Here is a 71,520-nt window from a genome sequence, read left to right as displayed (position 1 = left end):
CACAATTTTAATTTAATAAAAAAACCCTAAAATTTGTCATTTGCACCCTGAGATACTTTTATGCTCTTTGGTTTTCTTATCATTTTTCCCGTTATTTATTTCACCTTATTTTCTTTGCCCATTTCCTTTGTTTTATTCTACCTTCCTTTATTCACGTTACTTCGTGTTTTGGATCGGCGGGGGGGGGGGGGGGCACAGAAGTATGCTCATTTTCCGGCCAGTGCTCTCTAATGCTCCTAAAAACATATTTGCACTGCACGCTCTCTCCTTTTCTTTCTTCTCTTCCTCTTTTCCCTTCCATTCTTTCTCTCTCCCCTTTTCTTTTCCTTCGCTTTCTCTTTTCACTCTTTTTTTCCTTCTCTTCTTCCCTTTCCCTTCTTTTCTCTCTTCCCCCTTCCCTTCCCCTCGCCTTTCTATTCTTTTATTTTCTCTCTCTCTCTCTCCTTCCCCTTCCTTTTCCGACTCAGTTCCCCTCTCCCTTTCCTCTGCTCTTCCCCTTTTCCTTTCTTTTCCTTCTCTTCCTCACTCTTTTCCTTATCTTTTCTACACTTTCCCCTTATTTTTTGGTATAGGGGCAAGGCTCCTTCGACCCATGGATCCGCGCCTGTACGGTATCCCGAGATCAAAGAGATATTACTTGTTTGGGGTCCTTTTAAAAAAATCTGTGAACGAGCATGTTGCCCAGCTTGTAATGTATGGCAGTGGACCCAGCCAATGGTCCTCTTTCCCTCTCCATATCCCTTTCCCCCTCTCTTTCCTTCCCCTCTCTCTCTTTCCTTCCCCCTCTCTTTCACTCCCCCTCTCTTTCCTTCCCCCTCTTTTTCCTCTTTTTCCTCTTTTTTCCTGATTATATACTATTAAACTTATATATGACTCTCATTTCATCACGATTAAATTATGGTATATTGGCTGGGGGTAATACAAACAAGACTGTATCAGAAATGTTATCTAAATTACAAAAGCGGGCAATGAAGTTGATTAACCAATCTGACTTTTATGCACACACAAATCCATTATTTATTTAAAACATAAAATCCTGAAAATTCATGATCTTTACGAATTTCATTTTGGTACATTCGATCATGTTTCAACTCTCTAAAGGTGATCTACCAGAAATTTTCTCTTCCTTGTTTCAAAGAAACAACCTCATCCATTCTTATCCTACCCGCCAAAGGGACTCATTTCACCTTCCACGTACTCATACGTTATTTGCTCAAAGAACAATTGTATTCAAATGACCAAGGTTTTGGAATAATCTTCCAAACGAAATAACTAGCTGTTTATCGTTAAGTATGTTTAAATGTAAACTGAAATCATTTCTTTTGTCCAGTTATGGACACTATTAAGACGCACTAGCTGAATATATATAATGTATTTGATTTGTACCTTTTTAAAGTAGTTTTTGAATTTTTTCATTCTTCGCTCATGCCCCCCTCCTGTATTTCACATTGTCCATTTTCCCTCTAATTCTTTACCCTGTGATTTTCCGCTAATCTTTGGCTTTTCCTTTGTAGTGTGATTTTTCTTAGCGTCCGATGTCCTTACGAACTTCATAATTACTTTAAGGAACCTGCAGACATTACAAGCTCTGCTTTTCATGCAGGTTCCTTCATACTTTATTTACTGCCATTATCTTTTGTATTTTCTATGTAATCAAATGTATTTCTTGCATTATGTTACTATTTTGTTATCTTGAAGTATGAAAATAAATTCAATTCAATTCAATAATTTTTTTTAAGAACAGTATTTTTTAGACTTGAGGTGGCTTTTCTATGATGTATTTTAATGTCCTCTCATGCACAACAAACATTCATACAGCTTGTGCAATCATACACCCATTGGGATCATTCATTTCATGTAATAAATAGTTGGGGCTTCTCTGACCATTTGTTCTAAGCTACTGAAATCCTCGCACCTGATTGGTTCAGATCAAATTTGAAATTCACCCCATGAAATAATCCCCTGTAGCTAGTCTGCATAGCTCCTGTCCAAAACCTGATAAATTATCATTACAGATATAATTCAAAATATGCCTATGGGGACAATTATTGGATGTATGATGCAGGCTAAATCATTAGCTCTTTCAATTTTTGTACTTTTTACAATAGTCTACATTGCCTTTTCTTGGTTAGAATCCCTTTAACTCTCACCCTTCCATCACAAAAAAAAACTCACTGTAAGACCACCTACTTTAAAACCATACTTGACAAAGACAACTAAGCAGTCTTTAATTTATTCATTGATTTTTTAATTGTCATTTCAAATGATCATTTACACAATAATGAAATATGGGAAGCATGGTTGATTGAATGTTCAACCTAATCATATAAATTATATTTTTCCTATTTTGATTTGTTAACAAAATTCAAGCATATGGAATGATACAAACGTAAAATGATGAATACACAAAACATTACAAAAAATATACAAACCTGCAATTAATACCTGATCATTATATTTATGTAAGATTTTCATCATGCATAACCTTTACAAAAAATCATGTTTATTACACTAAACAGTGAGAACCCTTGAGTAAAATGATGGCAAAATGCAATATTTTGCTTGAGTTAGTCATCAAAAATGAGTTTATATAAATATAATAAGGTTCCAAATGTAGGTATACCACATCTCCACGAGTCAATATAACTGCTTCTGTTCATCCTCTCCCACTATGTGTGGTTTTACTGCAGTTGTTCGTGGTTTGAACTTTGAAGATTTTTTTCCAACTGTTTTTAAATTGAGCAATGACACTCTGAAGATGCCTGTTTTACATGCATGCATCCATCAAGTTTCCTACAATCACAGTAACAATTAGTATGAAAATATCAATGTAATGAATTGAGTGTATTTGAGGTACTTATATTATACAACATATCATGTGCAAAAAAATTAGGAATACTACTAATCATTTTCAATGGATCTATAGATAATCATTATGGTGCCTTTATCATATGGATAATTAATGATTCAGGACAAAATATAGTAATATACATGAGAATGTAAATATGTGAACTATAATATAATGACTACTGTCAAGGGTCTACATCTTACTACACATAAGAACTCTTGTTGAAATTCATTATAACTCTGAACTACATGAATTTGTGCAGAGTTATTTTGTACTCCTAGAACGTCAACCGTTTCCGTAACATTTGATGAGCAGCGGTGGGATAAGAACTTGCACTCGTACATTGACATTTTAATGTTCAGAACAATTATTTTGAAGAATTGTAAACCATCATGCTTGGCACAAGAGGAAGCATCACCAGGAAAGAAGTAAAATAATTCAGAAGGAATGCGATTAATTAAAGGTTTCTTGACAATATCGCTTGTCTACTTGAAAAGGGCATACATGTACATGTAGACTTTGAATGGATTTGGATAGAGCAATGACTCCACCTCAGAAAAATGTTGATTTGAATCAATAAAGAAAAATCAGACAAGCACAATGCTGAAGATTTCCTCAAAATTGGATGTAAAATAAGAAAGTTATGACATTTCAAAGTTTTGCTTATTCTTAACAAAATAGTTATATGAACGAGCCAGTTACATCCAAATGAGAGAGTCGATGATGTCACTCACTCACTATTTCTTTTGTTTTCTATTGTTTGAATTATACAATTTTTCAATTTTTACGAATTTGATGATTAGGACCTCCTTGCCTGAAGCACAAAATGTTAAAATAATGGAATTCCAAGTGTTCAGGGAGGAATGAAACTTCATTTCACATGACAATGACAAGAAAATCAAAATATTTCATATTTCAAACAATAAAAAAACAAAAGAATTAGCGAGTGACATCATCAACTCTCTCATTTGGATGTAACTAGCTCGTTCATATAACTATTTTGTTAAAAATAAGCGAAACTTTTACATCCGATTTTGATGAAATTTTCAGTGTTGTACTTGTTGAATTTTTCTCTTTTTATTCAAATCAAGTTTTTGTTGGGGTGGACTTGTCCTTTAAGCATTCTTTGAACTAAAAAAAATATCTTGACCTGTCACTATCTTATGAAATATCAACTGGCACATTTATCTTAATAGAAACTAACACATTTGCATTGTGCAAGAAGCTGCCAATGCCAGCAAGACTCTTGATGGAACCCCACGCGATATTGTGTTATGCTGAAAGAAGCCCTGCACCAAATGCCACCAATTTTCTGCTGTCAACTTAATTGATCCCCTTCTGTCTGGGAAGCATTCTGTTAGTTCTTTTAATACAAATTGTAGTACTCCCTAATAATGATGTAGGGGACATCCCTAAATTTCTTGACCACCGCAAGACATTTTCCCCCCAAGTGGAAAGGTTTAAAACTTTCCTCGAATTTGCACAAATCTAATTTCTGACTAAAATGGCATCCTACCTCTTCTTGAGATTCCTCAAGAACTCCTCGTATATTCAAACTATTTTCGTCATTTTTTCATGGGACAGAATAATCACCATCTGAACCGAATGTTCTCCCGTGGATCATTTCATCTCGAGAACCAATGGATCAGATGACACACTGGCATGAGATTCTTGCAGATGGATCTCCATCGTCGAGCACCGATCAGGAAAGAGCAATTCCAATGCCATTGCCTTTTCACACGTCCAGTGCAGTCATGCAACTGGTATTACTGGTTGACGGTGTGAAGTATTTTTTGTTTGTTTTTGTGTTGTCCAGGATTTTGGGTATAACAAAAAAAAATGAAAACTTCCAATCACCACCAATCTGGCAGAGACATGACAGGGACAAACAAGCACAGGCTGGACGCAACAACCCGTGGAGACAGAGACATGGAATCCAAAATTGTCTTCAACAGTCCAATCAGCTGGAAGCAAGACGGGCAGAAATACATGGTACTAAGACGTATCTCATTAAACTTTGCATGTGGACATCAGCTACTACTACTTTGAGAAAAACAGCCAGTTCTTACCCACCAACAAGGGGTGACTTCTACAACATCAGAATTTAAAGCATTATGCAACGAGAGCCCAGCCATCCACAAGATAATACAGAAGAAATGCATGTTGTAACGAGTCACTGTACATTTTGGACATAGACTAATTCTACCCGCATAATTACATACACGGTGTCACTGCAGCAGTGTGCAGTCAAAATTTATATAATATTTGGCTGCATATACACATGTTCGATGTATGCTGTCTAAATTCAAATTCCACTTAAAATGTTTCATTTTGTACTTTGGGTTGTCTTATTCCTTTTCTACACAAACTCCCATAGGGCTGCTTATATGTTAAAACTATAGGCAGAGAAAAGCCAAGTCTTAGACTAATAATGTCCAACCCTCATTGTTCTGATTTGAATAGCCAAGTTCTTTGTCTGTAAGGTGTTGAGCGCTAAGTGGTACTAGCTCCTTTTAATTTCTAAATAGACAATCTGGATTGATCAGAGTCCTTCAAAAGAGCTGTAAAAAGCCTAGATACTTCAGTCCGTTTAAGAGATATAGAAGAGAGAGAGAGAGACAGTCGACTGACATGATGTTTCTCACTGCTAGTTTGTCTAATAGCATCCAATTGGTAAGATTTCATATCTGCATTTCTGTCAATCGTTTAGAGCAAGATATGAGTTATGTAGAATTAAGCATTATTGACATATTTACCTGTTTACTGATATTGATATATAATCAGTAGAATTATTGAGTTCTTCAAGTTAACAATATTTATGTTCCTTGGTAGTATAGTGAAGTTTGGATTTATAGGAGTAACTGGCGGTCCATAACAACGGCTGATCATTTACCTGCAGGCTTGATGAAGAGGTCGGACCTTTCTACCAGAAAAGCACATGGACTCCACCCAAGAATAAAGTTCCTTCCCTTGAAACTTACATTCAAGCTGGCTCATCCCAAGTTTGCTCCAGATACCCTCGACACCAGAGCACATGACAACCTTCCTCGAGAAGAACACCAGGCTCTCTCATCACTCAAAAACAGGTCCGACATCATCATCAAGCCTGCAGACAAAGGATCAGCCATCGTCGTTATGGACCGCCAGCAGTACATCGATGAAGCCATGAAACATTTCAATAATCCATCTCACTATGCACTCCTCGATTCTGACCCTACTTGTAATTTCTTCCCTACAGATCTAATCGACACTGGATGACATGAGAGAACACAAGCATCCCTCCGAGAAAGCCCACAAATTTCTCTCCCCTACTAATGCTAAACCTGCCCGCTTCTATCTCCTCCCCAAGATTCACAAACCTGGCAACCCCGGTCGGCCCATCCTCTCAGGAAATGGTTCCCCAACAGAGAACATCTCCCTCTTTGTTGATTACCACATTTAACCCCATGTCTCACCTGCACCCTCTTACATCCATGACACTCCAGACTTTCTCAGGAAACCAAATGACATCAAGGACCAGATACCAGAGACTGCGATCATCAGCACTTTCGATGTTTCTTCAATGTACACCAGCATTCCCCACGATGAAGGTATCCAAGCATCATGTGAAGCCTTGGCCGCCAGGAAGCAATGGACATCGTTGAAATGTACAGAAGCCTAAAGGAGGAGGAGGTGAGCAATGCAGATTCAAGAATTTGCCAAGTAACCTCGACTTGATCCTTCGTCTTGATTCTTTATTCGTTACTCTTCGTTACTTACATCTGCCAGACCTGTCCTTGGTTATATTTCATTATGGGTGCGTTTATTCGTCACTTTTTTACCCTTGAATCATGATTCAAATCACGATTCTGCAGAATCACGATTGCGTTTAGTCGAAAGTGGAAATAAACGTCTTTCATATCACAAACATGAAACACGGAAAAAGGGGCGTTTTGAAAGAGGTTTCTGTAGAATCACGAACGAAAAAGGTCGTATAAGCGATATCGTGATTTGAATCATGATTCTATGACGTCATCGTGTAGCAGTATTGCCAGTGTACTAGTACCGGTATATGCCAATTGTCACATGCATTTAGGAATTATCATTCTGTGTATTGTACCCCAGGGGTTGTACTGTAGCGTCATTTGTTTTCATCAATCATGTCTTCAAGTTCCAAAGGCACAAATTGGACTGACGACAAACTCAGGGCTCTGCTTGTGCTTTGGGCTCAGCCTGAAGCACAAGCATCCCTTACCGGGATTCACAGAAATAAGACGATCTACGAGTCCCTTTCAGCGGCGCTTGCGAGGGAGGGATTTCAACAGAGATGTGGCACAGCCTGTCGAGACAAAATTAACAGAATTCGAGCCCAGTACAGGACCATCATAGACAAGAAAAATCGATCAGGAGGCGGTACAATACACGGAATTCTGGAAGTAAAAGATTCATTTTTCGGAAGCCGAGTAAACGTTGCACTTGCACAAACGATCGCGCGTTAGCTCCAGCGGCAGCAAAGATATAGCAGCCGACGTGAAGTTAGAAACACGCGCGAAAATGTTGACCTATACTTCCTGGGTCAAACTGCGCACTGTGATGCGCACTGGATCGGCCTGAATTCAGGGAGAAACAGCGTTAGAAAGATGGTCGTATAAACGCTGATTCATTCGGATCGTGATTCATGTTGCTGTTTTGAATCATGATTCAAATCGTGATTCAAATCATGATTCTGGGTTGAGGTCGCATAAACGCAGCCCAAGTCGTCTACTCATGTAGAGTTTCAATAGATAAGTCCAAAGGGGTCAACACTTCCCCTCAGAGTATAAATTAGAAAGGCTGGATACTCTCTTGGTTCTTTCTTAGTCTTCGAACCACAACTTCACAAGCTTGCACTCATGCCCTTTGAAGCCATCCGAGCTGTACTGTACAGTGGCTTTTTTCTTCCAATGGAAAGTCAATTAATGAAGATTAACTTGTTGCTCACAAGCTCAAGCACAGTGAAGGAAAAAAAGATTGTCTACAAATTTTATCAGAACAAGCTTTATTTTTTATACACTTTCGGTTTATCTGTTTTTAAAAATCTTATTTATTGACTTTTATCTTATTCATTTTTTAAACATGCCTACCAATGCGCCATATCACACCTATCACGCACCAGTCAATGCGCCATATCACATGGCGCGCTTTTGCACTAAGCCCATGAAAAGAGAGAGTGCAATGTTATGAAATTATGTAAGAGATGTGGGTCATAGGCGTAACCATGTGAGCCATTGTGCTCCTGAAGCCTCCAACATAGAAAATCAAATTGGTAATTGGTCGGATGATGATTTTATCATGGCTCTGCCAACTGCATGTATTTCCGAAAAATGGGCAGCGCAATCATGTGCCAGTAAGAGATAATGCAACAAAAAGAATAGCAAAATAATCAAACATCCCTAACCATAGGGACATCCCCGCCACTTGTCATCACCCAGGGCCTGGAATTCAATACGTGTCTCAACCTCGTAACATCAATTTTTTTCCCTCATCAGATGATGAAGAAGGAAATTCATATTCCAAAAAAGAAAAAAAAAAAGATTTTTTTTCATATCAGTCCACATTCCTGAATGATCGGGGCATCACCACCCCTTCTCATCACGCAGAGTCTGAAAATCAGTACATGTCAAAACAACCCCAACGTCCCCACTTCAAACTTTATTTTCTCATCAGAGGATGAAGACGAAATTCAAGTTCCCCATATATCAAAATTGGATCAAACAATCTTCGAAGGAGAAAACGGGCTAAACAACCCGATGATCCATATTCAAACGCCTTAGTCCCAGAGCCTGCAAATATTCCTATCAATTTGGATATTCCTGCCCCTTCTCATCAGGACGGTCAAGGAAATTTCATATTAAAAAAAAAGAAAAAAACATTGACGAGACCAATCCAAAAGAAAAGCAATTTGTATTCCAATAAAGCAGGAAAACGTAACTAAGCAAGACTAAATTTTGTTCAAGTGCATCAGTCCCAGAACGTACCAATATCCTCAACGAGCAGGACATCCCCAGCTCTTCTCATCACGCAGAGTCCAAAAAACAGTACATGTCAAAACAACCCCAATGTCCCCACTTCAAACTTTATTTTCTCATCAGAGGATGAAGACGAGATTCAAGTTCCCCAAAAATCAAAATCAGATCTTGGAAACAAACTTCAAAGGAAGAAACGGGCAAAACAACCCGATGATCCATTTTCAAATGCATTAGTCCCAGAGCCTGCCAACATTCCTATCAATTTGGATATTCCTGCCCCTTCTCATCAGGAAGGCCCAGGAAATGATGATTGCTGATGGATCCATGTTACATTTGTTTTGCCAAGTTAACTGTTGTCAGTTTCAGTTGTATACTTTCAATTCATATGTTTCTTTTTATATTCTTATACTGACCTGGATGGAGGTAAAGGGGTGTGGGAACGAAGACCTATGGGTAATGGTAATTCATTCAACCTTTTCCAAAACCAGGCAGCCCTGCAAATTATAAAAAGAATCCAATTTATTTGGACAAAGTTAAGGATGCAAACCCCGGTGAGCACTCCGAGCAAGGGAGTCATAGTTACAGGGAGGAGGGCCTCCACGTTGGCCAACCTCCTCCCGCCCCCCAGGTTTCTATTTTGACCGAAGGATTGGCCTGCATTTTGGGGCAATGCAGGAGAATCCTTCGGTCTAAGGTCAGGAGCGCCTTAGCGATCAAGAAACCTGGGGAAAAGATGCTCTAGTAGCCAATTTTTATGATCGCATTTATTGTAACTGCTCTAAGGTTATTATGATATTACATGTATTCAATGACAGGTACCTACCCACGACCTGTACGGGTCCTGCATGGCCCCCAGTGGGAGGTCTTGATACCTATATATATATGTTTTAGAATATCGTGTATAAAATACAGTAACCATGTATGTATTCTGTCTTCCAGGTAACTTTCAGATACGAATATTGAAGTCAGAGTGACCAAATTTGTCGAATAGAAGTAGAAGAAGGAGACAGAACTTCTTCGAGACACAAACATTATTTCGGAAAAACCTGCAGAAGGTAGTGGAACAGGTTTTAGAGGGCAGGTACAGGGAAAAATGTAACCTGGACCCGGAGGAAATTTTCGATACCTATACAACTCGATTTTCGAAGACTAGCAAGATAGTCAACATCGAGAGATATGGTCCTCCAGACAAACTGGCCAATAACGAAGATCTCATGAAACCAATCACAATAGGTGAGATCGAAAAAGCACTTGATTCGACAAAAAAGGGCTCCGCCCCGGGACCCGACGGAATTACTTACGAAAATATCAGTAGTCATAAGAAAGGAACCTTACTCACTCAGATCATGTTTAACACCTGGATAACGGTGGGTAGAACTCCTTGCCAGATTAAGCAATATCGTTCGACGTTGATTACCAAGGGAGATCCACGCTCTCGGGACGTGAACGACTTCAGACCACTCACACTCGCCAGCACTTTGGGTAGATTATATTCAAAGATATTAGCCAAAAGGCTAAGCAGAGCAGTAACAATCTGTCAGCGACAGAGAGGTTTTATGGAACAGGCAGGAATTGAGGACAACACGGTTGTTCTAAGGGAACTCATCGCCTCGAGGAAGAGGCAAGAGAAGGGTATCGCGGTGGTCCTATTGGACCTGGCGAAAGCCTTTGACACGGTTTCACACGATCACATCATCAAAGCTCTTCAACGCCATAAGGTGGACGAAAGGTTCATAGAAATAGTCCGTGATCTCTACCAAGGAGGTTACACCCAATTTGAAATAGAGCAAGGGAAAACAAGACCCATTGCCATCACTAGCGGGGTCAAGCAGGGGGATTCGTTGTCCCCCATGCTTTTCAATATGGTCATCGACCCGTTGCTAACCTCACTCGAAAGACAAGGAGATGGAATCCGACTGGGTCGGAGTAAGATCAACACATTGGCCTATGCCGATGACATGGCACTCCTTGCCGAAAATCGTGAAGAGATGCAGCGGAACCTGGATAAAACAGTCGAATATCTAGGCGAGAGTGGCCTGAGTCTGAACGTCAAGAAATGCGAAGGATTCTTAATTACACCAATTCACAAATCATTTCTGGTTAACGAGGGTAACCAGTGGATGGTCCACGGTGAACCAATTCCGTGGGTCAGAGCAGGAGAAACCGCAAGGTATCTAGGAGTTAAACTTGGTCCATGGAGTAATCCATGGCCGGGCATAAATCAAGTCCAAGAAAAGGTAGTCGATTACTGCGAACGAATCGACAGGGCATGTCTAAAGCCTAGACAACGGGTGTATTTACTGACGACCCATGTCATTCCGAAAGTGTCATACATGCTGATTGAAGGGGGTTTTAGTAGAACCAAGATTAGACTGGTCGACATTACAATCAAATCCTATGTCAAGAAATGGTTATTTCTACCCAGTTCTACTGCCAACGGCTTTATATATACTAGGGCAAGAGAGGGAGGACTAGGTATCACTTGCCTGGCAGACTATGTGCCAACTGAACGTATGAGGAAGATGATTAAATTAGTCAATTCTCAAGACGAAGTAATAGCCGATATGGCTAAGGCCCTGCATCTTGACGACAAGGCCAAACAGATAGGGGAAAACGCCGACCTTCCACTGCCCTCGGGGAAGAAAAGGGCACATGAGAAGTGGAGGAGGAGGCATAGAGAGGAGTGGAAAAATCAACCTAGCCAAGGAAAGGGGGTTCGGTGTTACAAGCATAGAGAGGGAAACAAATGGATACGGGGCTATAGCTTCTTGAAGGAGAACGAATACTTGTGGGCGCTCAAACTCAGAGCGAATGTAGTCCCCACAAGGGTAACAATGTCCCGAGGGACAGCTGGAGGAAATACAAGCTGTCGTAGCTGCGGAGAGTTCCCGGAAACAGTGGGACACATCTCTGGTTTTTGTAACAAAGTTCATGACTTACGACTCATTAGACATGAGAGAGTATGTATAGCATTGGTGAAAGCCGCCGAAAAGGCGGGCCTCCGGGTCGCTGAGGAACCCTTATTCGAACGTACTGCAGGAAACCTCAAACCAGATTTGATTCTCACAACAAGAAGCAATGGGCCCGTATACGTGATAGACCAAACAGTTATATGGGACGACAGCCCAGAAAGGTTGCGGAAGGCATGGATGGAGAAGGTACAAAAATATACGCCGTTAAAGTCGGCGATTATGAAACGATTCAACCCTTCCACTGTACGCTTTTTCGGATTTGTCTGCGGGGCCAGGGGTACCTGGTGCCCAATGAATGAGGAAGTGGTTAAGATCTTGGGCCTCAACAGAGGCAGCGTCTGCATAATCCTACAAAGTGTTGTGCGAAACCATCAGAATGATTAAAGCTTTCATGAACAGGTAAAGAGTCTTACTTTACCCATGGCCAATCCGTAATCTTAGGGGTGTGTCTGTAGAGACTCTGAAGGAATGGTAAGATATTACCATTCATTGATACTGCCAGTTGTTTATGATATTTTATGTCTGCCATGTTGTATCAGATATTAGTCGGTCAGACAAGGGGTATGAGTGAGCGACACAGTAGCTCACAGTCCAGCATTAGATACGGTGTTCACATGTCAGATTAAGAATAGAATTATATGCATAAGATTAACTGTGCAATTGAATGAGATGTTACCATTCCAAGGTCTTGAACTTATTTGTCAATCATATTATACATAAATACATATACAAAGTTGCAATGTCCACCTTCGTACAATATTCACCTTCAGAATATTGTTAATACTTATACATGGTTACTAATAAATTGGGATTCGTTCGCCCTAGGCGAATCCCTTGGATCGAACGAAAGGTGCCCCCAGGGCGGAAGGCATAGGGGATGCTGTTCTGCTGTGGGCGGCGGCCCGGTGCGTATCCGGGTCGTCTGCAAGTGTGGTCGCATCAATTGCGGGATGTTGTCGCCAATTGCAGAGGCTCGGGTAAGACCACCTGTTTCACGACGGTCAGTGCTCACTTTTAGCGCCAATTGCAAGACTGCTCTCACTTTACGACTCGAAGGTATGCAAGAAAGATAGATCGATGATAGGCTCTTCCATTTTGATAAGGTGGGGGACCCTGCGCCATCCGTTTGACGGATGACCGGGCCGGTCGCAAGCGGCTGGGGATGGGAAAACCAGACCCAGGCCTTCTGTAGAGTCGTTTCCACTGTGGTTAGATATGCAAGGGAGAGTGGGCTTAGTGTCATGCAATTTAGTCACACACCTCAATGGTCACTACGGCCAAAATAGTAGTCAGGGCAGGCGAATACGCGCCTCCATCCAAAATAGCCAAATGCCTCGTCATCTAATTAGTGACGCGCATGAATGGATTAACGAGATTCCCAAAAAAGAAAAAAAAAAAAAAAAGAGGAAAGAAAACGACTCAAATCTTGTGGAGGATCAATTTCTCTACAGTTTCCAATCTTACTTCTTACCGTCACTTCCACTGCTTCGAAGTCTATATTCTCTGCACTATTTAGTGAGCTCATTACTTCGCGAGACATTTTGTGACATCTATCCCTTTTTCTATTCATTTGAAATTGTTAAGTGTAAATATTTCTAGTCACGGGATTTGTGCAATGTATCTGAGTGGCTGGATCCCATTCTACTCTGGCGAGCAAGAATTAAGGTAGGACACAACTCTTTCTATAAATATTAGGAGATCAGCTGTTCCAATTTCCTAAAGCTCCAATACTTGTTACTACAGAAAGGTCAAAGGCACTGATCATAATAAGAGAATACTACTTCACACTGGAAATTAATTTTCAAGACATTCGATATGGAAACAAAGGAAATACACACCGAGCTAGAGAGACCAGAGGTGCTTACAGAATATGCCGAAGAATGTATGCAGCAACTAAAGGAACCTGGATGAAAAGCCTGTAGAGACTAAAGTAGCCATAAGGAAAGGAGTAGCACACCCATAGACACTAGCATGGAAAGTCAATAGAGAAACAGCCTTTGCCCTATGAGTTTCCAGAGTTAACCAACTGAGCAGAGACCGGTCAAACCATCGCCTCCTCTGGGATTCCAAACATTGGTGGTAAGTGTCAATAATTATTATTTTTTATTAGATTTTTTTGTGTGTGTTTTTGTGTTTAAGATGCAAGAGAAAAGTATTCAATATGTATGCCTCATCAGTATTTGTACAACGTTATTGTCTTTCTATTAGGCATCTAATGATAGAAAAGGCAAAAATTGGTTGACTGTGCGGGAAGAGGTGGGGTGCCATTTTCGTCAGAAACTAGATTCGTGCGAATTCGAGGAAGGCTCAAAACCTTTCCACTTGAGGGGGAAAACGTTTTGCGGTGGTTAATAAATTTAGGGGTGTCCCCTACATCAGTATTAGGGAGTACAGCAAATTGAAAGGAACTAAAAGAATGCTTTCCAGACAGAAGGGGATCAATTTGACAGCAGAAAATTGGTGGCATTTGGTGCAGGCTACATTGGACATAAGTAAATCTGTCCGGGAATCTAAGCAATGTAAAAACAAGTTTGCACTATAACAATATCATAACTTATTTTGGTTCCCATAGTTTGTATTTTCCTGTAAATTTTGTATTTAAAGTATTTGATAAAAGGAAAACTAGATAATACTCAGAAAAAGACAAGTTTTTGATTGGTTTTTTTATCTCAGCCTCACTCGCCATTAAGAATCTGTTGAGGAAAGTTTTTGCTTTGTTGTTTGTTGCCAATGTTGTGTTGAATTGTGAATGTGAGTCGTGGCCAGAAATGTTTGTGGGATTTTTTTCGGATCAAAGTTAGGGAATCGACATGAAACAGAAGCGTCTGAGTCATGAAATACATAACTCTGGGCCATAACAGTACATTGATGGAATTTTCATAATCATTTACAAGCTTTGTGAATGATTGAGTTCCTGTCGTTCAGTATTGTCTCTGCAGCAAATTGTAAAATTCAAAAGAAATGTAATAGCTCGGAATAATGGTCCAGAACTTGAATTTTGACTTGCCTGAAACAGATAGTGGACATGCAGGAACCAGAGGACTCAGAAATGACCGATGTCACCGAGCATAACGATAAGCCTATTCCGGTACAAATTTATATAAAAAATAACAAGGATTACAAAAAAAAGGATTTCAAATTAAGAAAAAAAAAAACTTCTGACTGACTGGTACCCATTCCCTCTTTTTCTGTATACAGAACATGGTCAACAAGATGGAGGCGGAATTGAATGGCGCAGCTTCTATCTTTGGAATGGCAGAACCAGCTCCTGCATCGACAAAACACCTGAACTTTTAATCGTGAGTGATGATGATACTTCACCCCCACAAGCCCCTGTTATAGCTGGCCGTCACTGTCTTCAGAGACGTGCTGCCATGGTCCATACTACGCCATGTGGGAGACCATTGGTAGCTAAACTTGACAAAGAGCCAAGGATAGGCGCTGCATCGAGACAAGCACCACCACCATCCCAAGAAGAAGTTGTCATTTCGGATGACGATAATGATGACATAGACAAAGTCATCGAAAATCTTTTTCCTACAATACGCCGTCGATTAGACTATGAAATGGAGGAAAAAGAGGACATGGGGGAGGCGGGATGTGGAGATGGAATATTAAATGTTAAAGATTTTTTGACCAATTCAATAATGTGTATAACACCAAGTGTATGTGCAAAGAAGATCAGGACATGTGCGTGGAAGGAGCATCAAGCTTCTTCAATTTTTACCAACAAAAAGAAGATGTAAAGGATATTTCCTCTAGTGTCATGCTGCCATGTTGAAAAACATTCCAAATATTGAGTTTCATGAAAATTTGCCAGAAGATTTATACGAATATACTGACAATACAAAACCTTTTCTTTTCATCATTGATGACTTGATGGACGTTGTGGGTGATAATAAAAAAGTTGCGGCTGTTTACCAAAGGGTGTCATCATAGAAATGCCAGTATAATGTATATCAGCCAAAATTTGTTTCATAAGGTAAATGCTTATTTAGAATTGTAGAGATAAATTGCAAATTAATTGTTTTGCTAATGGAGAGAGCAGCTTCCCAGGCTGGCACGCCTTCCGCCCAGGCGAGGAAGCTGCTGGCTTTCAGTAAAGGTTTCACCTTCTCTAAGGAAGACACTGAGGCCTTTTCACTGCTAAATCCTCTCCCCAACTCCATTGAGTCAGGGCAATGATGGGCACCCTTTTCTCCAGCGGCCAGGACGCTTCGAGGATTCGAGTGGGGTATGGTACTGAAATCTTACCCTATGGGCACATAAAGTGATCCAGTAAGATTGAATGTACAGACAGCCTGCCCCTGATAATCATGGCTGTAAAATCAGTGCTGGGTTCAATTAATGAAGTTGTTTTCGAAAATTGCACAGGATGTATAAATGAATGTGGTGGGCCACTAGACCACCCCAATATTTATAGCTGGCATGGGGTGAAAATATAGACAAATACTTTGACGTTCCATTTTCTAGACTCAAGTCTAAACATTTCAATACAACTTGCATATTCAACGATGATCAGGACTTGGGCCGTCAGGTTGGAGAAAAAGCTTTGATGCTATGTTAAGACTTGATTCTAAGAGATTTTTTTAGTCACACAGATAATGGCCAAAACATACATGTTTGAAGAAGACCCTAGATATGAGCATACTAGACTCCTATCATTTTTTTTTTATTGTTTTACCCTCAACAATGCGAACTCAACCATTAAACTCTCATAACTCCCATGGTATTTTAATTGTATCCGTCCATGATGACCGTCCATGATGACCATCCGAGATGTCCGTCCGTGATGGAAAATATTTGCAATTCTCTCAGAAGTTTGATATTGGTTGAGAATTCAATATGCTGAACAAAGATGCTAACATGCCCAAATGTTAGTTGCATTAACAATGATGGGTCCATGTAAAGCTGTTTAGATATAAACAATAACAATTCTAAAAACCACATTTCTATCATGTCTGTCCGTGATATGGCACATTTCGTGGGTACCTATGTTTGTAAATAACCATGGCAACAAAAGCTTTTATCATTCAGCAGACTGTCCTACCCTTCACTCTAAAACACAAAGGAACCTTGTTCATGTTATTCCTAATTTGTTACAAGCCTTCAAAACTTTCAAAATGTATCAAATGAAATGTCCATCCGTGATGAACCAATCATGCCCATTAATAGATACATAAATATATAAATTAATAAGTCTACAGATAAGTAATTAGATAGATATGTGGTCATACAGATAGAAATAAAGAAGTAAATTACTGAATGAAATAAACAAAAGTAAAAAAGTGAAAAAAGGGTATGACCAAATCCCATAGACTAGTTACCAAAAAAAATCTAAAAAGTGTAAAGTTAAAACTAAATGATAATGAATGAATGGACTGAAAACATGTTTCATTTCTTCATGTGAGTGTGGAACTTTTGAAATAATGGTATGTGTATTCACACAAAGGAAACCAGTGGCCTGTAACACAAAGATTATCAACTATCGCAAGAGAATATATTCATTTTACAATTGGTTCCATATACTAAAATGCACAAACAATTTAGAAAATCAGGCAAGCAATAAATCACTTGCCCTTATGTTACAAAAGCCATGTCAAAAACAAATCTTTGCTTACACTGGCAAAAAAGATAGTCTAAACATTGCTGTGTGCACATTTAAAAAGAAAATGGAGATTTCAGAAATACTGATTGCATGTCTGTTTATAAATATATATTTTTTCTTTGCCTTTAGGAATAACGCTATTGACATCATAAGCTACCTACCCAAGATTCCAGACTCCTCACACCAATCCTTGACAGCCATTGCCGAGTTTGTCACTGACAATATGTTCTTTGCTAACCTTCCTACATTACGCAGAGGTATAAACCCCAGTAAAAATTAATAACTCATCTCAAATGATTTGAAGCTAAAAAAATTAAGCATTTTCATAATTGTTTTTAACCTGCAGACTAGAGTAACAACTAACTTTAATTTCCTTTGTGGCAATATCAAAATACTACTGGATAGACCTGAAAAAAAATGACAACAAACAGAAATATGTAATCTATACGTTCATTACTATTTAAAGGTCAAGTTCACCTCAACAAATGTTGATTTGAATCCATAGAAAATAATTACACCAGCACATTGCTGAAAATGTCATTAAAATCGGATGTAAAATACCATAGTTATGACATTTTGAAGTTTCGCTTATTTTTAACAAACTAATTACATCAAGAAGGCAATTACATCCAAATGAGAAAATTAGCAATGTCACTCACCCACTATTTCTTTTGTTGTTTTATTGTTTGAAGTATACAATATTTCGATTTTTCGAATATGATGATTAAAATCTCCTTGCCTGAAGCACAAAATGTGAAAAATAATAGAATTCCATGTGTTCAAGGAAGAATAAAACTTCATTTTACATGACAAGTACAAGAAAATCAGATTTTCAGATTTCAAACAATAAAAAACAAAAGAGATAGTGAGTGAGTGACATAATCAACTCTCATTTGCATGTAACTGTCTCGTTTATATAACTGCTTTTGTAAAATGAAGCAATCCTTTAAAATGACATAACTTTCTTATTGCACATCCAATTTTGATGAAATTGTCAGTGTTATGCTCGTTGAATCTTTTTTTTTTTCAAAACAGCATTTTGTTTGGGTGCACTTGTCCTTTTAAATGTTGCATGCCGTATATATGGGACATTGTTGTTCCACGTACGTCACACAACATTTTCATTTATAAGGTCCCATAATGAATTTTTTAGTGTTATTAGTTTTTCACATGACTACTAGGCTTAATTTAAAAGACCTTTTTGATGCACGTGTACACAGCGTGTTTTCCAGTCATGAACACATTGTAAACACTGTGTTATGTTGTCAGTGTGTCTAATATGTCGACATACAAAGACTCGCATCAACATGTCAATGTCAGATAAAAGAGTCCATATAGCATAAGCTACTGTTTCAAAGCTTGCTCCAAAAGTTAAAAATATAGATCCACAACAATAAATTCAATTAAGAAGTTTACTTAGCTCAGCAACTTATGATATTTAAACCCTTTTTTTTAATCATCATTCGATTTTCAAGTTATATGTTACATTGTTGTACAGCTATTAACTTATTTCTGTCTACTTCTCCTTTTCTTATTCATGTACTAAAGTGACTAATTGTAATTTAAATATTACAATTGTTTTATAATATTTTATCTGTTTCATTTAATATTCATAGATTCATGACTTACTTCAATATAATAATGTTTAAACATTATTCTCAAGTTGTTTGCTAGTGTACAAACAAGTTGTCATCAAAGAAATGTTTTTGTACATATCTTCCGAATTTTGGTTATGACATTGTGAATAATAGCATTTTGCTCTACTTTATTAGTAAAATTATTTATTTGAATACAGAAAGCAATTTTATAAAATAATCACCTTCTAGTATGTTCACTTTTTATTTTCAGCTTATCTATTGCGAAGGGCGAGCTGAGCATGTATTGTACAACGGGAATGTACTCCTGCAACTACACAACAATACACAATCTATATGAAATCAAACAAGTGGCTAAAGGAACAGACAGACCAGAATGACGTTTGTTCACCGACATGGTCGTGAAATTGAATGAGAATTAGATCCGCTATAGTACTGGTAACACCACTCCTTATCATTGTCTTATATTACGTTCACTTTATAAATACGATAGTGACATAACAGGATAAGTTGAATAACTTTGTATAACAAGAGGTGACCCAATCTAATGTATGAGATGACTTAATCCCAGGTCACCTTAATTTTACTCAAAATGGCTTTCTTTATCATTCCCTTGAGAGTGCCATTACATTTTCCTACTAGAGCATTGGCCTAAGACTGATACAGGCTGGTCCCTATCTGCCTAATCCCTAAACTCTTCCACAGCTATTACATGAGGATTAACATGACACTTGTCCCCTGGTCAGACATTATTTCGTCGAAAATACTCACCCTACTAAAAATCGTATTTAACATATTAGCAAACCATGAAACTTCAACAAAAGGACAAGGTACAGCAGATACTAGAGCTTCTGTGTATCTAGTGCCATAATCACATACTACGAGGATGTATTTGTTTCCATTTCCAGTACAAGGTAGTAGCTGAACAATATCCATAGATATTTTCCTGAATAGAATTTGAATTACAAGTACTGATACCATATTTAGTTTACTCCCTGCCCAGCACTTTTTGATAAAATCCACAGGTCTTAAAAAAACTCAGCTACATCCCTCAAATTACCAAGCCAATAGAAGATTTGCATTAGACGATGTTATGTCTTCCAACTATTAAATGTCCAGCTGTTAAATTGCCATAGGCAACCTGAAATAGCTTTAATATGTACTGCTTAAGTACCACAATTTGCCTAAACCTCCCCCCTTTCTGTTAAATCTTAGTAAACTACTTCCTCATAAGGATTTCATAAAGGTGAAACAGCTTGTAACACCAAAAACAAATGCCAAAATTCCAACATGTGGTCAACGTTGGTGTCTTTCCAGGAAAGAGGAAAGAAAACGACTCAAATCTTGTGGAGGATCAATTCATACCTATTTCTCTACAGTTTCCAATCTTTCTTCTTACCGTCACTTCCACTGCTTCGAAGTCTATATTCTCTGCACTATTTAGTGAGCTCATTACTTCGCGAGACATTTTGTGACATCTATCCCTTTTTCTATTCATTTGATTTTGTTAAGTGTAAATATTTCTAGTCACGGGATTTGTGCAATGTATCTGAGTGGCTGGATCCCATTCTACTCTGGCGAGCAAGAATTAAGGTAGGACACAACTCTTTCTATAAATATTAGGAGATCAGCTGTTCCAATTTCCTAAAGCTCCAATACTTGTTACTACAGAAAGGTCAAAGGCACTGATCATAACAAGAGAATACTACTTCACACTGGAAATTAATTTTCAAGACATTCGATATGGAAACAATAAAGGAAATACACACCGAGCTAGAGAGACCAGAGGTGCTTACAGAATATGCCGAAGAATGTATGCAGCAACTAAAGGAACCAGGTGGGTGTTTCATAAAGCTGTTCGTAAGTTAAGAGCGACTTTAAGAACGACTGGTGATCCCTTCTTGCGGTAAGTGGTATATTGAATTGGCGATGGTTTAGCGCGTAAGTAAGGATCACCAGTCGTTCTTAAAGTCGCTCTTAACTTATGAACAGCTTTATGAAACGGCTCCCTGGATGAAAAGCCTGTAGAGACTAAAGTAGCCATAAGGAAAGGAGTAGCACACCCATAGACACTGGCATGAAAAGTCAATAGAGAAACAGCCTTTGCCCTATGAGTTTCCAGAGTTAACCGACTGAGCAGAGACCGGTCAAACCATCGCCTCCTCTGAGATTCCAAACATTGGTGGTAAGTGTCAATAATTATTATTTTTTATTAGATTTTTTTGTGTGTGTTTTTGTGTTTAAGATGCAAGAGAAAAGTATTCAATATGTATGCCTAATCAGTGTTTGTACAACGTTATTGTCTTTTTATTAGGCATCTAATGATAGAAAAGGCAAAAATTGGTTGACGGTGCGGGAAGAGGTGGGGTGCCATTTTCGTCAGAAACTAGATTCGTGCGAATTTGAGGAAGGCTCAAAACCTTTCCACTTGAGGGGAAAACGTTTTGCGGTGGTTAATAAATTTAGGGGTGTCCCCTACATCAGTATTAGGGAGTACAGCAAATTGAAAGGAACTAAAAGAATGCTTTCCAGACAGAAGGGGATCAATTTGACAGCAGAAAATTGGTGGCATTTGGTGCAGGCTACATTGGACATAAGTAAATCTGTCCAGGAATTTAAGCAATGTAAAAACAAGTTTGCACTATAACGATAACATCATAACTTATTTTGGTTCCCATAGTTTGTATTTTCCTGTAAATTTTGTTTTTAAAGTATTTGATAAAAGGAAAACTAGATAATAATCAGAAAAAGACAAGTTTTGGATTGGTTTTTTTTTCTCAGCCTCACTCGCCATTAAGAATCTGTTGAGGAAAGTTTTTGCTTTGTTGTTTGTTGCCAATGTTGTGTTGAATTGTGAATGTGAGTCGTGGCCAGAAATGTTTGTGGGATTTTTTTCGGATCAAAGTTAGGGAATCGACATGAAACAGAAGCGTCTGAGTCATGAAATACATAACTCTGGGCCATAACAGTACATTGATGGAATTTTCATAATCATTTACAAGCTTTGTGAATGATTGAGTTCCTGTCGTTCAGTATTGTCTCTGCAGCAAATTGTGAAATTCAAAAGAAATGTAATAGCTCGGAATAATGGTCCAGAACTTGAATTTTGACTTGCCTGAAACAGATAGTGGACATGCAGGAACCAGAGGACTCAGAAATGACCGATGTCACCGAGCATAACGATAAGCCTATTCCGGTACAAATTTATATAAAAAATAACAAGGATTACAAAAAAAAGGATTTCAAATTAAGAAAAAAAAAAACTTCTGACTGACTGGTACCCATTTCCTTTTTTTCCGTATCCAGAACGTGGTCAACAAGATGGAGGCGGAATTGAATGGCGCAGCTTCTATCTCTGGAACGGCAGAACCAGCTCCTGCATCGCCAAAACACCTAAACTTTTAATCGTGAGTGATGATGATACTTCACCCCCACAAGCCCCTGTTATAGCTGGCCGTCACTGTCTTCAGAGACATGCTGCCATGGTCCATACTACGCCATGTGGGAGACCATTGGTAGCTAAACTTGACGAAGAGCCAAGGATAGGCGCTGCATTGAGACAAGCACCACCGCCATCCCAAGAAGAAGTTGTCATTTCGGATGACGATAATGATGACATAGACAAAGTCATCGAAAATCTTTTTCCTACAATACGCCGTCAATTAGACTATGAAATGGAGGAAAAAGAGGACATGGGGGAGGCGGGATGTGGAGATGGAATATTAAATGTTAAAGATTTTTTGACCAATTCAATAATGTGTATAACACCAAGTGTATGTGCAAAGAAGATCAGGACATGTGCGTGGAAGGAGCATCAAGCTTCTTCAATTTTTACCAACAAAAAGAAGATGTAAAGGATATTTCCTCTAGTGTCATGCTGCCATGTTGAAAAACATTCCAAATATTGAGTTTCATGAAAATTTGCCAGAAGATTTATACGAATATACTGACAATACAAAACCTTTTCTTTTCATCATTGATGACTTGATGGACGTTGTGGGTGATAATAAAAAAGTTGCGGCTGTTTACCAAAGGGTGTCATCATAGAAATGCCAGTATAATGTATATCAGCCAAAATTTGTTTCATAAGGTAAATGCTTATTTAGAATTGTAGAGATAAATTGCAAATTAATTGTTTTGCTAATGGAGAGAGCAGCTTCCCAGGCTGGCACGCCTTCCGCCCAGGCGAGGAAGCTGCTGGCTTTCAGTAAAGGTTTCACCTTCTCTAAGGAAGACACTGAGGCCTTTTCACTGCTAAATCCTCTCCCCAACTCCATTGAGTCAGGGCAATGATGGGCACCCTTTTCTCCAGCGGCCAGGACGCTTCGAGGATTCGAGTGGGGTATGGTACTGAAATCTTACCCTATGGGCACATAAAGTGATCCAGTAAGATTGAATGTACAGACAGCCTGCCCCTGATAATCATGGCTGTAAAATCAGTGCTGGGTTCAATTAATGAAGTTGTTTTCGAAAATTGCACAGGATGTATAAATGAATGTGGTGGGCCACTAGACCACCCCAATATTTATAGCTGGCATGGGGTGAAAATATAGACAAATACTTTGACGTTCCATTTTCTAGACTCAAGTCTAAACATTTCAATACAACTTGCATATTCAACGATGATCAGGACTTGGGCCGACAGGTTGGAGAAAAAGCTTTGATGCTATGTTAAGACTTGATTCTAAGAGATTTTTTTAGTCACACAGATAATGGCCAAAACATACATGTTTGAAGAAGACCCTAGATATGAGCATACTAGACTCCTATCATTTTTTTTTTATTGTTTTACCCTCAACAATGCGAACTCAACCATTAAACTCTCATAACTCCCATGGTATTTTAATTGTATCCGTCCATGATGACCGTCCATGATGACCATCCGAGATGTCCGTCCGTGATGGAAAATATTTGCAATTCTCTCAGAAGTTTGATATTGGTTGAGAATTCAATATGCTGAACAAAGATGCTAACATGCCCAAATGTTAGTTGCATTAACAATGATGGGTCCATGTAAAGCTGTTTAGATATAAACAATAACAATTCTAAAAACCACATTTCTATCATGTCTGTCCGTGATATGGCACATTTCGTGGGTACCTATGTTTGTAAATAACCATGGCAACAAAAGCTTTTATCATTCAGCAGACTGTGTCCTACCCTTCACTCTAAAACACAAAGGAACCTTGTTCATGTTATTCCTAATTTGTTACAAGCCTTCAAAACTTTCAAAATGTATCAAATGAAATGTCCATCCGTGATGAACCAATCATGCCCATTAATAGATACATAAATATATAAATAAATAAGTCTACAGATAAGTAATTAGATAGATATGTGGTCATACAGATAGAAATAAAGAAGTAAATTACTGAATGAAATAAACAAAAGTAAAAAAGTGAAAAAAGGGTATGACCAAATCCCATAGACTAGTTACCAAAAAAAATTTAAAAAGTGTAAAGTTAAAACTAAATGATAATGAATGAATGGACTGAAAACATGTTTCATTTCTTCATGTGAGTGTGGAACTTTCGAAATAATGGTATGTGTATTCACACAAAGGAAACCAGTGGCCTGTAACACAAAGATTATCAACTATCGCAAGAGAATATATTCATTTTACAATTGGTTCCATATACTAAAATGCACAAACAATTTAGAAAATCAGGCAAGCAATAAATCACTTGCCCTTATGTTACAAAAGCCATGTCAAAAACAAATCTTTGCTTACACTGGAAAAAAAGAAAAAAGTCTAAACATTGCTGTGTGCACATTTAAAAAGAAAATGGAGATTTCAGAAATACTGATTACATGTCTGTTTATAAATATATATTTTTTCTTTGCCTTTAGGAATAACGCTATTGACATCATAAGCTACCTACCCAAGATTCCAGACTCCTCACACCGATCCTTGAGAGCCATTGCCGAGTTTGTCACTGACATTATGTTCTTTGCTAACCTTCCTACATTACGCAGAGGTATAAACCCCAGTAAAAATTAAAAACTCATCTCGAATGATTTGAAGCTAAAAAAATTCAGTATTTTCATAATTGTTTTTAACCTGCAGACTAGAGTAACAACTAACTTTAATTTCCTTTGTGGCAATATCAAAATACTACTGGATAGACCTGAAAAAAAATGACAACAAACAGAAATATGTAATCTATACGTTCATTACTATTTAAAGGTCAAGTTCACCTCAAAAAATGTTGATTTGAATCCATAGAAAATAATTAGACCAGCACAATGCTGAAAATTTCATTAAAATCGGATGTAAAATACCATAGTTATGACATTTTGAAGTTTCGCTTATTTTTAACAAACTAATTACATCAAGAAGGCAATTACATCCAAATGAGAAAATTAGCAATGTCACTCACCCACTATTTCTTTTGTTGTTTTATTGTTTGAAGTATACAATATTTCGAATATGATGATTAAAATCTCCTTGCCTGAAGCACAAAATGTGAAAAATAATAGAATTTCATGTGTTCAAGGAAGAATAAAACTTCATTTTACATGACAAGTACAAGAAAATCTAAATATTTCAGATTTCAAACAATAAAAAACAAAAGAGATAGTGAGTGAGTGACATAATCAACTCTCTCATTTGCATGTAACTGACTCGTTTATATAACTGCTTTTGTAAAATGAAGCAATCCTTTAAAATGACATAACTTTCTTATTGTACATCCAATTTTGATGAAATTGTCAGTGTTATGCTTGTTGAATCTTTTTTTTTTTTTCAAAACAGCATTTTGTTTGGGTGCACTTGTCCTTTTAAATGTTGCATGCCGTATATATGGGACATTGTTGTTCCACGTACGTCACACAACATTTTCATTTATAAGGTCCCATAATGAATTTTTTAGTGTTATTAGTTTTTCACATGACTACTAGGCTTAATTTAAAAGACCTTTTTGATGCACATGTACACGGCGTGTTTTCCAGTCATGAACACATTGTAAACACTGTGTTATGTTGTCAGTGTGTCTACTATGTCGACATACAAAGACTCGCATCAACATGTCAATGTCAGATAAAAGAGTCCATATAGCATAAGCTACTGTTTCAAAGCTTGCTCCAAAAGTTAAAAATATAGATCCACAACAATAAATTCAATTAAGAAGTTTACTTAGCTCATCAGCAACTTATGATATTTAAACCCTTTTTTTTAATCATCATTCGATTTTCAAGTTATATGTTACATTGTTGTACAGCTATTAACTTATTTCTGTCTACTTCTCCTTTTCTCATTCATGTACTAAAGTGACTAATTGTAATTTAAATATTACAATTGTTTTATAATATTTTATCTGTTTCATTTAATATTCATAGATTCATGACTTACTTCAATATAATAATGTTTAAACATTATTCTCAAGTTGTTTGCAAGTGTACAAACAAGTTGTCAAAGAAATGTTTTTGTACATGTCTTCCGAATTTTGGGTATGACATTGTGAATAATAGCATTTTGCTCTACTTTATTAGTAAAATTATTTATTTGAATACAAAAAGCAATTTTATAAAATAATCACCTTCTAGTATGTTCACTTTTTATTTTCAGCTTATCTATTGCGAAGGGCGAGCTGAGCATGTATTGTACAACGGGAATGTACTCCTGCAACTACACAACAATACACAATCTATATGAAATCAAACAAGTGGCTAAAGGAACAGACAGACCAGAATGACGTTTGTTCACCGACATGGTCGTGAAATTGAATGAGAATTAGATCCGCTATAGTACTGGTAACACCACTCCTTATCATTGTCTTATATTACGTTCACTTTATAAATACGATAGTGACATAACAGGATAAGTTGAATAACTTTGTATAACAAGAGGTGACCCAATCTAATGTATGAGATGACTTAATCCCAGGTCACCTTAATTTTACTCAAAATGGCTTTCTTTATCATTCCCTTGAGAGTGCCATTACATTTTCCTACTAGAGCATTGGCCTAAGACTGATACAGGCTGGTCCCTATCTGCCTAATCCCTAAACTCTTCCACAGCTATTACATGAGGATTAACATGACACTTGTCCCCTGGTCAGACATTATTTCGTCGAAAATACTCACCCTACTAAAAATCGTATTTAACATATTAGCAAACCATGAAACTTCAACAAAAGGAAAGGTACAGCAGATACTAGAGCTTCTGTGTATCTAGTGCCATAATCACATACTACGAGGATGTATTTGTTTCCATTTCCAGTACAAGGTAGTAGCTGAACAATATCCATAGATATTTTCCTGAATAGAATTTGAATTACAAGTACTGATACCATATTTAGTTTACTCCCTGCCCAGCACTTTTTGATAAAATCCACAGGTCTTAAAAAAACTCAGCTACATCCCTCAAATTACCAAGCCAATAGAAGATTTGCATTAGACGATGTTATGTCTTCCAACTATTAAATGTCCAGCTGTTAAATTGCCATAGGCAACCTGAAATAGCTTTAATATGTACTGCTTAAGTACCACAATTTGCCTAAACCTCTCCCCTTTCTGTTAAATCTTAGTAAACTACTTCCTCATAAGGATTTCATAAAGGTGAAACAGCTTGTAACACCAAAAACAAATGCCAAAATTCCAACATGTGGTCAAAGTTGGTGTCTTTCCAGGAAAGAGGAAAGAAAACGACTCAAATCTTGTGGAGGATCAATTTATACCTATTTCTCTACAGTTTCCAATCTTTTTTCTTACCGTCACTTCCACTGCTTCGAAGTCTATATTCTCTGCACTATTTAGTGAGCTCATTACTTCGCGAGACATTTTGTGACATCTATCCCTTTTTCTATTCATTTGAAATTGTTAAGTGTAAATATTTCTAGTCACGGGATTTGTGTAATGTATCTGAGTGGCTGGATCCCATTCTACTCTGGCGAGCAAGAATTAAGGTAGGACACAACTCTTTCTATAAATATTAGGAGATCAGCTGTTCCAATTTCCTAAAGCTCCAATACTTGTTACTACAGAAAGGTCAAAGGCACTGATCATAACAAGAGAATACTACTTCACACTGGAAATTAATTTTCAAGACATTCGATATGGAAACAAAGGAAATACACACCGAGCTAGAGAGACCAGAGGTGCTTACAGAATATGCCGAAGAATGTATGCAGCAACTAAAGGAACCTGGATGAAAAGCCTGTAGAGACTAAAGTAGCCATAAGGAAAGGAGTAGCACACCCATAGACACTGGCATGAAAAGTCAATAGAGAAACAGCCTTTGCCCTATGAGTTTCCAGAGTTAACCGACTGAGCAGAGACCGGTCAAACCATCGCCTCCTCTGGGATTCCAAACATTGGTGGTAAGTGTCAATAATTATTACTTTTTATTAGATTTTTTTGTGTGTGTTTTTGTGTTTAAGATGCAAGAGAAAAGTATTCAATATGTATGCCTCATCAGTATTTGTACAACGTTATTGTCTTTTTATTAGGCATCTAAGGATAGAAAAAACAAAAATTGGTTTACGGTGCGGGAAGAGGTGGGGTGCCATTTTAGTCAGAAACTAGATTCGTGCGAATTTGAGGAAGGCTCAAAACCTTTCCACTTGAGGGGGAAAACGTTTTGCGGTGGTTAATAAATTTAGGGGTGTCCCCTACATCAGTATTAGGGAGTACAGCAAATTGAAAGGAACTAAAAGAATGCTTTCCAGACAGAAGGGGATCAATTTGACAGCAGAAAATTGGTGGCATTTGGTGCAGGCTACATTGGACATAAGTAAATCTGTCCGGGAATTTAAGCAATGGAAAGAAATTAGTTTGCACTATAACAATAACATCATTTATAATTTGTATTTTTCTGTAAATTTTGTTTTAAATCATTTGATAAAAAGAAAACAAGATATAAAAAAAAGTGTTCTGAAATGATACAAATTTGTATAAAAAATAACAATGATTACAAAAAAATAATGTATTTTGAATTAAGAAAAAGAAAAAAATTCTGACTTACTGGTACCCATTTCCTTTTTTTTCGTATCCAGAACGTGGTCAACAAGATGGAGGCGAAATTGAATGGCGCAGCTTCAATCCCTGGAACGGCATAACCAGCTCCTGCATCGCCAAAACACCTAATCTTTTAATCGTGAGTGATGATGATGCTTCACCCCCACAAGCCCCTATGATAGCTGGCCGCCACCGTCTTCAGAGACATGCTGCCATGGTCCATACTACGCCATGTGGGAGACCATTGGTAGCTAAACTTGACGAAGAGCCAAGGATAGGCGCTGCATTGAGACAAGCACCACCGCCATCCCAAGAAGAAGTTGTCATTTCGGATGACGATAAAGATGACATAGACAAAGTCATCGAAAATCTTTTTCCTACAATACGCCGTCGATTAGACTATGAAATGGAGGAGCATACTGATAGTAGGCCTATTCAAGTAAGAATGAATATAGCAACAGGCCTAGTTACAATGGCAGAAAAAGTGTTGAATTAAGTGAATGAAGTTGCACATGAGAACTGCATAAGATGCAAAAATAAATGTGGTGGCAGTGAGACCCTCCCGAATGTCTATAGCTGACAAGGGATGAACAGGTAGCAATGGAAAGAAATTAGTTTGCACTATAACAATAACATCATAACTTATTTTGGTTCTTATAATTTGTATTTTTCTGTAAATTTTGTTTTAAATCATTTGATAAAAAGAAAACTAGATAAAAAAAAGTGTTCTGAAATGATACAAATTTGTATAAAAAGTAACAATGATTACAAAAAATAATGTATTTCAAATTGAATGGCGCAGCTTCTATCTCTGGAACGGCAGAACCAGCTCCTGCATCGCCAAAAAACCTAAACTTTTAATCATGAGTAATGAAGATACGTCACCCCCACAAGCCCCTGTGGTAGCTGGCTGCCACCGTCTTCAGAGACATGGTCCATACTACACCATGTGGGAGACCATTGGTAGCTAAACTTGACAAAGAGCCAAGGATAGGATGTTTTCTCTACTACATCATCACTCTTCTCTCTGTCTTCGCTCTGACGACATCTCTACGTCTTAGCTTGCTTTTGTGGAGCACATGCCCACCAGAGAACCACAATTTACTTCTACCCTTCTACAGATTTATTTTGCTTTTCTCCACTTTAAATCACACCTCTTGAAGTCTGTTCTCTACATTTAGTGAGGCCTTGCTACTTCGCGAGTTATATACTTCTGCAACTGTGATTTCTACCCTCTATACTTTACATTTCATATACTTTTGTAAATTGTAAATATATTTGGGACTTGTGCAATACTTAAGCGGCAACTGCCAGTGAGGTGATACAGCTTCTTCTTCTGCCATCCATTCTTTCAGTTAAATCTTAGGCATGTATAAGGTAGGACACGATTTTTCCTTTTCTATTTACATAATTAGGAAATTGACAATCCTAATTTCCTAAAGCAGAAAAAGTGTTGTTGAATTAAGTGAATGAAGTTGCATATGACAACTGAATAAGATGCATAAATAAATGTGGTGGCAGCGAGACCCTCCCGAATGTCTATAGCTGACATGGGATGAACAGGTAGATAAATTCTTCAAAGCTGCCCTAGCCAGATTTAATGTTAAAGATTATTTTTTACCAATTTAATAATGTGTTTTAACACCAAGTGTATGTTCAAAGAAGATTAGGACATGTGCGTGGAAGGAGCATCAAGCTTCTTCTATTTTGGCCAACAAAAAAAGAGATGTAAAATCCAATGTGAAGTCAAAATTGAAAGAAATGTAATAGCTTGGAATAATAGTCCAGGGAATTTGAATTTTGACTTGCCCAAAAGAGATAACGGACATGCAGGAACCAGAGGACTCAGACATGACTGATGTCACCGAGCACATCAATAGTAGGCCTATTCCAGTTAGATTGAACATAGCAACAGGCCCAATTACAATGGCAGTAAAAGCGTTGTCGAATAAAGTTGCATATGAGAACTGCATAGGATGCATAAATGAATGTGGTGGCAGCGAGACCACCCCGAATGTCTATGGCCGACAAGGGATGAACAGATAGATAAATTCTTCGAAGCCGCCCTAGCCAGTTTAAAACAATTTTAATACAATTTAATAGTGTGTATAACACCAAGTGTATGTTCGAAGAAGATCAGGACATGTGCGTGGAAGGAGCATCAAGCTTCTTCCATTTTGACCAACAAAAAAGAAATGTAACGGATATATCCTCTAGTGTCATGCAACCATGTTGAAAACCATTACAAATATTGAGTTTCATGAAAATTTGCCAGAAGATTTTTACGAATATACTGACAATACAAAACCTCTTTTCATCATCGATGACTTGATAGATGTTGTGGGTGATAATAAAAAAGTTGTGACTCTGTTTATCAAGGGGTGTCATCATAGAAACGGCAGTATAATCTAAATCAGCCAAAATTTGTTTCATAAGGGAAAAGTGTCGAGGGTAATATCTCTCAACACTCAATATTACTGTTTATTTAAAATTGTAGAGATAAATTGCAAATTAATCATTTTGCTTATGTAACCACTAACCAGGCCATGTAAGGTATTTTCAAGAGGCCTACACCTATGCCACCAAAGACAAGCATGGTTACTTTTTTATCAATTTAAAACCAAACACTCCCGATTCCTTTCATCTGAGAACCAACATCTTTCCAGGAAAATATATAGTACAGCTACCTCCAAAGGTATAAATGATTATATTGCCTTGGAGCAACGTTATTCTTTAAAGTTGTCCGGCTGCATCAACACCCACGCGGTTCTTCTCAAGACCCTGGCCCACTGTGCCAGCAGTTGGCGAAAGGCATTACTAAAAACAGCCGACAAGGAACTCGTAGATGCCTTATGCAAATGCATCGTCAACGTCATCAACGGTAATAACAAACTTTCTCCCAAATACAAAACCTTTTCTTTTCATCATTGATGACTTGATGGATGCTGCGGATGATAATACAAAAGTAGCGGCTCCGTTTACCAAGGGGTGTCATCATAGAAATGCCAGTATAATTTATATCGTCCAAAATTTCTTCATAAGGTAAATGTTTATTAAGAATTGTAGAGATAAATTGCAAATTGTTTTGCTAATGGAGTGGGCAGCTTCCCAGGCTGGCACGCCTTCCGCCCAGGCGAGGAAGCCGGTGGATTTCAGTAAAGGTTTCACCTTCTCTAAGGAAGACACTGAGGCCTTTTCATTCCTAAATCCTTCTCTCCCCAGCTCAATCGAGTCGGGGCAATGATGGGCACCCGTTTCTCCAGCGGCCAGTACGCTTTGAGGATTTGAGTGGGGGATGGTACCGAAACCTTACCCTATGGGCGCATAGAGTGATCCATTAAGATTGAATGTACAGACAGCCTGCCCCTGTAATCATGGCTGTAAAAGAATTGTTGGGTTCAATTAATGAAGTTGTTTTCAAAAATTTCATAAGATGTATAAATGAATGTGGTGAGCCACTAGACCACCCCAATTGTTTTCTAGCTGACATGGGGTGAAAATATAGACAAATCCTTGGACGTTGCATTTCTAGACGAGTCTCAACATTTCTTTAACCAAATAAAAATATGTACAATACAACATGCATGTTCAAAGATGATCAGGAAATGAAATGGGTGTGGGAGAAGAATCTATTTTTTTTTCAATTTTGACTTGCAAAAAGCAAATGTCAAGTCCCTTGTAAAATTAAAATTGTAAGACCAGTAACTAAAAGTTCAGTACAAAATGGCCAGAGAACTTAAACATGGGCTGACAGGTTGGAGAAATACTTTGACGATGCTATGTCAAGACTTTATTCAAGATTTCATTAGCCACATACTGGTAGATAATGAACAAAACATACATGTACCATACATGTTTGAAGACCAAGATTTGTGCATGCAAGAATCCTATGGCCTTTTTTTTCTCATTTTACCCTCAAAAATGCAAACTCACTTAAAATAAACCATAAAACTGTCATAGAGCTCATTCAATCTCAGAATGACGAGAAGCGCACAATCCATGAAACCAAAATCGTGTGGAAACAAAGACCCTTCATACTGTGGAGCGTAAGAAAGATTATCAAGTCGTTTTCACTATAAGGATTCGAGTGGGGGATGGTACTGAAATCTTACCCTATGGGCATATAGAGTGATCCATTAAGATTGAATGTACAGACAGCCTGCCCTCGTAATCATGGCTGTAAAAGCATTGTCGGGTTTAATTAATGAAGTTATTTTCGAAAATGTACATGTACCATCTACTCTACCACATGCGGCATCAAACTGACCAAGGACTTTAAGGCGGCATTCGATAATGCCGCCGCCATAGCCAACGCCCCGTTGGTTAGAGGCAAGAGGCAAAAGACCTTCGGCAGGAGGTTTAATTTTGCCCGGGAGGATTCAGAGGCGTTCTTTACGCCAAAATCCTTCTCCCCCGAGCTTGACCGCATCGGGGCGAGGCTGGGAGGCCGTTTCTCCTCCGGCCAGTTTGCAGGGTCGGAGAGACAGGACGTGGCATACGAGTTTCAGACCCGCTCTGCGCTACGTCTTACGGCCTACCTCGGAGCCTTAATGGCGCTCCGAGCTCAGTCAGCTGAATTGGGGGTCTCAGAGAGTGATGTACTCGCCCTGGACGAGGCATTGCTTTCTCTGATTGGTAACATCATAACTTATTTAGGTTCTTATAATTTGTATTTTTCTGTAGATTTTGTTTTAAAGCATTTGATACAAAGAAAACTAGATAAACAACAACCCAAAAAAAGTGTACAAATTTATATAAAAAATAACTAGGATTACCAAAAAAAATGGGATTTCGAATTAAAAAAAAAAATTATGACTGGTACCCATTTCCTCTTTTTTCGTATCCAGGACATGGTCAACAAAATGGAGGCGGAATTGAATGGCGCAGCTTCTGTCTCTGGAACAGCAGAACCAGCTCTTGCATCGCCAAAACACCTGAACTGTTTATCATGAGTGATGATGATGCGTTACCCCCACGAGCCCCTGTGGCCGCCACTGTCTTCAGAGACATGCTGCCATGGTCTATACTACACCATGTGGGATACCATTGGTAGCTAAACTTGACAAAGAGCCAAGGATAGGGGCTGCATCGAGACAAGCACCACCACCATCCCAAGAAGTAGTTGTCATTTCGGATGCCGATAATGATGACATAGACAAAGTCATCAAAAATCTTTTTCCTACAATACTCCGTCGATTAGACTATGAAATGGAGGAAGAAGAAGAGGACATGGGGGAGGCGGGAGAGGGTGATGACGATGTGGAGAATGGAAGAGGGGGAGATAGTGGACATGCAGGAACCAGAAGACTCAGACATGACAGTACAAAACCTTTTCTTTTCAACATCGATGACTTGATGGACGCTGTGGGTGATAATAAAAAAATTGCGGCTCATTTTACCAAGGGGTGTCATCAAAGAAACGCCAGTATGATCTAAATCAGCCAAAATTTGTTTCATAAGGGAAAAGAGTCGAGGGTAATATCCCTCAACACTCAATATTATTATTATAAATTGTAGAGATAAAATGCAAATTGTTTTGCTAATGTAACCCCTAACCAAGAACATGTAAACACACCACTGTATGATACTTTTGAGAGGCCTACACCTACGCCTCCAAAGACAAGTATCGTTACCTTTTTATCAATTTAAAACCAAACACTCCTGTTCCCTTTTGTTTAAGAACCAAAATCTTTCAGAAGAGATGCATTACAGATACCTCTAAAAGGCATAAATAAACACTTTGCCTCAGAGCTACGTTATTCTTGAAAGTTGTCCCGCTGCATCCAACACCCATGTGGTTCTTCTCAAGACCCTCGCCTACTGTACCGGCAGTCAGTGAGAGTCATTACTAAAATCAGCCGACAAGGAACTCGTAGATGCTATGTGCAAATGCATTGTCAACGTCATCAACGGTTATTTGGCAATTTGGACCAGTTGACAATTTTCTGGCTTTCCCTTCGAAAACCATTTGCAAGTGGCAGAAAAAAACCAAGATGATACCACTGGGGACAACCTATCAAATATACGACATGGGCAGGACCAATCGTGAAAGACATAAAAAACATTGATTAAAAAAATCCATACCACTCTATGTAAAACAAATTGTATGTTATATAACAATATTTCATGATAATTCTCAAGTAGATTACCATGCTGAAATATAGCTCCAAAACAGCAGAAAAGGTTGCATGTTTGTTTGATGAAATTGCAAAAGACATTCCAGAACAAATTATATTTTTCATAGATTTTTATAGATTCATCAGGCTTATTTGAGCCCTTGACACTATAGCATGCCAACACCATACCAATATGAACACTAATCTTGACATTACCCATTATTTTCATAATTTATTCCATGTCTTTTGCATATAAACAATATACAAAATCATCTCTACATCCTACAATGATACGTTTGCTCCCAATCACAATAGGTGATGAAAACACTTCACCAGGAAGCTCTGTTTCTGATAGTATCTTGCCTGTCTGCACATCTAGCACGTAGATGTGACCTTCCGTTGATGCAACGGCCACCCTGCGATGACCGCCCCCAGTGAATATGAAAGGTGAGGAGTAGATCGGGAAGGATGATACTACGGTAGTCCACTCATGCTGACCGGTCAGGGGGTCAAGACAGGTGACGGAGCCACAGTGCGAGCCAAAAATGACCAGACGACCGGATGGTTGGTCACTATTGAAGTCCGACAGATGGAGCGGGTAGAGGCTTGATATGCAGGGTGATGAGAAAATGGGTCCATTAACTGTCCAAGTCCAGAGCTGCAAAAGCAGAATATTATTATCATTCATGCATCTGCTTCTTTGAAAGAATCTCATAATCATTGATCTCATGATTTACTTTACAAATTCCAAGAGCAACAACCAATACAAAACATGAATCAGTAAGTTAAGAATAATTCAACGCACAACTGGTGACCCTTTCTTGTGCTTCATGTTCTAGTCATGCGTAACTTTACAAGAAAGTCGCTAAATTAAGATTTACTGTCACTTTATTGTGGATCTAAGTCCGGTAGTTTCATGAAATTAATTTTTGCGAAATCCTGAAATCCAAGCTGATAAAAACCAGACTGTAGATCGGTAATGAAGATAAGCACACGTGGGGTGTGTATCATTATTGCTTGGAAAAAAGACATTTTGTTAGATTTCCATTGTTATTTGGCAATTTTCTCAGTAATTACACAAATTCTTCCAGAATCCTTGAGCACATATTCTCTATTTATGCAAACAGAAACTTGGGCGGTCATGTTTATGCATTCTGTACAAACTTATTTTGAAACTGTTACAACAACTAGCATTTATCTTTCATTCTTTGTAAAACATTCCCCCAGTCTGTATCTATCTGAGACACCTACCTTGATACCAGTGTGTGATAAGCAGTACATGATGCCATTTACACATCCAAACAGAACACCATTATCCATAGCAACAGGTGATGAAAAGACAGGCTTGGGGCAGGAGAAACACCACTTCTTCACTCCAGACTCCTGCAGTATTCAATGCAAACTTTCATATAAGATCATCTTGAAACAGAAGAGTGTTTCATCAATGTTTTTGTCTGACAAGTTGTCAATCTGACATAAAACAATGTGATGCATTGACATAACTCATCAGAAAGTGCTTTGTGATACATTATGAAACATCTGACAATCAAATTTTACATTTATCTTTCAATTTCACCTACAGACTTCTGAAAAATGAAATTCACATAAACAATCACAATTTATAAACATAAATAATCAAATTTCATATTTATATCACATTTCAATTTCACCTATCAACTAAAAAATCTGTATTTGACATAAACTTTGCACAGGGACCAGTAGGTAGTTTGTTAAGCGATAGATATCAAGAACATGCCGATGGCGGGCATACCTTGTGAAAAAAAGCTTTAAATTGACCATGGTCTTACCTTGTTAAAAGCTACTATATTTCCTCTCAGAGTGGCTGCTATCAGAGTTCCTGTCGTTCTGTGAAGACAAGGTGAGGCAAAGACAGAACCTCCTCCGCAATGTGAACGCCATTTTACCTCAAATGTTTCCTCCTAAAAAATAAATTGAGAGTTTTCATAATAGCTTGGCAAACGCTTTCTGAAACGTAGAGAATCTTTTGTCTAATGCCCTTCACGACAATTAAGTCTTTGTTGAGGTAAATCGAAACAGCAGTTTCGTCCCTGACTCTGGACAACCAACATATTTACCATTTTTCGCCAGCTCTGAAATGGACAAAACTACTGCTCCGATTCAACGACCCTTAATTTGACTTGCATTTTCAATGCTTTTGCTGCGTTGTCGGATTCACTCCACATCACCGAGCAAAAACTCAGTAATATAAGGAGTAGAAAACAGGTAGAAAATACGAAGGGTTAGGGCAAATTGAACTTCAAGATGGGGAAAGTCAAACTAAAGGATTCAGAAATGAATTACTGTAGAATTTGCCCAAATGCAGAAGCCCAAAGATATCACAACAGTTGGAAAGGGCACCGAACAGCGTTGGGTAGGAATAAATTCACATATCTTGATCTAGGGTGGTGCAAAAAACTTATGGGGGAAATTTTCAATATATATATATATATATATATATATCTGTTGTCTTTATACCAAAAACTAATCCTTGTGGATTATAGTACAACAATGAGGTTAGAATTATTTTTTAATGAAATATTCAATCGTTACTATACAATGACATCAATTACCAACAAACTGTTGAATTTCTACTAATGCTTTCTCTTAACATTATAAGAGTTTTCCCAATACAAAAGTTGCCATTTCGCATCCTGAAACCCGTATTATTTCTTTCAAATTACCTTGACTCGCAAGGCCGTGATGTGTTGATCATGTGACCCGATGTAGACCAGTTCATTTGTGACATCGCAGACTGGTGAGCACTTGACAACATCGCCAGTTTCGTACTTCCAATAAATGTGTCCATTCAATGCTGACAGGCAGTACACAAAATGATCATAACAACCTGGAAACAAAAATTAGTATTGATTGAGGAACCTAAAAACAAGATGGGGGAAGGGTATGTTGCCTCTTATTTCTTCCTGACCTGGACATCCATTTTCCTAAACTAATGGGGGGAGGGGATGTTCCCACCTGCATGGCACATGCAAGCGCGATAGCTCGGTCAGAAGAGCAGGGTTTCGAATTCCTGTAACTAGTGCCCTTTGGTATGGCATTAATCAGGGGTGTGAGTGGTCACAAATTAAAAGATCTGAAAAAAGCTGAAGAGTGCTGAAAAAGTCTGAAATAGAAAGAGCTCCCATAAGTTTTTTTACAGGGGAGAGCCATAATAAGCTGAAATTAAACTAAAAATATAAAAAATCTGAAATCAGCTAAAAATCTGAACTCTCACACCCCTGATTAATCCTCATTACCAGGTACCTCGGAGTGGACCTTAAGCCGTCGGTCCTCTGCTTGCTTGCTTGCTTGCTTACAAGCATTCATGCTTTTTTAGCAATCGGAAAATAATCTGACCCATGCTGTGCCATATCTTATGCCACTCAACAAAAAAAAATTCTTGAAAAGACTTCTATAAAATCTATTAAAGGTGTTCACAAATTTTGTGGAATATTATACAAGTCAAATCACCAATGATGAGTTTGCCATGTATATTTTATTCTATGAGAGCAAAGTAAAGACAGATTGTAAAAACAATTCAACTTGGAATAACTTTAGATTCTATTCATTGATTTTATATGCCAACAAATATCACATGAATTCTTATTGGCAACTTAACACTAAATATTCAAAACAATGTAATACTGTATAATTTAATTTATTTTTGAGGTTAAGGAAAAAGCTCCTACCAACAATGACAAATCTTCCACATGCCGACAGACAGGCTGATGATTCTACTCGATCTCCCAATTCTGTTCTCCATAACACATTCCCAGTTTCCATGGTGATAGCAATAAATAGGTGAGAATGCGAACCAATATAAACTGTTTGGCTGGAGCTACAGCATACAGTGGGAAAGAAAGAAACATTAAGCAAATGTTTTTCAATAAGGAAAGTATCATTTTCATATAAATATATAATCCTCTCACACTACAAATTGATTTACATGTACTTGACAGTGGTAATATATATGTGCATCTTATCACAATTATAAAACCCTACATTGAAAAAAATATAAAAGCTCCCAAATATTGCAATGAGAAATAGACACTTGTCAGAATTTTCAAAATGTGGTCTTGTTGCATTGTGAAACATTATATACATGCACATTCACATATATTTCAAACAAAAAAAAACCTACAAAAACAAGTGCCTGCACCGTTCTTATACAGACTATGAAAGATTATACAAGGTATCTGCTTGGGACACAAGAAAATATATTTCAAAAATATATAGGGAAAAAATCCAATCTTTAGAGTAAGGACTTTTTACCACCCCCTCCAAAAAAATAAAGTGATTGAATGTATTCATTATCCAAATCAGCAGATTTCTCTACCTTGAACAAACCACAAGAGGTGAAGCATCCACACACTTTCCAGTGTCCACTCTCCAGCTTTCTTCAAATGTGAGCTTTCCTCTCTTTCCACTACGTTCTGATGGCCCAATGGATGGATCCTCACAGTGTCCATAGTCCCCCTCTATTGCTATTTTCTGAAAACTGCCGTGATGAGAAATCTGGCAACCTCTTCTTACTGAAACGATGTAGTTTTCTTTGGTATCTGGTGGTGAAGTTAGTCTGTTTGAGCCCGACAGAGGTGCTGTCTCTGGGCCCGATGGCTTCTTTGAAGAAGCATCATCTAAAGGATCTAGAGAATACAGTTTTCGTTTGAGTCTTTGTCCGGTGAGGATACCATCGTCCGCTTCCCCTCTGCCAGTTGAAGAGTCAACTTCTAAAAGACAATCACTTGGGTGCTGAGATAACGATGCATTTAAAAAATTATTTTCTAAAGTTGGTAAATCATTAAGCTGATCAAGTACAGTTTCATGACTGGTGCCTGTAACAACTGCATTGTCCAGAGTTTCATTCATAAACTGTTCCTTACTGTCTTTTAAATTATTTTGGTGATGATGAATATGAGTTTCTCGAAACTGGACAGAATCAATGACCTTTTGTCTGTAACTCTCTCTGTCACGATTTTCTGAATCATGATAGCTTATCTTTTGACTCTTGATCTCCATATCTTGATAGTTTTCAAGATGTTGTTGGCAAGAAGTCTCTTGAAGACATTGTGCGATTGTTTCCAGAACTTCGAGGAATGTCTGATGCAGGAGAACATCCATGAGATCAGGAAGAGGAGTGCCAAGGGAAGCTTCCAGAGATTGGACCAAGCGAAGAGCTTGGAAAGAATCTCCACCAAGAGTCACAAAAGAGTCATGGTCTCTGATTGCATCTGACTCGGCCAGGAAGAGAGAGCTCTGTTTTCAACAGGGGAAAATGTCATAAAATTATGGAAACCTGATAATAAAGTCAGCTCAAGATAAAGCTACATGTAGATGAAACAAGATTTTGTTTTACATCAACATACATGTATGTAGAGATCAGGAAGGCAACAAACATTAGTGATAGATATCCTAGAAAAGGCAGGAATTTTTGTCCCCATATTTCCAGCTCTCCTTTCCTTAAAAAAAAAAATACTGGTGAAAAAATTGCAGGGATCCTCATGACAAGATCTTGTACTTATCCTAACAACAGTTATTAATTTGACATTTTTTCTCATATAATCTTAATTGTTATAACAAGGTAATATTGAAATCCCTGACTGCAATAGATCCAGCTTGCCTTACTATCGATCATGGAGATCACATCTGCCACCCGTATTCACTTCACAAAAGGTGAAATAAAATTGTCTCAAGATTCTCCACTGATAGAGTCACGATATCTATGATTCCCTGCCGGTATCAATTGGTAGTTCAAATTACTTGGCATTCAAGGAGCTTGAGTACTAACCTTCCATTCTTGTACCACAATCTCCTCCCATCTTCCTGGTAAGGTTCGGCCCCTTTCTCTACTCTCCTTCTCGGATGCTTCTAGGCATTGATACAGTTCCTTGAGGGCACCGGTATCTACCTTGCCATGTCTTGTGATGGGGAGAGTCTGGAGGACGACAAACTTGTCAGGGATGGCATGGTTTGGAAGAGCACCTCGAAGATACTCTATTATGTTCCTTGAAGGCTGTGCTAATTTTCCCAATAAGTCTGATGAAACTGATGCTCCAGAAGTTGAATGTACGCTATCATCAGGTAGGTGGTCACCCACATCTATTTCAGATATACCAGAGAATGGTTTCTGATTGAAATGTAACCTTGATGGCTCTGCCAACTGCATTGAAGAAATATATTTTGATGTTGTTTTATCCTTTTGAGCCACTGAAGGAGTAGATTCTTTCACTTGTGATAGCTCTTCTACTCCAGCTGATACTGCACAAGTTTCTTGGTCTAGTCTTGGCATTACTACTGATGATGGCGACGTCGACAGTGAAGATGATGGCAGAGATGGCTCGCCTGTTGTCCAAGGTAATACGGAATTCTGGGTATTATCATTTTCTGGACCGGCTAACTCCAATGGAGGTGGCGTTGAGGTAGGGTTGTTAATGATTAATGTGTAGAATGCAATGAGCCTGCCATCTCTATGAATAACATCACAGGATCCAATACCAGGACAAGCTGCAATTACCTTTTAGAGATCAGAATAAGAAGCAGGATGCTGTTTTATTCTTTTATGATAATCATTAAACAACCAAGGCATGACAAAATCAGGTCTAGTTAAAGATGCCCTACTATGTAAATACAAATTCCATGACAGTGTTCAACTGTAATAGTGGAACAAAATATCACCTGTTTAATTCGAAAGAGACTTGTTCGTTTGCCATGGCGCTTGACCTGATCATCCCGGCGACCAAGGAAGAAGCGACCTCTCTTGGTGACCTCTACCATATCTCCAGTTGCTCTCATGATCAGCTGGTCTCTACCGACTTGAAGTTCTTCATTGCCAAGGAAACACACACGATGGTATCCTCCTGAGATGGAAGAAAATTTCCTGGTAAAATATAGCCTGACGGAGAGAATTATTCAAGGGAAGGTGAAATGGGTGATTTCAAGTTCAGCATTGACCTGTTGGTGTTAGGTCAATTTTTACAAGATTATAACACCAAATATAAAATGAAGATGGTCCCGAAGAAACAGACTTGTTGTTGAGATGTCAATAATGTGATCTGGATCAGTTTTACAAACTGAATAAGTTTTGGAGCTAGGGGAAGCAATCCAAATTTCAACACCAAGGCCAACACCGGACTTGAAATCACCCAATGTGTTCCTGTACACAACTTTTTTTTATGGATTTCATGAGTCAATCATCACCAAAAATTTTAATTTGAATTGTGTCTCTATTTATGTAAACATCACGGAAGAGCACCTGACCAAACGTCCTGACCTTTAACAAAATCACACAATAACTGAATGTGAAATATATGGTGTGTCAGGCAAAAAAATGGGGGTGGAAGGAGGCTACTTACTGCAACCTACTGCCTAAATCTGTAACATTGAAGCTCCTGTGACAATTACTCCGGGCTTAATTTTGTCTAAGATGTAGGGTTAGGGTTGCGATACGGTTTTAGGTTAGGTTTAGAGTAGGGTTTTGTGTTAAACCCAGGGTTGAAGTTGGTCATTCGAATAGTGTGTGGAATTAAGAGTGGAGCAATTGTCGCCGGAGCAAATGTCATGGAACACATAGGACAAGCTAAGACATTGCATTGAATGGGGAATTTCTAGAGCTTCAATTCCCTGTGTAATATTTCTTTTCCCTGTGCTGTAAACAGTATTTTTATGAGTATAATTAAAGCGTTCTATTAAAGGTTAAAGATGGCAGTTGCAGCAAACAATTAATTCAAGAAAAAGTCATTAAAATCAAGGTAAATTACTACAATATTATCACAGATCTCGAGCTAGCGCATTGAAATAAACTTATCTTTGTGAAATCATGAAAGTTTAGCTGAAAACCGATAATTCTGATGATCACTGACACAAAAAGGCACATGTGGGACAGTGTACTAATATTACTTGGAGAAAATGCTCGACATTTTATGGAATTCCGTGCTTATTTTGCTTATTTCTCAGTAATGACACATTTTTTCCAAGAGTCATCTGGTACATACCGTAAGTAACGGTGTATTAACCGCACCCCCAACTTTGGACTAAAAAAAAAAAAAAAAAATCTCACATTTACATGCATATTGAGGTACGAAGAAACAAAATGTAAGTTTTTAAGATTTCAAAGTATCCAAAGAGATTACCGGTATGCGGAAATCTGCTGTTCTTGATCAATTCATTTACAAATGTTAGAAAGAAAGAACGGTCCCGACAATATTGGCAACTTACACACTCACTCACCTCACAGTCACAGTGTACACACACAGCACTGCCATTACATTGCAAACTACGATACAGTACCAGTCATACCAGTACATCTTATCAAATTATGATTTGTGTCTTTCCCGGCGTAGGAAGGAGGAAGAAACATTCACATTTCTTGCATCACAACCTCACAATCACTTTCAGAAATTTGATGTCTTAGCATGAATTTTGGATACGGGATTACAGGAAGGTTCAAGAAACAAAGAATTTACAAATTGACATTTTTCCAGTTGTTTTTTATGGCTTCGTGCCGTCTCTCTTGTGCGTGGTTTACATGGTATCTTACCAAAAGCAAACAGGAAGGAAAAAAAACAAGCTGGCGCGAAACAGGATTTTGAATAGCGCCAGCTTAAGTCGCACTATAACCACATTACAATGCAATCTCTAAGCTCACTCAACTCTCGCTCAGCAGTGACAAAATATTACCGAGTATGCTTGGCGTCTCTTTTAAATTAGCCAGGGAACTTCACTACTTTGAATGGAGAATAAAGTCAAAATTAGTGTCATGAAGGTGGGTGCGTTTGTTATGGACAACATTTAATTAATATTGTAATAATCGCTTCCCATTACCCGCGGCTCATACCCCTCTAAACGACATTGTCTGGGCGGCTACGCCCGGCCACTCGATGTGTTGTGAACTGGCAGACATCGTACATGTACGGGAGGGGTTACGGCGGGCTGGCTCAGACCCGTCACCGTGTATAAACCGCACCCCCGACTTTTGCTTCTATCCCGCCGAGAAAAAGGTGCGGTTAATACACCGTTACTTACGGTATATTTTATTTATACGTACATACACTTGGGTGACCATTTTATTGGATTATGATGGAATTCATTTTGAGATCGTTACCACAACTGGCATTTATCTTCAAGAGAAATATATTATCCTGCTCTTCACACTAACATCAATGCAATACAAAAATCCCATGCATTATATAGCACTTATCATGCATAAAAAAACCCAGAAGAAAAGCATTGTTCTGTAACACCACCATTTTTAGACACCACACCACAAACAGATTTTATGGTATATGCACAAAACATTTCCACATATTTCCACTGTATAACAAAATTTCTTTCCAAGGAAATTCGCTTATTTCGTCTTAAAATTGAATTATCTTTGAAATAATCACTGAATTTTGTCATAGATAATTGTTAATTTAATCTCTCATGATTTATATCTTCAAGTGACAAATCTGAAATTCAACTTTCAAATAAATTTCATTCAATGTGATAAAATATAAAATAAAAATATAAATACATGTAAATACAGAGCTGCTGCCTGAACAGGCCTTATCAAGATAACATGCTACTTGTATTTACCAATAAAAACCTCTCCTATGCCTGAATGAACCACTCGTCCTCTTTCATCTCTAACATGAAGTATGGTGTCTTTTAATGCATCTCCTAATGGAATACTGAAAGAAAAAAAGTAAAACCTTTAATATAATAAGGCTTTCTATGATGATATACTAAGTATTCTGAGGAAACCTCAGTTTAAATTGTGTTTAACAAGAATTTTATATTTAGGAGTGAATTTAATTTTCCAACTTATGTACTTTTTCAAAGCTTTCCAAAACTAAGATCACTTCTTCATTAAAATCATGATTATACCGCAATTGCTTTTGAAATTTCTTGATTCTTTTATAACATTGCTTTTTTGTTGATTTTATGTGTATTTTTATGCTTTTTTGTAAAACATTTGTCAATTCAGCTTAACAAGCTGCGATCATATGTTTTAATAAACCTTGAATCTTGTGTTTTCATGGATTATTCAATAATGTTCATGGATTGAAAGTTTCATGAAATTGATTTTGTATTTTACCCTAATGTCAATCATCAGAGTGATGTTGGGTTATGGATGTACGGTCAGAGATTTCCTTTTTCAAAATGGTCAAGCACAATCGTTGGGAATATTAAGACACACTTCCATTCATTTTCAAAGGGAAAAGAAATGAAATTCAGAGGCTGTCGTGGGGGGGGGGGGAAGTCAATCAATTTTCAAGCCAAATACAAACAATGAAGCAGATTCCCTTGATGATTCAGATCGTTCAAAGACAGAGAGACAGTAAACTAATGATTACATCTAAACATTTAAAGGGGAAGTGAACTGTGTGTGGTCTCTCATTGACTGTGTTTTTTAAATAAATAGTCTTGAAATATACGTTTCAGATATCTACTAATACTACACAGAATAAATTGACTTATAATTGTACAGGGAAACTAAAATGTTTTGAGAGGAAAAGTAATTATTTTGCTACTTGGTAACATATTTATTGCGGTATAAATGTATAGAGTAGTTAATTAGCATGTTATCATTCAAGTGGGTCTATATTACTAGACTACACTAGCATTATGGTTCAGGAAACTGGCCAGGTATGAGTAGTTCTCAAGATGGCGCTATTGGTACATCTGACCCCCATTTCTATACATAGTGGAGTTAGTGCACTAATTCAATTTCTTAAGCCATGATAACTTGCACATTTGAAGAAATTAGACAGCCATGAAAACTTATCAGGGGTGTAGTCGAGGCCAGCTTTGTCCTGCGTCATGTGTACAAAGTCTATTAGAGAAGATTTGAAAGGACAGGCCTCTACTTCAAATTACATCAGGAAGGCGCTGAAAAGCAACTCGAGCTAAAGCCGAAGTAAGAATGATAAGAACGACGCACCTCGGAATAGAATATTTATAGATAGATTGCGCTATATAAATGCCTATTATTATGAAGGCCCCACACACAAGGATCAGACATCATGTACCATACATATAGGTTATAGAATTGCCCTTTCTATCACTATCCCATAAAGCTTCCTGTTTTGATATTAGCTTTTGCTTGCAATGCCCTAAATCCTCTTCAGACCGTTGTAACAACAATGTCATCTACAACCGGGCCTGATGAAGTCAGCAGTATCGCTGGCAAAAGCTCACCAAAAACATGAACATATTCTTGGGCTGTGATTTAAACAATTTCTCAAGTGGACAATATTGCTTGGTACTCACTGCTGATCTAGTCTCTGCTCCAGCCACTCTTCTGGAATCTTGAAACAGGATGCCCAGCTGGATACTTCAGTGATGCCATAGAGATTGAAGAATTCCGTCCGGTTCCCAGGCCCCCTCCAAGAGGCAATGGTAGCTGGTGTGGGACAGGACTCGCCCCCAAATGCAAGGATGCGAAGGGTGGAGGAAGCACCAAGAAGATCCTGTTGCAAGGTCGAGGTTGAGAAGCGGGATACAAGAGATGGTGTGGCCTGTTCAGACAATTGACGATGAAACAATGTCAGATGTGATTTTTTTACGGCCTGTTCTTTAATATCTTAAGATCTCATGCCTCATTTATATTGTACAGCAGGTTTGTCTAAAATTATTTGTTGCATGGTAAGTGGCTAAAAAAAAAAAGAACCAACTGAAATGTAGTAACCCAATTCATGAAATTAAAACCAATGAGAAAGTAATGGGATGAGGATGGGTAAACGACTATGTAATGAAGAATGTTCTACGAAAGAACCAGATGTGAGGATGGAATGAAGAGTACATCTGAATAGGAATATAATGAAGATTATCAGAGAAGTAGGAGAGTGACTTATATGAAGAATAAAAGAAAATTTATCTATTGAAATCTACCTACCTAAAGTACATAGCATAAATACCAAACTGAACTGAATGGATGTCAAACAAATGAAAACCCAAGTGTATTTATTTATTCCTGCTTCTCCCTGTAAAAGTTACATGTAGCAATGTGTCTGCCCATAATATCTGACCAGAGGCAGCAGGAAGTATTTACCATTACAAAAGCACATTTCCTATTTTACCTAGCCAGTAAGTCTGTACATGTAGTTAGATAGTGTAACATGTCCGTTTGTACTCTTGTAAAATCATAAACTCAGTCTCCTATGCTCTCCTGTACATTCAATCTCCTAAGCTCTCCTTTAATTAAACTAAAATTATCAAACTGAAGATAGGGTGAACACAGAATAAATTAGAAGTTAACAAGATGAAGTCCAGATCAGCACTGACTTTACTTTCCAATCTTATCTTCTGCCAATGTACCCACATTGGATAATCATAGAAATCAACCAATCAAATGTAAGGAAAATGGTATGAACTATAAAATGAACTAACCCTATTTAAAAATAAGAACCAATCAGAGAATAGAGAAGGGTGATCATGAGTTAAACTGAATCCTAATGAGAATTAAACAATAAGACCATGTGGAGTTGAAAGCTAATGGAAAACCAGGAAGCATGACTGAGGGGAAACTGAATGAAAGAATGAAATGCAATGAACCTGTGTTGCTATGTGAGATGTATTGTGGAGATGGAATGAAAGATGAGATCATGACAATGTATGTGGATTGAGAGGATGGAAAGAAGGATGAGATTAGTTGGAATGGAAATAAACAAGTTGAATGTAAACAATAAAGTATGGAAAGCCAAATGTAAGAGTAAAGATTAAAATAGATAGACCAAGCAAAATTTACTGTTACATAAAATTCCCTCTTCATTAAAAATGTCCCCATTTTTCAATATACACTCTAAGTTTTTTAAGTTTCTATTCATGCTTTTTTTTTAAACAGGCCAAAAATAAAAAAATAATGAAGGAACCTTAAATTTCAACTATTCAGAGTAATATCAATAAGTCATTACTCTTGCAACAATCAGCAGAACTGCCATATGTCCAAACCCAATCAATGTAATTGATACTTTTTTTATAGCGGCCGTCCCTAAACAGACGAGTTCAAAGAATGAAAAAAAAATGTATATTTCAACTTTTTTTTTGAAGAGAAATAAGAATTATTCAAATCAGTATTAGCTATTACCAATGGCCATCTGACTGTTAGTTGCAAAAGTACAAATAGTATACATGCATATTAATACAATCTGTATCAGCATATTGTTGTTGCATGAGTATTTTCGAATATATAATTATTTTTCTTCATTTTTTTTGTTCAAACATATTACTTTTTTTTCACTAGTATTCCAAACCAATATCCTTAAAAAGCTATGCTTTTACAAGAGTACAAACGGTCATGTTACAACTAGTGGCAGCGGTGGGATGTATTGTGGAGATGGAATGAAAGATGAGATCATGACAATGTATGTGGATTGAGAGGATGGAAAGAAGGATGAGATTAGTTGGAATGGAAATAAACAAGTTGAATGTAAACAATAAAGTATGGAAAGCCAAATGTAAGAGTAAAGATTAAAATAGATAGACCCAGCAAAATTTACTGTTACAATAGGAATCTTTTGTCTACAATCTATAGGACAAATCCAATAAAGAACATGTCTAACATATTTCATTCTTGCAGCATCAAAGTGGCTTTAAAAGGAATGTGTTGGATAGTTCCCATCTGTTTAAAACTCTTTGTTGTATTTAGCACTATGTATCAGTAGGAATCAACTTGAATTTGGATGGCACAGTACACTTAATATTGCTTGAATATAAAAAAAAATGTGATGTACCTTAATTAATGTGATATAAAACTTTTACTCTATCTTAATAAAATTTACAAAATTACCTGGAATTTCTAGTCTGGAACCCCATTTACAAATATCATGTCAGTATTTTTTTTTTCACTTTGAGCAGAGTGATGCATGCATTTGCGTTCAAATCAATTTAATTCTATTCCATATAGAAATAGTGCCACCAAGAGGTATAAATATGATAATCAAAATACAATATTACAATAATATTGCTTAGCCAAGGTAATATGAGAGCGCCTTGAGCACCTCGCATGGTGGATGCATGCGCTATACAAATCCTATATTACTCATTTTATTTTTATAATATAGATCAAATAACATTTATACAAATGGACATTTGCTGGTGTACAAACCCCTCAAGGGTTTTTCTAGACAGCTCCAATGACATTGAAATAAATTCATTGAAAAGGACCAGTTAGGAAGAAATTATATATTATAACAGTTGAATTGTAAAAAAAAAAAAAAACAGCAAAATAAAGCAGACTTTTAATTTTCTTTTAAAAATCAAATGAAAGCCCAGATTTTTTTTACCTGAAGCACCGTCACATGGTTCCTCCTCAGGACTCTGGCCAGAGAGCTGGGGGCCATCTTGAGCTTGGTGGGTACAATCAGAAGGGCCGCTCCCTTGCTCCAGGTCATGAACATCTCAACTACACTTGGGTCAAAGGTCAAAGGTGAAGCCATGAACACCACATCATCTTCGGTAATTGTGAACATCATCCTGTGAAAATAATGGGATAGAGAAGAAAAAATTATCATGGATACGGATAACATCATAAATACCTTTCTTTGTGATATCTTGCATCTGTGTGTAACAAGGAATATTCGCCAAATATGAAATCACACACTTAATGGGGAAAACAATTAAACAATGCTATATACCCCAATATAAACATTAATATAATGTAGTCATACACTGGAGACAAAAGTCTCATATGTCCCCTCCACTAAACTGGAAGCCATATACATGCAAAAGATTTATAAAATCATGTTGAACAATTACCTTTCCAAACTGTAATTATGGCCCAATTCATATCAACTAGCAACTCTCCAAAAAGTTGATATACATGTAGGCTAGTCCTGTGTCACTTAATGTTCAAACTAGAACTAAGTTGTAGTATCTCAAATACACATTAACATGTATACTTTACTAGAGAGCTGAGTGAGGCGCTTTCTGCTTGGCTGCCAAGTTGTGAAGTGGCTTAGAGCTTCAGAGCAAAGACATTCTTTCTATAGTCAATGCCTAGTATTCCATTCATGTATCAATCTATTGTTCTATTGTCATTGAATCTTCTTTAGTACATAAAACCCATTCCCCATCACTTCTTTGTTTGTGTAATGCTGATCTTGTCTAATATCTCCTTGGTCTACCACCACATAAGTCTTTATAATTAAAGTGCCAAAATAATATTCAAAACATTATGATAGATAAAAATAAAAAAATCAATCATAAGACAAATTTGTGACTTACATTAAATCCTGGACATTTGGTACAATGCAAGAGTGTGGTACCCGCACAATCTTCGGCCTGCCTGTTGTGCCTGAGGTATGAAGAGCATACGCCAGAGGTGAAGAGCTGTCCTCGGTGTTGTACTTGGTGGAGGCTAGTCGCACTAGAACTAGTCCACATGACACCATCTCTTGGTCTACATCGTGACAAAATTCCCAATCTAAGATCTTACCAAGACTGTCTGTAAAGTGCTTTAGAAGTGAGTAGCGCAGAAAAATGAACAAAAGAAAATTTCCAACTTCAATCATGGTCTCTTCATGCAAGAAAGTGACTATATTTTCCTAGATAACAATGTGATTTGTCTTTTCAAAAAGATATCTTAATATGAATGATTATAAAGCAAAGTTTCAAATTTAGCCAAGCGAATAATTCAAACAATAGCATTGTAGAATCCTCTCCTACCAACAAAGCTTTTTCCCAAATACCATCTGCTTTTGGAATGTCCTGCCTACAATAGTGGTTGTGGCTCCTCAACTGAATCTTTCAGGGGCCACCTGGAACCACTCACCCTCGTTAGCTCTCCAGTTGAGATGCATCTTTTTACTTGCACTATAGTTTAGTTTTGTTCAACTACACCAAATGTCATGTGTTTTTGTGATTGCGGCCTCAGTCAAGTACGATTATACTCTATAAAGAGGACTATACTCAACGGAAAGAGGAGAATAAGAATTAAAACATCACTAGAGGAGAATAATAGGCCTCAAAATCACTTATCTGGATTATCATTCACATGCTATATAGAATGATAATCTTTCTTTTTTCTAACAAATTTGTTAAAGCAACTTTTTTTCAGAAAGAAGAAAACTCAGCTGAAAGTCATGCAAGGATGGAAACTGCAAGCATAGCAATCATAATGAAACTTTCCATTGAATTTCTTTTAACATTGACGGTTATTGATCAGAAATAGATATACACATGTAAATAATATCATAAAATAAATAGGGTTTTTGTTGCAGAAGATACTGTGAGATTTTATAGCAAATAGTCGCCCCAAAGAATAGGTTTTGAGGATATTCAGGGGCGAAACTGTTAAAGATCGTGGGCTCTTTCCTGGCACTAATAACTGTCATCATTTTTGTGGTAGATATTAGCTTGCCTTTATACTTACCTCCAATAGACTGCTCTCCACACAGATGATACGAATGCCAGCCCCTCTGATGAAATACTCATTGATGGAACTAGGAGCATGAGGATCAATTGGACCATAGGCAGCAGGCACTTGTAGAATACTACCAATAAATAAATAAATAATATATGTGATATGATCAAGAGAAAACAGGAATGAAACACCACACAGTTTACAATTTACATTCTTCCCTCAAACCGCTACTAAAGGTTGGAATGAATTCAACATGGATACAACTAGAATTGACTCAATGGACTCCTTCAAAACAAAAATCACCCGTAAGTCTAGTAAGTAGTAACCTGCTTGCTCGGTGACTTCATGTTTTCCAAAAGAGTTGGCGGGAGTACAGCAAGCATGCATATGCTGACTTAACCCAAGACTAGATACAGTGACTACAACATTAACATGAATTCACATACCATGCAGACTAACTTGGGAGGTCTCAAGGCTCTTTCTCATAAACCCTGATATGGAAACACTGCTTTTGAAATCCCTCAGTTACCACACAAAGTTTTCTATCAGCCTTATAATTATACAGGTAGCAGGCTTTCTTTGCTTTTCTACTTGGGTGACTGGAGTCTTTCATTTATTATACCCACATGTTTTTTTTTTATAAAGGAAGTATAAAGGATCAAAAGGGGGATTAGCTCAAGTGGAGTTCACTGTACACTTGGACTTGGGTGTCTTTGTGTGGGTGTTTTTTTTTTTTTTTTTTACTCCAAATCTTCCAGAAGAGGCTTTGTATTGAATGTGAAATGGCATGAATAGATCACAACTGAGTTTCAAGGGTTCTTAGTTTGTACAGCCAGGAACAAAAGGCATTCAAAATTGTCCATCTTGTTGACAGAAAAGTTCCCAGTCTACATCCCCAGAGATAGTGGCTGCAAGTAATAGACCAGTTCGTAGTTACTTCATGGACAATTTTGGTCAAATGACCTTTATTTCTTTCATTTTGATAGGCAGATTTCAAAGCAAGATATTACGTAAGCTTGCCTTACATAGCAGGATGAAGAAATTGAATAGACCAGGTGACTAGAATAGCACACCACTTAACACTTTATGAAGGTATTTGTTGCATTCCTACTTTGAATGCATATCATAGCATGTTGCACAATATACGTGGCAAACTGTGAAATACCAGTCGTTCGTGGACGCATTGTTGTTTTTGTGGATGTAAATGAAAACCACAATTCAAAAGAATATATGAATAATCAAGACATCAAAGTTGGTGCTTATCTCATTAGATTTTAAACCACCATGTCACTTTAGTACAAATGACCTTCCTCTGATCATGCGCAGAAAGGAACTACGATTTGGCTTATTCAAAAGGTCTTTTGTTTCACTGGAGAGGAGGCAACCAAACTGCCATCAAATGAATTAAAACACTGAGCTGCTTCAGCTACCATATCTTTAAATTTCTGAAATATCTAAAGACGATGGAAAGCAGGGGCAGATTTCATGAAGGGGGTCTTTCCATTGACCGCTTTCGTGCCGCCCATTTCTTATGATGCTCTGTATGAGGAGCATTTTGGAAATTTGTCATAAAACCAACAAAACCATGAAGCTCATTTTTAAGTCGATTTTTAGAATAAATCACATGAAAATATTACATTATTTATAATCAACGGTTTTTGCTCACTTTAACGTTATAAGTATGTATGAATGAAGTATGTGTGCAGGTAATTTACGAGGTGTCTCATACAGCGCATCATAAAAACAAGCATGAATTGAAAGATGGTTCTTGCAAAGACTCTTTCGTGCCTTCAGTCCTTGTTTGATTTCAGGGTAAATCTGACTTGTGAGCTCACATTATCTGATCTGGAAGATTGCTTCAACTTTGAGAGTATTTGACCGTTTCCTTTAATTAGCTTACAGTACACCTTTTAAAAGGGGTGCAAAAATGAAAGTATTTTACAGGGAGAGGAAATATGAATTTGTTGATAGCTGAAAAATAAAAGTTTATCTTTGGTAACCACATGATTTAGCAGAATGTCTGCAAACCAATACATTAACTTTGAGACAGGGCCCAATTCAATACACTCTGCGTAAGTCAAACTCTTGGGAGTTGTGACTAAAGATATCTGTTTCAAATTTGACTTGTAGAAGTTAAATAACACGTCATATATAGTCGAATCTTAAAAATTGCTTGGACTGGCTTTCTACAAATAGATGGTTGACTTAGGCAGACTTGACTTTTGTTAAACTTACCCAAGAATAAAAGCAGGCAATGAAATGTTAGGGTCGGTATAGAGGCCGATAACCTCCCCACACTTGGAGTGAGCACTCAGAAAAGATGTCACTGTATTTGCAGTCTCCAGAACTTGACCGTATGTCACCATTCCAGCACCATGGTGACTGTCATCAAATATGGCTGCCAAACGATTGGGAAACTTCAAGCAGGTGTGCATCAAGAGCCTGTGAAGACTCGGTTCAGTCATTTTGGTGATTTTTGGTTAATGATCATGATGAAGGTCTCTCAGGATACAGCTTTGCTTGTAGACCTTGGACAAAATATTGAAACAAATGAAAATATATCACAATATAGGATGGGGGGTCGGGTGTCCGGACACTTCATATTTTTGAAGCCTTCTTTTTTGTCTCTGGATTACACTAAAAATATGAATTCAATAGTTGTAATTATCTTCCATTTTGTTCTCCATAATATTTCCTTACATTTTGTACTTAAAATTGATGAAACTTCGCTTGTAAATTTTTCCAAATGACTCTCTAAAATTGATCGTCCGGACACACAACCTGTCCGGGCACACAACTGGTTATACTATGAAATGTGTATCAAAAACCTACAATCTGTAAGTTAACACTTAATATTGGGAATGGGAAATGGGTTAACGTTGGCTTACTCTCCACGGAGCTCGGAGCCATGGATTGCGTCCTATTCAAGTGCGTGTACTGCGAAAAAACGTGAAACTTTCGCCCCCGAGATTTCTACTTTCCTTCTAAAAGATCTAGCCCTAAATCATGTACCGGTAAGTGGGATAAAACTTCTTTTCCAACATTTCTATATCGATAACATGTTTTAACAAGAATTTATTAAAAAAACAAGAAAAATATGAAAAGACGGGGGAACTTGCTAATGCTTGATGTTTACACCGCCGTCTTGTTTCTTCTTTGTTCTTCGCTAACGTTAATACAGACGCACATCGAGGATATCTCGTCTGTATTGTTGGTAAAGAACAATAAGAAATAAGATGACGGCGTAAACATCAGCGAGTTTCCCATCTTTTCTTGTTTTTTTTTTAATTAATTCTTCTTTTCTACTGCTAGGAAAACAACCATTTCTTTCACTTTAAAATTTATCCATTCTTCTTTCCTTAACAAGTTACGGCCATTAAGTATTGAAAATAGTTTCCTTTCATTTTACCAGAGACAATTTGGATTTTACGCCAGCGCCAGGTTCCGTCGGCTCCGGGCAAGTCAGCTCACCGTCGGACAGTGGCGCCTAGTCCTAGAGCGGTATCTGTCGAACTTCCAGCCCGTCCATGTCCCTGCGGTAGGTAGACGTCATCGGCAGTGTACCGGTATAGTATCGTCGAGCGCAGACCTCGCACTACGTCTAAAGTGCACGTGCGACGAGCTCATCAGCTGATATGTATGCAGCTGTTGAGCTGCATGCGCTGCCGAGAGGCGAATACAGAAAGGCTTTACTTAAAATTCGGTTTTACAAAATTATTTATGATTAAATTAACCCTTTAATAATTTTAAAAATATTTGAAGTATTATATATTTGTTTACTGATCTATTGCAGCCAATAAAATTGCCAAAATAATCTCTCTAAATTTGTTTTTAACCAAACGAGGAGCAATTCATTCAAAATGTCTGCGTCCTCCGGGAAAGTCCCAGGTCAGGGAATGGCACATTGTCACGTCTGTGAGAAGACGTTCAAAACTCTAAAACGGTGCAAAAGTTGTAAATCGACATTTTATTGGTATGAGCATTGCGATTTTTTGATAGCTTTAATATGGGTTTATTTTAATCATGGAGCTTTCACCGCCGCGCGCGCCCCTGGCCTGGGCTCTTCCTGCCCGGTGCCAGTTGGCGGTGCGGCGCCGGGGAGCTCCGGCGGGGCTTATCGCGGCACGAGGCACAGCACAGGCTTGGGGCCGCCGGCCGTGGCTGGCAGGCAGAGTGACGTCGAGGAGGTCGTTTCATAAAGCTGTTCGTAAGTTAAGAGTGACTTTAAGAATGACTGGTGAACCTTTCTTACGCGCTAAACCATCGCAAATGAATATACCATTATCCACTAGAAACATGAGAAAGGATCACCACTCCACCAGTCGTTCTTAAAGTCGCTCAACTTAATCTTATTGTATTAACTTATTACTTACGAACAGCTTTAAAAGTTTAATGAAACACCCACCTGGGCCCTGTTGAGTGTTGTACTATAGCGGGATGGAAAATAGAGATTTGTTTGTTTGGGTAAAGAAGTTCGTTTGCCTTCTTCCATTGTTTACATTCCTTAAAGGTGTTGATTTCGTTTGCTAGTTTTTCTGGGCCAGGCTAGCGATTGGAATGTGGAAGTGAAAGAGGGCAAACTGACTGGGTTGCTAGGCGTTCAGGGCTAATAGAAGTCCATTGGAACTTCAGTTATTTTACTACTTTGCTTCTTATTCATGTTCTTCGGCTCGCTTGCATTCTTCAGTGATTAGAGAGAGAGCGAGAATGTGAACAGGTGTGGAAGCAAGGAGTGCTGGTAATTGGTGGAAGTGAGCTGTGAGTGGGAGTGGCTGAAGTGACAAGAGTCGCAATAGAGGATTACTTGACCGAGAGAGCAGTTGGGGGAGTGGTAAAGAGAGTTACGTAAGTTGGAAGAATAATGGAAAGCCGAAGAACTTGAATTTGGAATCGGAGTACACAATAATTAAGTTCCGTTTTATATACTTACATTATAGGCGGATTAATTTCGCGCATTACACCAAAAGTGATAGGGTCGACTTGGGGAAAGGCTTTTTTCGCCACGCGGTGTTTGACCAAAAAGGGGATAAAAAGGGAGTGTTTAGTTGACAAGGGGCAGTTTTTCGTTCCCGATTTGTTTTGCCGCCGTAGGCCATGTCGGTTTGATTTTTGTCTGTCGTCGGTCGTCCAGCCCAGAGATGCGACATTTATTATTATCCAGCATGTAATTTGACTTTGATTTAGAATAAAACCTGATACACAACTTAACTTCATCGAACTTGTCATTCTTTGACTCCCGTCTTTTTTTTGTACGTGGGCAGCGCAAGACGGTGGGCGGCCACCGGCCGTCTTGCAAAGCTGTGCCGCTACAGTACAAAGAGTTATGATTGATTGATCTGATCAATTGCAACTATATGGGCGGCCAGCAATATCTATTCTATTATGCATGTTTGTTCAAATTTTTGTTCTAGCTGCGATGTATATTCATGCATTCATTGTCATGATTGTCTGATTGTTATCTTGAAAATTCACTGCTTCTCTTTGCATAAAAAGCCTAGGAGTAGGACATTGTGCAAATTTTTCATAGAAAAAATTATGACACTAGTCTAGAGTTACAATTGAATGGATCAATCGTAACTCGTACAACAGGGCCCTGATTTCACAAAATGAAATATGGTATGGGGTGATCAACAAAGCACGATCACGACGATGCACAAGCGGATAAACCGAGCCGGCGGCTGGCCTGGTCTTAAATAATTTTTAAAAATCAAAGAAGGCTAGATCTACTGCACAATGGTAGACTAAAAATATAAAGAAAACCAAGGGAGTGATTAAAAGAATAGAGCCAAGGAGAGAAAAAAAAGAGAAAAGACATGATGAAACTAAAAGAGATGAATTGAAAGGATAGAAAGAAAAAAAAGTTGAGGCCAAGGGCAAAATAGAATAAAGAAAATGACATGAATGAGGAAAAATGAAAGAACGAAAGTTATAATAATGAAGGATGAGAGAAAGAAAAAGTTTGTGTCATTCTTTAAAATGAACAAAGAAAGAAAAGAGAATAAAGCAAGGGGAGAAATGAATGTACATGTATGAAAAAAAAAGGAGAGAAAAGGGGGAAGAAAGTATGAATGAAGGAAAGAAAAATGATTCATTCTTTGAAAGAAGAAAAACAGGAAGGAAGGGAAAGAATTAGGTCTAAATTGAAAAGAATAAAATATATAATCAAAGAGAGGGTGAAGAATGAAAAAGAAAAAATATTTTCTTTCTTTTTTCATTCTCTCTCTTCATTCTTCACCCTTTCTTTAGTGGAAGCAGAAAACAAGAGGAAGGAATGATAGAAAAAAAGGAAATTAAAAAAGCAAAGTTAGAGAAAGAAGGAAAGAAAGATAAATGAACAGTGGGAGAGAAAGGATCAGGAAAGAAAGCTAGGACAGATTGGAAATAAAGATAGGTGGAACAAAATAAAAGGCAAGCAGGAAGGATCAAAGGATGAAGAAAGGATAGAAAAAAGAGGAAAACCTTCAAGCAAAACAAAAAAAAGTTAATTATCAAAAATAATAAAGAGTACAGGTCTGTATTCTCTATTGGGTTAGAGAAGTTTATTAGACCAATTGACCAGTCTCTTCTTCACATTCTTCTCTTTGTTTTTCTAATATTTCTTGGTAAATCTTGTATCCATCTCCTCATTCCTATCATATGGGGCCTGTTTCACTAAACAGTACTTAGTGTAACGGGACTTAGTGTCGCTGCGACGCGTCATACACTAAGACGGGTCTTACTGACGTCCTGTTGGTGCGTCAGTTCCACTAAACAGTTCTTCACTAAGTCCTGTGTGCGACGCGTTTTTAACAATAAAACGTCTGGATTTTGAGTCTACAAAGTCTAATTTCGTGTCCTTCGACCTTGTGTGAAGATAAAAAGTAGTAATTTCCCGCAAGTTTTCGTCTGCATCGTCTGCGACTAAAAAGTGAAAGGAGGAATTTTGTCACTTTAACATAATTTTGACTACTGTAGGATAATGGGGAAGGTATGGTATTAACCTTTTTCTTAAGACAACATATAGAAGTAAAATATTGAAAGTGAAATGTATGCAGTAAAACTTGTATTTGATACCTCGACGAAAACAAAAGATTAACCAAAATTTTACCTTTTGTTTTTTCTCAAAGGAAGGGGTGTTGAGTACAAAAAATAGTGCTCATTACCCCCCCCCCCCCCCCTCTCTACTATAAACATATTTGGTAGTGTACAGACAGGCAATGACATGATGTTGGGCAATTCATAAAATAAATTAATAACAATATGCATTTGCCTAAAAAAAATTAGGAAACGCCTAGAAAAAGAAGCAAGGACTTCCAAAGGGTCGAAGGTGAAGCGCTCCTGCAGTTTGTGGCCACTAGGAAACATGACATTACACTAAGAACAGTTCCTACGTCTCAACGAGACGTAGGCTACGCTCTGTATGCAACTTAGTTAAATGGGTACTAAGTACGGTACGCGTCTTAGTGGTCTTTGTGAAACTCCCGCTAAGATGCATCTTACACTAAGTCCTATAACTGGACTTACGGATGCTTAAGACGCATCTTAGCGCTTAGTGATACAGGCCACTGTCCATCCACTTTGATACTATAATCTTTTCTGAACAATCTGGTTTCTTTCCTAAATGACCATCTCAACCATTTGAACTAATGATATATGTCTACTTCTGAAGATATATGGTTTTCTACCTCCCTGCTTCATTTGAATATTCTTGCCAACTTCTAATAAACAATTCTTGTCATCCAACTTTTTAGATATTCCATGTACGGTACACCTGTTTTGTATATTCTTCCTTTCTCATGTTCCCTCTATTTTTTCTTATATTTCTTCTTAAATATATCTTCATTGATGATTGATCTTTATTTACTTGTGCTCATCATTTCCCTTTCCATCCTGATATTAATGTACAGTGTAGGCCTATATTGTTATGGATTTCCCTCTTTATAAGTATTTATTTGTATATGTGATTATGTATTCAGTTGTGCCATTTTCATTTTCGTATTGTGACTATTGTCAATGTTCCAATGGTTGCAATGAACTAATAAATAAGATCCTGACACATAGACACTATTAATTAATTTGTTGTATTCACTTATAATTGCAGTTCCAGAGAATGTCAGATTCGTGACTGGCCTACTCATAAACTCCATTGCTTGCCAAGAGACAGGAGCACCAAGAGAGCAGTTGATCTCCACTCAAAAGCTGACAATGACAGTATCAAAATTGAAATGGTGAACTTCCAGACCCTGACACTTGATGGGGAAACACTTGATGGGGAAACAAAACAAAGCTCAAAGAAGGTGGATGACGGTGGACTGTCCTCTAATCTGGCCTATGGCTTGCCTGTGAAAGAGGAGGAGATTCAAAGAAGTGTCCTACAACCTGGGGAGCATAGAGTTTCGGCGTGTTCAACAAGTACAGCACTTGACATCAGAGATCCGGTGACAGTCACAGTAAAAACTAGCAAACAAAAGCACCATGTGACTCTTGATAGAAGCTCTACGGGGACAGGCTTGTTGGCAGATATTTCAAGAACCGTGTGTATTCCAGTCCAGCAGATGAAGTTGATCCACAGGGGTAAAATTATGAATACAGAAAACATACGAGATACCCTCAAGGAAAAAGCGGTCTTTCAAGCCATTGGAGAAGTTGCAGAAAATGAGGAAGGGCTAAGTGGCAAGGACATCACCTGTGTGATGAGCCAGATTAAAGTGGACCGCAACACGGCCATCAAAGCTTTGAGACAAAAGGGAAATGCCATTGATGCTATTTTGTATCTTGGTAACAGATAAGCCAGAAGAATTTTTATGATAAACTTTAATAGTTTGCAATAAGGGGTCCATTTCATGTGTAGTTACTGCCAAGTTAACTTTGCCTTTATGGCAACTCCCATGACAACAGGGCTCAACAGCCAATCACAATCAATTTTTTCATGGTAGAATATAATGGCAAAGTTAATATACATGATGGAGTGGAAACTTTTTTTGTATTAAATGGACCCATGATGTAATTAATTATTGCCTTTAGTTTATTGCCTTGAGAAAAAACACCTTGATAGTGACAGTACTGTGATTTTATTTTTAATCGTTATCAGTAGTCAGTTATCGGTCTGCTGTAACATCTTTCTGGGACATATTCTGATGAAATTTAAACCATGCAAGGAATTCCTGCAGACATCATTGTTTGACATTAGCAGTTGCCCGGGGCATCAAAAAATGAGAGCCAGGACACCAAAATTTTTCAAAAGCCCACACTTGGTTGCCCGGTTTGGCTACTAAGGTTTTGGTAAATTGTTATGTTTTCTGGCCATCAACTTTGCTATGAGTGCCACCAAAAATATGAAATTGATGACTTTGGTGGACTAATTGAGCCACCAAGCAAAAAAAAATTATAACCCTGTGTTTGAAAAAGAAAACAGTCAGGGAGTAACTTTGTCCCACCAGCAAAAAATAAAGAATATTGTTTACGTTGTGTGTTGTATTGAAAATTAAAAGCGTAGCTTATTAGAGTTATAGAATGTAATTTATTTATATATTCAATTTCACTTTTTTTCAATAAAATTTATTTCTACTTGAAAGGGATGGTCCAGGCTGAAAATATATCTAAATAAATAGAGTAAAATTTACAGAGCAAAATGCTGATAATTTCATCAAAATCGGATAACAAATAACAAAGTTATTAAATTTTAAAGTTTATCAATATTTTGTGAAAACAGATATATGCACATCATCATGAATACTCATCAGGTGAGCTGATGATGTATACATCTTGTGTACATGTTGTGTCTCCATTATGATGAAATAAGCTGCGGCAATAAATAACCAATGCACTTAATCAGTTGTCAATACAATTGTTTTAGTTCTTGGTAGAATTTTTTAATAAACCTAATTTCATATAATTAAATGCAAAAGAACAAGTGGGGATATGACATCATCAGCCACCTAATGAATATTCATAAAGACTTGCCTAGAACTGTTTCACCGGAATAATGCAAATCTTTAAAATTTAAAGGAAACCAAAACCCAAGAAGAGAAATAATCTTATTGGAAAGAGTAAATTGAGAGGAATAATTTAAAAAAAAGTTTAATCAAAATTGGTTATGAAATAAGCAAGTTATGGGAGTTTGAAAACTTGTACTTTCTATGGGCATCCTCAAATTGGCAAACGTGCTTCAAAATTGCTGATTTTGTGGACAACTCTCCATTTGTTTTGTACACAAATTTTCACATTTTCCTCATCTTTCAAATTGCATCTTGCCTCCTGAGCACAACATATGTCATGGGAAAATATAATCCACACAATATATGTAGAGGTCAGGAGGAGATAATGTGAAATATGTAAAATAAAGGGGAAAATCTGAAAATATGTGTACAAAACAAATGGAGAGTTGTCCACAAAATCAGCAATTTTGAAGCACGTGTGCCAATTTAAGGATCCACATAGTAAGTACAACAAGACTTTTTAATCGGCCATAACTTGCTTATTTCATTTTGATTAAACTTTTTTAAATTGTTCCTCTCATTTTACTCTTTCCAATAAGATTGCTTCTCTTCTTGGGTTTTGGTTTCCTATTTGTTATCCAATTTTTTGCTATGTGAATTTTACTATATTTATTGAGATATTAATATTTCCAGCCTGGACCATCCTTTAAATCAGCAATGTTTCCCAATCAATACAATACAATATTAATAAATACATATACTATGTATGTCCGTTTTCATAGCACTTGAATGTTTATGATGTTTGTATGTCGTGTTTATATTTGTTATGTGCTCTAATATTTAATAGGTATATGCAAGAGAAATACTGTCAAATGATTGTATTGGTATGAAAATAAACATTTATTCCATTTTGATTTTGAAAATTTAAACTATGAATTTTCTAGTATCTATTATATAGTTGATTTATGATTTGATTTGATATCCCTACAGCCCACACTCATTTTCAAACTCATGCATATTTTACTAAAGGGACGAGTGGCTTTCATTTTGATTCGTCTAATAATGTTTAATTGGAATTCAGGGAATTATTTTGTTACAAAAAGCTAATTCATACAGTATGTAAACATTTTTTTCAAAGAAATGGGAGGGGTGTAAGCATTTCAAGCTTAGTCCAAACAAATTAAAATTCTGGAGGACAAAAAAAATCTTGTTTTATTGGAATTTGCAAATATGTAATGGTAAAGAAATAATGAAATTCAATATCAGCCCTTATACTTGCCTGAACTCAAGAAAGTGAAATGTCAATCCTCTAAAAATATTTGCATTGTTCTCATTGAAATTTATATCATGATTTTATAATACATGCATAGTTATGATACTTGAATGAGAAGAGGGAATAAGCAGTTGAGAAAAAACAAGAATGAAGGCAGGGGGGTTTACCTCTCTCAGACTTCATTTCCTTCAAACAAGTGAAAAAGAGATGATGAGGAAGAGAAAAAGAAAATGTCACAAATGGAAAATAAGTAATAAAAGAAGAAATAGGAAAAGGAAATTAATGTATAAAAAAATGAAGGTGAAAAATGTTGAGCATGTAAAATGTATTTGTTTTTTTTAATGATGGGGGGGGGAAGCCCGGGATAAGTAATGCTGATTTAAAGCTTGTGTATAGTTTTGGTAAATCCACCAAAATGCACCTATCACTATTCCAATTCATTGCTAGCTAATATGAATGGATATGCCCTATAACAGTTATGATGTGGAGGATATGAAATGAAAATGTGTTTTACAGGATAAATTTTGCGATTTTACATGGAAATTTAAGTTGATCGGGTCACCCGATCAAATTAAAATATCTGTGTGTTTTTGTCTTTCAATTAAATCCTATTCCAAATCATGGAATGGGCTGAAACTTTCAAGATATGTTCTTTGTAACTTTTGGATATCTAATCACTGAATTTATAAGATAAGTGCTTGAATGCCCATTTTTTAAATTTAAAACAAGCATCTTCGAGAGAGGGCGCTATATATCCAAGATTTGAATATTTGAAATTTTCTCAGAGAAGTGCAGTTGGAAAAATATCTAACGGTCTCTACGCTTCAGTAAGACTGTCATATTAGATGATATTCGATTATCAATCACATTATTGACCCTTTACCAAAGCTATACACAGGCTTTAAGAGTTACTGAAACCAGTTTTGGTTGTCATGGCTGAATGATCCAAGGCATCTGGCTATTTTGTTACAAGGGAGACATCTCATAAACACATGAAAATATAAAAAATATATCTTGCAAAAACAATGAAAAGGATATTGGGGTTATGATATCACCCCACTTATTGCATATTCGTGATGGAGTGCGTTTATGAAATTTAATGGCTGTTATTTGCTATCAGATTTAATGAAATTTTTGCTCACTGAGTGAAATTTAATTCATTAGATCTAATTATTTTCAGTCTTGAACCCTTTAAGTATTTCAATCAAAAACATTTTTTTGTATATATAATGTAGTATGTTTTATTTAAAGGTCAAGTCCACCCCAGGAATATGCTTACTTGAATAAATATAGAAAAATCAAACTAGCATATTGCTGAAATTTCATCAAAATCGGATATAAAATAAGAAAGTTATGACATTTTAAAGTTTCGCTTATTTTTCACAAAAAAAGTGATATGCACAACTAGGTGAGTCAGTCGATGATGTCCATCACTCACTATTTCTTTTGTTGTTTATTGTTTGAATTATACAATATTTCATTTTTTATGAATTCAACAATAAGGACCAACTTGACTGAACCATATAGTATTAAACAATGCTAATTCCACGTGTTCAGGGAGGAATTAATTGTTGTATCACTTGACAACGAGGAGAAAATTAGAATATTTCACTTTTCATATAATGATTTACAAAAGAAATATTGAGTGGATGACGTCATAGTCTCCTCATTTGCATACCAGCCAGGATGTGCATATAACTGTTTTGCGAAATGAAGCGGAACTTTAAAATGTCATAACTTTCTTATTTTACATCCAAGTTTGATGAAATTTTCAGTGCTATGCTTGTTGGATTTTTCTCTTTTTATTTAAATCAACTTTTTGTTGGGGTGGACCCCGGGTGGACCACTGAACTGGAAATACGTATTTCTAGTTCAGTGGGGTGGACTTGTCCTTTAACAAATCAGCGGAATTGTATAGATCTACAGTATTTACACAGTCCATTCGGAAAAAACAGAAAGTTGGGCATGTTAGATTCACTAACTTACAATGAAATTAAAATAATAATAAATTATAGTGCTCACAATGGTTTACAGTGGGCGGGGTGGGGCTTATTGCCTCTTTGGGCAACACCCCCCCCCCAAAAAAAAAAAAATAATAATAATAATAAATAATAAAAAAGATAGTAATAATAATAATGAAAAAAAAAATACGACCAAAAAAAGAGAGAAGGGTGAAATATTTATATTATTTCTGAATAGGCCTACTATGCCAATCTATCATTAATGAAATATTTTTGTAATACAAATGTAGAAATATTATTTTTATAAGTTTTGCCCGATACGCCATATCTTGCCCCTCTAAATCTCATTGCGCTCTTTTCCCTAACACTGACGTCGACAATCACAGGCCAGTCCACTGATCTGTATGTATAGATCAGTCGACCAGTCGCAATGACAAGCGGTGAAATCGCGCCCTCGCTCCTACTTTGATGCCAGTCTTCCCATCCCGAATCGATCGGAGCAAAAATGACCCCATGCACTTTGTTGCAGGGAGGCACTGGCGTACAGATGGAAGGGGGTTCCCCCCCCCCCCGAATTTTTCACGACCAAAAAAATAAAAGGAAAGGGATAAGGCCTGAAATATGATATCATTCTAAATAATATGTAAAAATCTATCACAAACTTGGAAGTTTTGTAATAAAAATGTCAACATTTGTGCTCGCTCGCTTCGCTCGTTCCCATTTTTTAAAATTAATTTTATGTGATACACCATATTGAGCCACCTCAACAATTTTGGTTCATTATACGCCACTGCAGGGAGGGGTTTCTGTCAAGTGTGTCACTATATGAGTTAGTCGTGCATTTCTTTTAATTTTTCGAACCTGTTTCTAATATTTTTTTAAGGAATAGTTTCATTCAAAAACAAGAAAAGTAAGAAAACCATATGACAAAAAGGTGATTATCTTGCAGATAATTATATGACAATGAATATCACCAACATCACGATCATGGTCATCTCATCCACCGTTTTATAATCATTATCATTCTTGTAATTTGATTTATCATAAATAAATATAAATTACTGGGGGGAATGATAACAAAAGCCATCATCCCCATGATTGGAGGGGCCTTATCCCCCACCCCGGGTACATACTGGCATAGCCAGGATTTTTCAATGGGGGGGGGGAGGAGGTTGTTATAACGATCGAGGATCGTCTCATTTTTCATTCATCAATTTGTATCTCCAGACAGCACCTATCACAAAGGGGCGGATCCACCTTTCGGCAATAGGAGGGGGGTATTTTCAATCAATTTATCCACAATCGCCCGCTAAAGGGCTAAGTTTGTATGTTCATTTTTTGAAAGGGTGGTCTTAACCATGTTAACTTTATTTTTACAAGCAAGAAAATGTACTTACAAAGTCTATTTATAATCAATACGAGAGCGAAGCGCGAGCTAAAATTTTGGGACGTTGCAAGTGTATTCAGAACTGAAAAGTGAATCATGACATTATATATATATATGTATATATATATATATGTATATATATATATATATATATATATATATATATATATATATATATATATATATATATATATATATATATATATATATATATATTTTATTTTATTTTTTTTTTTAAACGAGAGAAAATAATTTGTGCATATTGACTTTTAAAACGGGATGAAATATCCTATTATTCTCTATAAGCAAATCACTGAACAGGTAATACGATTGTGAAGCGATAGCTATTTTTTATGTTAAGAACTGAAATTGTATAGATTTGGTTATATCCCATTAAGAAAGATCTACCAAACACCCGACGTTGCGGCCTATTGTGTATGCGAGCCCCTGCAAGCGGGCTTAAAATACTGTGAATTTTCCTAATTTTTTCCTGTATTTCTACTTTGATTACATTCGTTGTCTGGCTTCTTCATTTTCCGTTAATTTTTTCGTTCTAACTTTTCTGTCTTTTCAATTTTTGTCTTTCTTTCTATTTATCTCATCTATCTATCTATATATATATCTATCTATCTATCTATCTATCTATCTATCTTGGGTATAGTGTTGAATCCCAGGGAGGGGGGCAGTCAAATAATTATATTACTGTACACATGCGTGACCAAAAAAATGCATTTGAGGGCTTTCCAGTTTTGGACGCTCTTTTTTAATACTATATAGCCAAACGTGTTTAGGCCTATTTTTTCCCCCAAGCTTTTTCCCCGGGGTCATATTCTTCAGGGGGCGAAACGTGTAACTAAAGCCCGTGAAAAAAATTGTTTATAGGGGGTTATTTTGCATACAGAAAAAAAACTCGTTTAGGGGGGGGGGATAAATCCATGCAGGTTTTAAGTTGGTCATTCATTAGTGTATGGAATTTACAGCGGAGCAATTATATGGTCGCCGGAGCAAATGTGATGGACCTATTCCATGATGTGATGGAAGTTCACGGAACCGCTTTCGCCAATGAGGGAGAAGGGGGGGGGGGGGATAATCATTCATCCACATTCTCTCCGATCGGCTGCTAAATGGAGGAAGTGATCGAGGCTTTGAAATCAAATATGTCTGAATATTTAATTTCCAGTTAATCACACCAAGCAATATTCATTTTCATATTAACTTTTTCATTACAAATTAATGTGCGATTTTTAAAAGCTTATGTACACTCTTAAAAAGTATATGACCGACCAATAAAATGGTTTAGTCAATAATGGTTCTAACGAACAATTACGTTGATTACTTGTATTTCTGTCGATTGGGCGCGTAATCATAGTTTATTTTGACTAATTCCTTTTAAGAAGACTTTGATACTAGTTCGTATAGTATAGCATAATAGAGCACAATCATTCCTTTTGTTTAAGATAGACCATTTTTGAGTTGCTGATTCTATCATTTCTTCGACTGAAGGCCTATATAGTTTGATTAAAGGACAAATTAAGTCCACCCCAACAAAAATTGATTTGAATAAAAAGAGAAAAATCGAACAAACATAATACTGAAAATTAAATCGGATGTAAAATAAGAAAGTTATGACATTTTGAAGTTTTGCTTAATTTCATAAAACAGTTATATGCACATCCTGATCGGTATGCAAATGAGGAGACTGATGACGTCATCCACTCACTATTTCTTTTGTATTTTATTGTATGAAATATGAAAATTTTTAATTTTCTTCTGATTGTCAAGTAAACAACGATTTATTCCCCCTGAACATGTGTTCAATACTATATTGTTCAGTCAAGTCGGTCCTTATGTGTCCAATCTGTAAAAAATGAAATATTCAAACAATAAAAAAAAAAGAAACGGTGAGGGACATCATCGACTGTCTCATTTGCATGTCATCGAGTTGTGCATATCAATGTTTTCTGAAACGTAAACGAAACTTAAAAATGTCATAACTTTTTTTTATTTTACATCCGGTTTTGATGAAATGTTCAGTGTTATGCTATATAGTTTGATTTTCTCTATTTATTCAAATCAACATTTTTCTGGGGTGGACTTGAACTTTAACAGTGTATCACATTACACATTTAAAATAAATGTGCGAACGGATTTTATGATATAAGACCTGACTCATTATTTTTCCCAAACTGGTGTATTTTCCAGATAATGCACCGACGCAATTCTCGTCATCAAACTTTTTTTTCGTTCCTCGCTCCGGCCCGTTGCTTGCGCATAGACGTAGACCGGGGTAAAGTTCATTTGTGATTCGCCCACGCACGTTATTACTCATGTAAATTCAGCAAGGCTCGTTCTTGCTTGATCGTTGGTAGTTTCATTTCACATTGGATGTCGGGATCCAACTGAACTGAAATGGGCATATAAACACGTTCATGGAATCCTCAGTCCTACACTAAATGCCGGGACTAAATGACGAAATACAAAAAAGAGGAGTAAGTCTCTGACCAAGTCCCAGGTACTTTCATCACCCCTGCGACGGCGATTTATTAAAGGCGTCCCGTTTATTCTTCCAGAAACTAACTGTCTGTAAAGGGGAATCTACCTCAAATCTACCAATCAATGTGATGTGTATACTAGTACTGTGTTCTTTTGATCTTCCAGCACCGTACCGAGGAATCGCGGAGGCGGAGCATGAATATTCATTGCAATTAGCACGTCATCCAGATGCCAAAGGTAGTGGTACCAATTTGATGAAGGTCAAATGAGTAACGATTCAAACATACAACGCAAAAGTGTATCAGCTCACTCATATCATGGGGGGGATTACTCGGCGGCGCAAGACATGTGGGAGAAAGAATAAAAAAAAGGAAAAATGAAAGAATGGGGAGGGGGTGATAACCATGAGTGCATGGGGGAAAAATTATATAAAAATCTCAGCATAGGGTCATTGAAAATTTTGCTCGCCACTTTGCGGGCTGCGGGCGCCCGCGGTCGCATTTCATTATCTGGTGCTTGAATACTGTTGTACAGTTCTCCTGCCCCTTTCTTCCCCTGCATGACCCCCCCATCCCCCAACCAGGGGACCATTTCAAGGACTTGTCGGACGTTTTATCTGACAAGCCCTGTTTAATCAGACAGTTACCATGGTAATAATGCCTCTCGCCAATCAGAATCAAGGAAAGTTGTCAAATCTGACAACTTGTCGGACAAAAATGTTGATGAAATGCTCCCAGATCCCCCTAATCCACCACAGATCTTTTTTATGCAATTAAGGCCAAGAACTAAGGAATAAAATTTTGGTTCTAATCAGTCACACCATATTATTTTCATTAGACCTACATATTTTTATTTCGTTAGTCGGCAGGCCCCAACGACAAAAAAAATCCCAAAATTGCCATTAATTTTTTTTTTGGGTTAAACGTAAGAATAAATCCTTTCAGTTTGCTAAGTTACATTCAAATCGGCAACAGTGTTGCCTCTGCTAGCGCAGCGCTATACTCTACGGCCAATGTATGTTAACGGTGCCGTATACCGTATGTAGGTAGTATAGTGTGTGGATATGGCAATGATGCGAAGATAGTGCGTGTAAATCCCATGTAGAGTTATTTGTATGTGCGATGCGAGGACCGGGACGAGACCGCTGGCCCGCTTCGCTGCTTGTTGTTGCAATACCTAACGCGACTCGTATTGACAAGTGCTAATTCGTGTAACCTGGGTCTGGGACAAGAGATTCCTCGATATTTTGGGGCAGATATTAGGGCTTATTCGCCACCATAGTGGTTCTACGGGATACTATGGGGGATTACCTGTCCCCCACCAGAAAACAACAGGTAGTCGTGCGATTGAGAGAACGTCTTGAAAAAGTTCGAAAAGGACATGTGCAATCTCTTCGAATTTATGAAGCTTCCAATCCTCTGAGGAGAGAACAAGAAAGACAAGATACCGAAGAGTTCCACCGAAGAATTACTGAAAACAGAAACAAGAGAGCCCCGAGGAATGTAAAAGCTCAAGAAAGTGGACAGTCTAAAGTCAAATCTGAAACAAACGGGAATTGTTCTAACAGCGAAATGGGGCGAAATCAACCCCAAGTTGTGGTGAGTATTTTCATTTGGTGTTTCTCCAAGTGTGTTGTTGTGCACGTAGCCATAGCCCGGTCGTCCCCGTCTGCCTCCGTTGGGTAACAACACAACTCAACTGCGCTGCACGATCACAGTGCAGTGGTCGTGGATGTTGTTTGGGACCATTTTTGTTCGGCGTCCTCTTAATTCTGAAAGCAAAATATATGATTTCTGATCTTTTTAAATGATAAAACATGGGGCTTGATGTCCTGACACTTAAGCATAACAATTTTTATTATCTTTTTCATAATTTTAGCTTAGTTTGCAAAGTTAACTGATACTTTTTGTCTGCAATACTGACTGATTGAAATTGATTTACTAGTACCACTACCAGTGCAGTGCAACCCGCGATCTTGTTGACTTTGTTTGTTTGTATCGCCTGTGTACCGGTACTAGTTTACTACATGTGTGTACCCATTGTGTTGTGCTTCGTTTGAAGGATGGGAGAACGGGTGGGGGTTGGTCAACTCGAACTCACAGCTGATTGATCAATACACAATTGAATCATTGAATGATTTTTTTTTTAAATGTGCCAGCACTAACATGACGGACATGACTGACATGACGGACATTACTGACATGACTGACATTGGATGAGTGGCCTGAGGTGGAATAAACTGAAGTTTTCACACTTTATCACATTTAAATTAATGCCACTGCTGTCCAAATTAATCTAGTTGACAACATTATTTTTTTTTAAATGAAACTGCATACACTTGTGCAGGAAATTTAACAATTGATTTCTTCCCCTAAAAGGCAACACTTTATATACCAATATTTATGACTGAGGTCGATCGCAAATGACATTAATGTCTATTTAGTATTATCCTTAATAATTCCCCTGATATTGAATGTTCATTACCATACTCTTCAGCATAGTGTATGCTGTGATATTTACAATTTATATCATAAGTTGATTTATTGGGATGTTGGACCTGTTTTATGACATTTATTTGTCAGTTCTAAACACAAGGCCTCCATCTTGGATTAAAACCTAGCCTAGTCTAGAGGGACTTCGATCTTGTTTATAAATTATATTTTGTTTATTCTCAATCTGGATCCATGAAATGTCAGCAGAAAGTCTTTTTGAGGGCACAATAGTTGTATATTAAAGGAGAATGAAACCATTGGAATAAGATAGCTTGTGTGAAAACAGAAAAATCAAAGAAACAGATCAACGAAAATTTGAGAAAAATCGGACAAATAATGAGAAAGTTATGAGCATTTGAATATTGCGATCACTAATGCTATGGAGATAGCAAATTGGCAATGCGACAAAGATGTGTGATGTCACTTGTGAACAACTCTCCCCATTACTTTAGTATATATTTCAGTAGAATTGCCTCTTTTATCACATCTATCCATAAATAATGTGTTCTGTTTACATGAGGGCATGTAATACATATTTTTTTAAGAATACATCA

At 37.4% G+C, this 71,520-nt stretch overlaps 2 protein-coding genes and 2 long non-coding RNA genes across 8 annotated transcripts; 3 read left to right on the top strand and 1 right to left on the bottom strand.

Moving 5' to 3' along the window:
* The first annotated feature begins 17,137 nt into the window (after positions 1-17,137).
* LOC121413224 lies at positions 17,138-20,323 on the top strand. The gene is made up of 2 exons (XR_005969720.1): positions 17,138-17,672; positions 19,264-20,323. It is a non-coding gene; the product is annotated as an uncharacterized LOC121413224 (long non-coding RNA).
* Positions 20,324-34,611: 14,288 nt separating this feature from the next.
* LOC121413193 (beta-alanine-activating enzyme-like) lies at positions 34,612-55,108 on the bottom strand. 5 transcript variants are annotated; one of them, XM_041605954.1, is made up of 15 exons: positions 54,853-55,108; positions 53,679-53,971; positions 51,453-51,573; positions 50,306-50,535; positions 49,366-49,555; positions 46,352-46,551; positions 44,675-44,769; positions 41,777-41,958; positions 40,890-41,615; positions 39,438-40,357; positions 38,791-38,939; positions 37,786-37,949; positions 36,892-37,023; positions 36,335-36,466; positions 34,612-35,741 (listed from the first exon to the last, which is right to left on the bottom strand). In XM_041605954.1, the coding sequence occupies exons 2-15, from the start codon at positions 53,906-53,908 to the stop codon at positions 35,316-35,318; spliced, it is 3,897 nt and encodes a 1,298-aa protein (XP_041461888.1). In that variant the 5' UTR covers positions 53,909-53,971; positions 54,853-55,108; the 3' UTR covers positions 34,612-35,315. The 5 variants fall into 5 exon arrangements, with proteins under 5 accessions (XP_041461888.1, XP_041461885.1, XP_041461897.1 ...); XM_041605951.1 differs by having other exon boundaries at positions 46,352-46,599; positions 54,853-55,107; XM_041605963.1 differs by lacking the exons at positions 53,679-53,971; positions 54,853-55,108 and adding an exon at positions 51,890-51,978 and having other exon boundaries at positions 46,352-46,599.
* Positions 55,109-55,246: 138 nt separating this feature from the next.
* LOC121413189 lies at positions 55,247-59,686 on the top strand. Its single transcript, XR_005969689.1, has 2 exons — positions 55,247-55,416; positions 59,524-59,686. It is a non-coding gene; the product is annotated as an uncharacterized LOC121413189 (long non-coding RNA).
* On the top strand, positions 59,687-60,446 carry LOC121430498 (the record flags this gene model as incomplete). The annotated part of the gene is made up of 1 exon (XM_041627784.1): positions 59,687-60,446. A coding segment is annotated over one exon (525 nt), but the record flags the coding sequence as incomplete, so codon positions are not given.
* Positions 60,447-71,520: the final 11,074 nt, after the last annotated feature.

The sequence above is a fragment of the Lytechinus variegatus genome, chromosome 1, assembly GCF_018143015.1.
Source record: "Lytechinus variegatus isolate NC3 chromosome 1, Lvar_3.0, whole genome shotgun sequence".
Taxonomy (NCBI): domain Eukaryota; kingdom Metazoa; phylum Echinodermata; class Echinoidea; order Temnopleuroida; family Toxopneustidae; genus Lytechinus; species Lytechinus variegatus.
This window is presented reverse-complemented; position numbering and strand designations above follow the sequence as displayed.

Coding starts and splice junctions, on each gene's coding strand:
- LOC121413193 (XM_041605951.1), bottom strand. CDS start 53,908: ATGACTGAACCGAGTCTTCACAGGCTCTTGATGCACACCTGCTTGAAG. Junction 50,536..51,452: donor TGGAGAGCAGTCTATTGGAG/GTAAGTATAAAG, acceptor TCACTTCTAAAG/CACTTTACAGACAGTCTTGG. Junction 46,600..49,365: donor ACCATGTGACGGTGCTTCAG/GTAAAAAAAATC, acceptor TTGTCTGAACAG/GCCACACCATCTCTTGTATC.